The sequence below is a fragment of the Asterias rubens genome, chromosome 19 (genome assembly GCF_902459465.1).
Source record: "Asterias rubens chromosome 19, eAstRub1.3, whole genome shotgun sequence".
Taxonomy (NCBI): domain Eukaryota; kingdom Metazoa; phylum Echinodermata; class Asteroidea; order Forcipulatida; family Asteriidae; genus Asterias; species Asterias rubens.
Window position 1 is genome coordinate 3,090,625 of NC_047080.1, and position 55,735 is coordinate 3,146,359.

The 55,735-nt window shown below is 38.7% G+C and overlaps 2 protein-coding genes across 4 annotated transcripts; one reads left to right on the forward strand and one right to left on the reverse strand.

The window, feature by feature from the left end:
* Nucleotides 1-2,901: 2,901 nt before the first annotated feature.
* Nucleotides 2,902-5,572, reverse strand: LOC117303003 (peptidyl-prolyl cis-trans isomerase Pin1-like). Its single transcript, XM_033787029.1, has 3 exons — nucleotides 5,415-5,572; nucleotides 4,050-4,238; nucleotides 2,902-3,303 (listed from the first exon to the last, which is right to left on the reverse strand). Exons 1-3 carry the CDS (start codon nucleotides 5,470-5,472, stop codon nucleotides 3,083-3,085), a joined length of 468 nt encoding a protein of 155 aa, XP_033642920.1. The 5' UTR covers nucleotides 5,473-5,572; the 3' UTR covers nucleotides 2,902-3,082.
* A 250-nt stretch (nucleotides 5,573-5,822) lies between these two features.
* On the forward strand, nucleotides 5,823-52,620 carry LOC117303002 (EVI5-like protein). 3 transcript variants are annotated; one of them, XM_033787026.1, is made up of 19 exons: nucleotides 5,823-5,954; nucleotides 9,618-10,072; nucleotides 10,716-10,971; nucleotides 11,537-11,761; nucleotides 12,531-12,605; nucleotides 13,020-13,145; nucleotides 19,644-19,787; nucleotides 20,228-20,317; nucleotides 24,115-24,212; nucleotides 24,826-24,886; nucleotides 25,490-25,714; nucleotides 38,235-38,288; nucleotides 44,991-45,140; nucleotides 46,326-46,472; nucleotides 47,815-47,973; nucleotides 48,630-48,776; nucleotides 49,317-49,412; nucleotides 50,872-50,967; nucleotides 52,104-52,620. In XM_033787026.1, exons 2-19 carry the CDS (start codon nucleotides 9,654-9,656, stop codon nucleotides 52,338-52,340), a joined length of 2,805 nt encoding a protein of 934 aa, XP_033642917.1. In that variant the 5' UTR covers nucleotides 5,823-5,954; nucleotides 9,618-9,653; the 3' UTR covers nucleotides 52,341-52,620. The 3 variants fall into 3 exon arrangements, with proteins under 3 accessions (XP_033642917.1, XP_033642919.1, XP_033642918.1); XM_033787027.1 differs by lacking the exon at nucleotides 5,823-5,954 and adding an exon at nucleotides 6,001-6,089; XM_033787028.1 differs by lacking the exon at nucleotides 38,235-38,288.
* Nucleotides 52,621-55,735: the final 3,115 nt, after the last annotated feature.

Below are 55,735 nucleotides of genomic sequence, written 5' to 3' on the forward strand. Positions count from 1 at the left end.
TTTTAGCCGGAAACAAGTTAAGATTATGAGTACATGTTCATATCAGGGCCCAATTTCATGGCTCTGCTTACCGCAAGCACAGAATCGGCGCTTACAGAAACTCTGTGTATACGCCAAGCGTATTTCACAGGTTAGCGGAGAATTTTGGCTTATGCGCGTGCGTACTCGATGTTAATCGGCATTCTACACTTACAAGGCTAGCGCAAAAAGTCAGCGCTTGCACGTAGGCGGGGAAACATGACCGTAAGCGCAGAATTCTGTGGTAAGCAGAGCCATGAAATTGGGCATGAATTATTTCAACTGTGGCAAGCGAAATAAACAAACATAAATCAGTGGAGTCATCCAATGCTCTTTTCTTTACTTCGACCAGTATCTCATACACAAATATGAATCATACTCGTTCTGGTATGAACTTAAAAATATTTTATAAAATAGAAAGAATTTAGATTAAATCTGGTCTAAACATTGTCGCGTCGCTGACAAACTGCTTTTGCCAGGGTTTCAGAAAGAGCCTCTGTCTTGTAGAATACTTACTGACACCCACGTTCCCACTTTGTTCCTCACAAAGTGGGGGTTAAGAAAGACTTTATATTCACAGAAGGATTAAGGACATCAACTTTAAAGGCAGTGGACACTATTGGTAATTACTCAAGAGCATAAAACCTTACTTGGCAACGAGTAATGGGGAAAGGTTGATGGTATAAAACATTGCAAAAAATAGTTAATGGCCTGACGTTTCGACCCTAGCAGAGTCTTTCTCGAAGGCTAAATGACAACACAACAAACATTAACAGGTAACTAAGTGAAACATAAGCAGTGAAGTGGAAATACATAAATGGGGTTAGAAAGCATACATAAAAAAGCAGGGGGTAAACAATGAATAGGGGGACAAAAAAGGGGGGGGGTGAAGGGAAGGGGCTGGCTTGACCACAAGCAAGAATATGGAAACACATAAAACATTGTGAAAAACGGCTCCCTCTGAAGTGGAGTTGTTTTCGAGAAAGAATTAATTTTCCACAAATTTTATTTCGAGACCTCAAGTTTAGAATTTGAAGTTTAGAATTAAGGTCTCGAAATCAAGCATCTGAATGCACACAACTCCGTGTGACAAGGGTGTTTCTGCTCTCATTATTATCTCGCAACTTCGACGACCAATTGAGCTCAAATTTTCACAGCTTTGTTATTTTATGTATATGTTGAGATACACCAAGTGAGAAGACTGGTCTTTGACAATTACCAATAGTATCCAGTGTCTTTAAACAATTACACTTTTTAAGCACATTTTATTTTTTTAGACCACAAAGAACAGACATTTAGAATCCTACTACACCATGTGAAAATCTCTTTTGAGGAGAGTTGTTTCTGGAAGAAAAAAAAACGCAGTTGACAACTTAAAGTTTCAATCAGTGCGCTCTGATCATCTTCAGGAGCATGCTGGATTTTCACATGGTGTTTCCGTAAACGACACCTAATTATATTTCCACTATGCAAAATTTCAAATCCAACCCTCCTACTGTCAGAACAATCAATGTCATCCACTGTGCTTTTGAATTACTTATAACAAGGCTCTAGTTTTACACTGGACGGCAGGCCCGATGCCCTGTTCCCAATATACAATAGCCAAAACAACTACATAAAGTCAATAATACGAAGGGAGACCTGACTATTTTGCATTCCCAGCCTCGGTTTGGTTACATTGACCTGAAAGGTGGACAATCCAAGATGGCGGACATTGAGAACGGTCCAGTCTGTCTGATAATTTAGATAGCTCCCACCTACTGCCACACAGTGTTTAATCCGCCATCTTAATGGGCAAATCTATCATTTTTTGAATGCACATTGCACATTTATGGGTTTTGCATAAATAACGCATGCAGCACACACAACACACACTTGCGTGATTGGTTGCTGAACCACTTGGATGGATAACAAAACTGAAACACTTGAACCAGCTCAAAGCCGAAAACACAAATTGCCTGTAAAGATGGCGTTTATCAGGAACTATCTATTTCATCTTTTCGACAAATTACAAATATTTTTACAGAATGCTTTTTCAGAGAATTTTGCACAAGAGTACTTGAAGTAAACTGTAGTTTAACAACCATTAGACAAAATCAAGACAAACATTTGTTGTTTGTATAAATCTTTCTGTATCATCTCAGCAAGTCAGCTCTGAATTAACCCTCCTAGTCTTGCTAACATTTTACAGCAAGCTGACCAATCCTTTGAAACTTTTTAACTTTAAGTCATAGGACACTTTCGGTACAGAATATGTTGTTAAAGTTCACAGATTTACAAATAACTTACAGGGTTTACAGAAGGTAATGGTGAAAGACTTCTCTTGAAATATTATTCCATGAAATGCTTTAATTTTTGAGAAAACATTAAAACAATATCAATTCTCGATATCGAGAATTACAGATTTATTTTAAACACATGTCATGACACGGCGAAACGTGCTGAAACAAGGGTGGGTTTTCCCGTTATTTTCTCCCGACTCTGATGACCGTTTGAGCCTAAATTTTCACAGGTTTGTTATTTTATATAGAAGTTGTGATACACGAAGTGTGGGCCTTGGACATTACTGTTTACCGAAAGTGTCCAATGGCTTAAACAGGTTTTGTAGGCTAGAACTACTTTGTGTGCAGGGGTACTGTGTAGTTAACATTCAAAACAAAACCATACCGCAGGCTGACATAGTGTATCATTCTAATGGAGGATTATTGAAAGGTCAGACAGTAGGAGGGTTGACTGTGTACTGTATAGATGCATTCATCACATGTTATCATATCAATCAAAACCACAGTGGATGGCGTTGAATGGTTAAACAGTAGGAGGGTTGACTGTGTACTGTATAGATGCATTCATCACATGATATCATATCAATCAAAACCACAGTGGATGGCGTTGGATGGTCAAACAGTATGAGGGTTGACTGTGTACTGTGAAGATGCATTCATCACATGATATCATATTGTAATCTGGCATACACTATCAATCAAAACCACAGTGGATGGCGTTGAATGGCCCCAACAGTAGGAGGGTTAACTAACAAGATGACAGAGACAGATTTTGGCCTGCCTTAGGCAGTCCTCATAATAATATGAACTCCAGAATCTGTGTCGACTATACCACTCATCTCCCCAACTTTGAGGCTAAACGATGCATCCTCAAAAGGCTTCTGCATTTGACCGGGTCCGAAGAAGTTGAGATCCCCTCCTTTCTTGGCCGAGCTACAGTCGCTTTCCCTCGAAGCAAGACTAGCAAAGCTGACTTCACCGCTGACGATTTGTTCCCTGAACCCTGGTGGGGGAAGAGAACTCAACGCTGTTAGTTTGCATTTCATCAACAAATTTTTTTAGGCTTACCGACATTAAAGGTCGCCTTTAAGGGGACAGGGCTGTTTAACAAAGGGCACTTCAAGTGAAAGTCTTTAAATCTATGGGAAAATTTTCATGGGGCATCAAGGCCACTGGCAAAAGATTTCAGACCAGGGCCCAAGTTCATGGCTCTGCTTATCGGAAGCAGGCAATTCTGCACTAACTGACTAATGGTCATGCGTAATTCATGGGCGACTCCAAGTTATTAGGCATTCGTCGCTTACACAGCTAGCACAAAAACTTGACACTTGCACAGTTAGCAGAGTATGGTGATCGTAGATACATAATTTCAACGGCAATCAGGGTCATGAAATGGGAGCCAAGCTTTTTTTGCCAATCAAACGTTTCCAAAAACCAAAGGTATCCTTCCTTTTAACGAAGTGGCCCAGGGGTGGATTTCACAAAGGTAGTCCTAACTTACATGTAGGACTAGTCCTAGGCAATGCTAAGAGATAGGACCAGTCCTAAGTTAGGATGGGTTACTGGTCCTAACTTAGAACCAGTCCTATCTTTAAGCATTGCCTAGGACCAGTCCTAAGTTAGGACTACCTTTGTGAAATCCACCCCTGGGCCCTGTAATAAAGTTGTTTGTAGCTACGATAATCATAGCTCTTGGTCACAAGTACGGGGACCGAGGGTTATGATTATCTCAACTAGTCGCTCCCTAACCTTTGAGCAGTTCAATGGCTTCCTCCTTTGTGCGTGTGATGTTCTCCTGCTTCCATGATGATGGGCGTCTCGAACCCTCATGTTTCACAAGGAGATGTGAGCACTGAACAACCTTTGTTGACCCGTCATTCATGTCTGGTTTCTCCCACTGGCTTTTCTTGGTGAAGGTGTTGAGGTAGTATTTGCGACCTGTCGAGAGAATCAAAACAAAATCCCAGAAGTGTGTCAAGAAAAGGCACTTTGTTTTGTTTGTGTCAGGAGGATGGAGGGTTACGATTCGCGACCGTTAGGGATGGAACTCTGGAGGGTTATGATTATCACATCTAAGATATGCATACATACATTCTCTGTCAACCCTTTGCTGGTTACAGGATATGTTATTTTAGCCCTGCGGTGCAAGAGTGAAGACATTTTGTTCGGATCTCTTTCCTTATCACGCCACCACCTTGCACTCATTTTTATATAAGATTAATCATATCAAATGAAAAAGTGGTGGCTTTTTCTTTTGTTCTCTAACTTCTTCAAGTCAAATTCAAACTGCGGCTAGGAATCCTACAAGGAGAAAAAAGTCAGGCCCCAGGCATTGTCAAGGAAAATGCCTAGCTACAATGTAGGCCATATTAGAGCAAGGATCATTATTATAATGACAATATGATCATCGATCAACGATCATGACAACATTGACAACCATTGACAACAACCATAATATATAAAGCCTATAAAAATATAGACAAAACAAAATTGCTCAGCAAATAAGTATAATGCCTATTCAGAATTGCAGCTGCGCATGTCTGTTGTTATTATTGGTGACAACACAATTTGTATATCTCCCATGACCTTTTTTGACAATACCAAACCAACGGGTATTGTCAAAAGGTCACGGGAGAGAAACACCAAATTGCGTTGACAGCACTGCAGTAACGAGACATGCGCAGCTGCAATTCCGAATAGGCTTAATTGCCTATAAAAGTTAACGGAAACAGGTTACCAGCCAAAATTAGATAAGTTTTTATCATGACTGCCTGGTCAGCTGGTGCCCCACTCAATTTTGCCTTATTTATTTAGAAAAGAAATTTGGCCCAGAACCCCAGGCAGCCAGGTCACATTTCATGATTTACAAGTATGAAATATAATGAAGTACACATTATCATGACATAACCTAAACTAGCCTACAACTACTAGGTACTAGTAGCTAGTAGTACTACCTAGTACTAGTACGTAGTAGGACTAGTACTAGCATGGAGGAAATGTATTCCTCCATGGTACCTAGTAAGTCGGATAACATTAACAATAAAGCATTGGCCATTGCAAAATCAACAAATACAATACAAAGGTAAAATTTATAATAATTTCTGAAGTTCCTACCCCCTTGACTCTTGCTGTTGTGTACCTCCCATCCCTCGGGTAAATCGTGATCAGCCATTTTTTACAAACAACTTTTTTATTTTTTCACAGCAACAACACAGTCAAGTCCACCAATACAATACAAATCGTGCACCGGTTGGTTTTGTACATGTGTGTGCGAATAGCGCGCCAACATACAGCCCAATTTCGCGGCGTTTACTGTGCATACTGTTACAGTTTGGGCTACACCGATGGTCGTTTCAAAGCGCACACTTAGGCTATAAGTAGCACTTCCGTATTAACCTCTTCATCGGAGTCTAAAATGCTATTGTGTGTGTGTATATGAGAAATCGAATGGTGACGAGGTTGGAATTCGCATATGGGAAGGTCAACTTGAGGTCAAGTTTAGTAAGTGATCCTCCCATCAAAACTGCACTCACGAGTCTACATGTAGTTAAATTTGATTCAATAAATTGATAGTGGTGCGTCGTAAATTGGTGACATTTACAGCAAAAGTTCAACCTTGGCAATGACTACCAAGTGGCTGTGTACTTGTTGATGGTAAGTGTTCTGAGATCAAGATATTATTAACCGTAATCTACTGAACTGAACTCTGAAGTTTTTAATCGTGACATCATCACACGAAAACACAGTACCACTCAGCGCAGCAGACACTGGACACCCATCCCAATTCATGTATGTAATATTTGGATTTCATTTAAAAATTTTTGAAATTTTCGTTGTGCAATGTTGTTGTGTGTGCCATGAGTCCATGACTAATTCGTTCAGTTTGTCACAGTATGTAGCCAGCCACCAACCATTAACAAACACTTGATTCGTATTAACTCGACAGTCAGTCAGTACAGTCAGTACCATGACCTGATGACAATCTCATGCATTGCAAAACAAAATGGCTCATTGAGTGACTGTACTTTCAATTGTCATTTTTCAACATTACAATCCAATCTTTGTGCCCCAGGCAGCTTTCTATTTATTTATTAAATGTTTATTAACTTATTATTATTAATGTTATATATGGCGCTATCGGTCAATGCTATTGGCCGATCGCCCTGCGCTATTGAAATATCTATTGGTCGCGCAGCAATCAGTCGATCGCGCAACAATCGGTCGATCGCGCAACATTCGGCAACGAACATGCGCGATCAACCGATCTTGCGGGAATGGCTCGGTGCGATTGGCCGATTGTGCAGGAAAGGTTTTGCGCGATCGGCCAATTGTGCAGGAATGGTTTGGCGCGATCGACCGATTGCGCAAAGATGTTGAATTGATTGTAACTGCAAATCAATAGTTGCTATCTAAAGTGTGACATCACAATATAAATCACTATGGTGATACTGAAAAATTGTCTTCAATGAATTTTATTGCTTTGAGAAATCGCCCCGCGGAATGGTTTACCTGCACGATCGGTCCATGGCGCAAACCCATTCCTGCACGCTCGGTAGATCGCGCAAACACATTCCTGCCAATCGGTAGATCGCGCAATACTTTTCCTGCACTAACTATCGGTCGATCGCTCAAACCCATTCCTGTACGATTGGTAGATAGCGTAAAGCCTTTCCTGCGCGATCGGCTGATCACAGGAAAAAATACTCGTAGCTTGATCGGTCAATTGTCGCGCGATCGACCGATTGTTGGGCGATCGACCGATTGCTGTGCGGCCAATTGATCTTTCAATAGCGCAGCGCAATCAGCGTTAAAACTGTATTACTTCAAAGTTCAAAATGGAGGTTGTGTCTAACAATGTTTTGTATTATAACACCCCTTGCAAGTATTCTGCCTGCTCATTGGTTTAGAGCGCGTCACATGACATGTCTTAGTTTTGCTAGACGACGGCCGTGTGATAGTGCGTCGGTTTGCCATGCACTAGTCCGAAGACTAGCACACGGCGTGCAGTACCCAGACGTCCGTTGCGTGTACGAGGATGATAAATTTATAGTCTGTAACCATTTCGGATTGCACGACACTACATGCAGCACATTAAAAGTGTTTGCAATCTGTATTCGCGTCGTCCGTGGATTGTAGCATTCAGGTCTGTAACTTAATAATAATAGTACAGTATTTAGAAATGTTTGGGGTGTTATAAAACAAATATTGACTGCTTTTACTCGTGCAATGGTTAAAAACTATGACTCCCTCGGTGATCCCCGTAGCGTTCTATTTTCCCTCGGCTTCGCCTCGGGAAAATAGAAAGCTCCCGGGGATCACCTCGGGAGTCATAGTTTTAACCATAGCACTCGAAGCAGTCAATATTTGTATAATATCGACAGCTCTCCAGTGCTCTTTACCAAATAATTTGTACGGTCATTCAATTTTTTAAATGAGTAATTACCAATGAAACATGTGTAGTACCTTTACATGCCTGAAGTGAAGGCTTTATACACCTACAGAAAAACCGTTGTGTGGTACACCGTATTTTCGGTAAGCCTTCACTTAAGCCTTACAACTGGCACCGCTACTTGTACAATGTAGTTAAAGCGCTGTGATCAAGTTTTGTAATGAGCACTATTTGCTTTTTTTATCACTTTCTACAAAGTCAGGAAACATGGAAGAAATTAACCAATCTGAATATGTATTGTTTTAAAGGCAGTGGACACTATTTGATTTCGAGACCTCAGAATTAGATTCTGAGGTCCCGAAATCAAGCATCTGAAAGCACACAACTTTGTGTGACAAGGGTGTTTTTTCTTCCATTATTATCTCGCAATTTCAACGACCAATTGAGACCAAATTTTCACAGGTCTGTTATTTTATGGAAATGTTGAGATACACCAGGGGAGTAAACTGGTCTTTGAAAATTACTAATAGTGTCCAGTTTCTTCAAAGTATTGCATTTAAAAATGATTCATTTGAGTATTCTAGTTGTGTCTTTGTATTTCCCATTTTTAACATGTGATGGATATATTTTTTCCTAAATCTGGTGAATACTTTGCTTACAAGGTCAGTAGTGTCATCCAAAATTAGCTCGTAATTTCCTTCATGATGACTAGTTAAAGGCAGTGGACACTATTGGTAATTGTCAAAGACTAGCCTTCACAGTTGGTGTATCTCAATATATGAATAAAATAACAAACCTGTGAAAATTTGAGCTCAATTAGTCGTCGGAATTGCGAGATAACTATGAAAGAAAAAAACACCCTTGTCACACAAAGTTGTGTGCTTTCAGATGCTTGATTTCGAGACCTCAAATTCTAAACTTGAGGTTTTGAAATCAAATTCGTGGAAAATTACTTCTTTCTCGAAAACTACGCCACTTCAGAGGGAGCCGTTTCCCACATTGTTTTATACTATCAACCTCTCCCCATTACTCGTTACCAAGTGAGGTTTTATGCTGATAATTATTTTGAGTAATTACCAATAGTGTCCACTGCCTTTAAAGGTAAACCCTCGATGACAAAATGTTTTTACAATGTATATCCTGTCGGGAAGTCAATGTGTCATACACACTACCACACCTCTTCCTCAGTTACATGTATTACAGAACATGCTCCTGTGGATCAGGGCCCAGTTTCGCGGCTCTGCTTACCGCTCTGCTTACCGCTCTGCTTATCACCATTTTTCTGTTTTCAAGCGTCAAATTTCAGTGTTGGCGAAAAATGCCTAGTATGTACAATGTATGTGGAGTATGCACACAAAAATTACCTGCTAATACATCGTGAAATACACTTGACGTAAATGCGAAATTCCCTAGTTCTGTAAGCGCCGTGTCTTTGCTTACTGTAAGCAGTAGAAATTCATTTCCCTGCATTCTACCTCTAGTTTGAAGCCGAGTTTGAAGCCCTCCTCAGACCGGAGGCATTGCATGTGGATTGGATTGTTTAACCCCAACCTAATTTTGTTGGTTTTCTTTAATTTTGGATTAGACCTCTTCTTGTTTTCCTTTTTTGCTGTCATGGTTATCTTGGCACTCATGCTTTCGGATGTGGAATAGATGTTACTTTTGTATCGAGATAAAGATATTTTTTGCACAAAACTAGGACAAAGTTCTGAGTATACATTGCTTCACATAGGTGTACGTGTGTAATGGTAAAATCAAATTATATGGGTGTGTATTGAAATAGTCCGAGGAAGTAATGTCCGTAATTCAAAAATCTCTGCTGTGTGTGACACAATTCATGTTCACAGGATATTTTTATCCTGGGTAGGGAAAAACTCAAATAATTTCAGATGTAAAATAAATGTTTTTTGTTTGTTTTTTTCAATCAGCTGAGTATGCAAGTCATCGAGGCCCCTTAGGAAACCATGGCAACGGCATCTGAAGTCAAGCCCCCACCAGAGTTGAAAGTGAAATTCCAGGATGTTACGGAAGATGAGAGTATAGTCGATACAGTGGCTGCAGAAACTGAAGAACCAATTGAATTGCATGTAAGCGAAGAAGAAGAGGTTTCACCACTGGTAAAACCTTCGACGCCGGTAGACAGCACCGCCAGTACTTCTAGTGAGCATCATCATACAGCAGTATCAGAGGAGAGTCCCAGACCGGAGATACACATAGAAGGGACCGGGGAGCTGACAGCGGGGACCAGTGAGACAGCGGGGACCAGTGACGAGGAGAAAGACGGCAAGATCAAGACGAGCGAGACCACCACTCTCCCATCGATCAACTCCATCACGGGGGAGTCAGAGGCTGAGCTCCTGGCCAAGCTAGAGCAGGCAAACAAGTAAGTACTATAGAAGACCACTTCACTAGGGACCAAATCATTGATCTATTTATACCTAGCCAGAAAAGAATGCCCACTAAATGGATCTGCTTCAGTATGTCGGAGAGAAAAATTACCCTACATTTACGTGTGGTCCAAAATGTACATGTTTTGTGTATGTTACAGAGTTCAGTTTAAAAACAATAACAACTTCAAAATACACAAAAACATGTATACGAATTAGACATTTTTGTATACTTGGTTATTTGCTGAAAACAGAGGCATAATATTCTTCCTACTTTTTTAGTATAATTCTCAAATTTTGTACATTTTTTTTTTTTTTAATAAAGCCTGAAAGTTTATTATGTGAAAGCCTACGCCATCATGTAGGACCTACTCGTTGCAATGTTCCTACTTTTTCTCTACAAGGAACAAAAAACCTCCGTTAATCGTGCATGGATTGTTTGAAATTACAGTGACAGTCTTGTGCTGTTGTATTGTCAGCAAAAAGACAATGTGTTCAGCTGAAACTTTTATTGTTCTTTCTCTATAATTTGTGCGTAAAAATATGCACTGAAAAAAAAAAATCTGTGACCCTACCTTAAAAACTAATACCATGATAATCCTTAAAACATAACAATTTCTCATGATTTCCAAATCCCAGACTTCTCGAGGCTGACGCCAAGTCCCTCAAGTGCATCACAGATTCCACCAAGTCCTCCAGACGGGGTTCTAACGCGAGCCTCCGCTCAACCGGCTCAACCCTGAGCAACATGAGTAATGTACAGGTCTCATGCTCCGCTATTAACTCAAGTAACGACACGTTGGACGATCTCGGGATGCAGGACAAGTGGCTGATCTGGGGGAAGATTGTCAACGACTGGGAGGAGTATTCCAAGAAGAAGTCGAAACAACTTAAGGTAGAATTGCTTTATTATTTGGGGGAAAGGAATAATTTTTGTCTACAGTGTGAACCCCAGGCCTGGGCCTAATCTCATAGAGCTGTGTTTAAGCAGGCATTATTGCTTAGCAGAAATAAGCAGGATGCCTGTCTGAGTGAACATGGTAGTTTGGCTGCTTACCTTATTCTAGGAATATTTACTCCAAGAGGAAGGCTAAGCAACTTTAATGTAGAATTGCTTTATTATTGCAAGCATGATATTCTTCTTTCTTTAGTCTGTTTTCTGATTTTTTTTTTGCCGTTGGTAACAATCAGAAAACTGTTATTAATGTGGCCTGAAAAGTCTTTTCTTACAGCCATGTGGAAGTGTAGTTTGACCCTCGTATGGGTTTATATGGTTTGGGTTTGAATGAGAAAATTGACTTGAGCGGGACTTGAATTACCAACCTCCTTATTAACATAACGGCACTCTACAAACTAAGCTATCCAGCCCTTTGTTTGTGGTTCAAACTAAACTATTTAAAACATACCCAGTCAGTTCCTTGTGGTTTATTAGAATTCATTATTGACATTTTTCTCATCAGGACCTGGTCCGGTTAGGCATTCCCCATCACTTCAGGGGCATAGTGTGGCAGTTGCAGTGCAACGCTTTCCACTCGCCCCTCAAGGACAAATACGCAGAGTATCTCAAGATGACGTCGCCGTGCGAGAAGGTCATCCGAAGGGATATTGCCAGGACGTACCCGGAGCACGACTTCTTCAAGGAGAAAGACGGGCCGGGACAGGAGACACTGTTTAATGTTATGAAGGTTCGTATTCAGAGGGATGAGATCAGTCCTGTTTGCTTTGTGTGTTTTGTAAGAGCAAGGGCACCGAGCCATTTTCTCCTTGGTAAAGGGCACTGTTTTAAAGCCATTGGACACTTTTGGTAAACAGTATTGTCCAAGGCCCACACTTCGTGTATCATAACTTATATATAAAATAACAAACCTGTAAAAAGTTAGGCTCAATCAGTCATCGGAGTTGGGAGAAAATAATGGGAAAACCCACCCTTGTTTCCGCACGTTTCGCCGTGTCATGACATGTGTTTAAAATAAATCCGTAAATCTCGATATCGAGAATTGGTATTGTTTTAATGTTTTCTCAAAAAGCAAAGCATTTCATGGAATAATATTTCAAGAGAAGTCTTTCACCATTACCTTCTGTAAACCCCGTAAGTTATTTGTAAGTCTGTGAACTTTTAATTTTTTTCCTGTTCCAAAAGTGTCCAATGGCTTTTTAAGGAATTTGTCGATTTCTACCGGATCATTTGAAGGGCCTAAAGGAATTGACCAAGGGGCATGGGGGCAGCTGCCTTTGTTGCCTCCGTGAAGTATGGGGCTTGATGTGATTGATAGGGCTTGTTTGTGTTATTTCTGACAAGGGCCGGGCCAAATTTCATTGCTCCGCTTACCACCAAATTATTGTGTTCCCTCTGTTTTCTGTATTGATTTGAAATCTCTCACTTACTCCAGCCCTAGTCTCTAGTCTGATACTAACATGCCTTTTCTGTTATGTGTTTGTTTTCTATTGCTGCAGGCATATTCAATCCATGATCGGGAGGTCGGTTACTGCCAGGGATGTGGATTTATAGTCGGACTTCTACTCATGCAGGTAAAAAATACTCTTCCAATTAAAGTGACACCATTTTCAGGGCTCAAATAAAGAAGGGAGGGGGAAGTCAAATTGTGCCCTTATAAGGGAATGCTGTGCGCGTGGCGCGTATCGCGTGATGTGGCACAACTGTCCTGGCCGTTGCTCTCGACCAATAGGAATGAAGAAACTGTCTTATACATGTATACACAGGTACAAGCTTGCGTGTCACGCCCATGTTTCAACACTTTTTACTGGTCATAAACAAAGGTTTATACACACCCACGTGACGCGCTCTCCACCAATGGGAATAGCAAAACTGTCTGAGGTATTTATGAATGTTGATTAACTTACACGGTTCTTTCAATCGAACCACGTATTTCTTATGTATCTGTTTTTTAGCCTATGAAGGACATTTGGTTTTTGATTTTGTAGATGCCTGAGGAAGAAGCGTTCTGCGTACTCGTTAAATTGATGCAGGATTACAGGTTACGAGAGCTCTTCAAGCCCAGCATGGCTGAACTCGGCTTGTGTATGTTCCAACTAGAGTGCATGTTACAGGTAAGTCTCAGTTATACCTTGACTTATGTTTGATTCGGAGCTCATTTTTATGGCTCTGCTTACTTAAAGCAAATAATCAATGCTTACAGAAGCAGGGAAATCTATGCTTAGGTCAATCGTATCAGGGAATTTCCGCTTGTGCGTGTGTGCAGTCCTCGTAACTAGGCATTCTTCGCTTACACAGCTAGCGCAGGCCAATCCTGGCTCTGCTTACCACAAGCAAAGAATCAGCTCTCATGGAAATAGTGAATTCTGTGCTTTTGTCATGCTTGTATGTGTTCATAGTCCACGTTCTAGGCATTCTTCACTTCGTACACAGCTAGTGCAGATAATTAGCTCTTGCCCTGTAAGCAAAGAATGGTCATCGCAAGCTCAGAATTTGGCGATAAGCTGAGCCATGAAGTTAGGCCCTGCATCCATGGACAGTTCCATTGTTACTCAAGTTTACATCGGCCACAGAAATAAGAAATCTAGTTTCCTAAGTTGAGATTTGTAATTTCATTGTATCAGGTCATTTTAAAAAATGATTTGAAAGAGCTGTAGGATTTTAAATTTAAAATGGTGGGACAAAGGAGTGATACTGTAGATGAACCCATAAGAAACACAGCTTGTAAGCACGAGTCCTAAAGGAAGCGTGACCTTTGACCTATAAACGTGATTAGGGAGCATTCTAAGGCCCAACCCAACAGTGCTTGCCCCAAGCACAACAAGTTACCTTCCTCTAAACTATTTCGATAACCAGCAAATGATACCAGCTTAATACCATTTGACATGTGACCGGAATCCTGCTAAGCAGATTTAAGAACATTCCTGTGCCATACCTCACCAGGTTACTGAACAAATAAGTTTTATCTTTTTATCTTGACATACAAACTAAGTGTTTTATAATTGATTGCTCATGCTGTTGCCTCTGTTTTACTGTAATTTTTGTTAACTCTGTAATTGTTATATTTGAATGTTTTTTAATGTTCATGTACAAACACTGCATGCAATTTAGCTTGTGGGCTGCAAGTGTTTTATTAGGAACCAAAGAAAAGCAATAAAGACAACAGGCAGACAGGGAGCATAAAGGAAATTGCTAAACAGTAACCAGCAGGGCCCATTTTCATGTCTCTGCTTACCGCCGAATTCTGCGCTTACGATCACAATTCCCTGCTTACGTGCAAGCGTCGAGTTTCTGCGCTAACCTTGTAAGCGTAGAATGCCTAATAACACGGAGTACGCACGTGCAGAAGTCAAAATTCACCGCTAACCAGTCAAACACGCTTGCCGTCAGCACAAAGTTCCCTGCTACCGTAAGGGCCGATTCTGTGCTTACGGTAAGCAGAGTCATGAAATTGGGCCCAGATTGGCTCAATCATGTTATCCTGAATACCTGGCTTGACATGAACTCTACTAGAGGTTATCTCAACCTCTTGGGAACCACTCTGCATTTTTCTGATTAAACCCAGTAATGTCCTCATCATTAGAGTGCGATGTAAACCACGCCCAGATAACACTAACTGACTCCACTGATTGCCAGAGAAGCTTGTGGGAATTCCTTTAAAGGCATGGACACCTTTGGTAATTGTCAAAGACCAGTCTTCTCATTTGGTGTATCCCAACGATGCATTTAAGACACTGGACACTATTGGTAATTGTCAAAGACCAGTCTTCTCACTTGGTCAATTGGTCGTCGAAGTTGCGAGATAGTAATGAAAGAAAAAACACCCTTGTCACCAAAGTTGTGTGCTTTTAGATGGTTGATTTTGAGACCTCAAATTCTAAATCTGAGGTCTCAAAGTCAAATTCGTGGAAAATTACTTCTTTCTCGAAAACTATGTCACTTCTCTGGGAGCCATTTCTTACAGTGTTTAATACTATCAACCTCTCCCCATTACTTGTTACCAAGTAAGGTTTTATGCTAATAATTATTTTTTAGTAATTACCAATAGTGTCCACTGCCTTTAAATAACAAATCTGTGGAAATTTGAGCTCAATTGGTCTTTGAAGTTGCAAGAGAATGATTAAAGAAACAACACACTTGTCGCACAAATTTTTGTGCTTTCAGATAAAAGGCTTCAGGCCTGAAAGCTTTTCATATTTGAGTGAGAAATTACCTCTTTCTCAAAAACTACCTTTTCTTCATTTAGAGGGAGTCGTTTCTCACAATGTTGTAATCTATCAATAGCTCTCCATTGCTCATTACCAAGTAATTTGTTTTGAATGATAAAATGGGTGATTTGGGGGTAAAATTGCACACAGATTTAAAGGCACTGCCGTCGATTTCACAAAGAGTTAGGACTCGTCTTATCTCGAGTTTGGACGAGTAACTCGTCCTAACTTAGGATTAATCTTAAGGTCTGCATGCTACAGTGCAGGGTTGGGACTCATCCTAAGATTAATCTTGGTAACGAGCATTGGAGAGCTGTTGATAGTAATTATAAGACAATGTGAGAAACGGCTCCCTCTGAAGTAAAATAGTTTTTGAGAAAGAAGTAATTTTCCACTTAAATATTTGAATTTGATTTTGAGACCTCAGAATTAGATTTTGAGGTCTCGAAAGCAGCACATCTTGTGATCTTTTTCTTTCTTTTTTCTACTATTATCTCGCACATTCGACGACCATTGAGTTCAAATTTTCACAGGTTTGTTATTTTGTGCATATAAATATGTTGAGATACAACAAGTGAGAAGACTGGTTTATAAAAAAGGTGTCCAGTGTCTTTAAAGCCATTATACACTTTCGGAACAGAAAAAAGTTCACAGATGTACAAATAACTTACAGGGTTTACAGAAGGTAATGGTGAAAGACTTCTCTTGAAATATTATTCCATGAAACGCAAAAGTAGAATAAGCTGTTGTATGGTAAACTACTTACTACAACCAAACCCAAAAAACAAGTTAATGGCCTGACGTTTCGACCCTTGCAGAGGCTTTCTCTAGTTGAAATATCAGGCCATAATCTATTTTTAGACTAAACAGTTTCTGATGCTAGTGTACGGCCTATTGAATGACTACGTATATAATTCTGTGTCTTATGTGTGTGGCGCTGGACAGAGTATGAAGCAAGTGGCATACGTGATACACAAGTGGGTGCCGTAGAGATAGTTGCTATGGTAATCAGGGGCCAATTTCATAGAGCTGCTTAACGAGCGATTTTGTGCTTACTGTCGAGTTTCCATTTCATAGCGCAGCTAATTGTAAGCACAAGAAAAGGTATGCCAACCTTCAATTCTTACTGTAATATGAAAAGGAATGCCATCCAAAAACCACAGGTATACTTTAAAGGTTCATGTATTATGCAGGATGGGTTAGGATAAAACCTCACTTTGTAGTATAGTTTAGTTTCAAACAAGTTATTCATACAATTTTTAACAGTGCTAATATTTCCCTCCAAAATTAAGTCATATTAGAGAAAAACATATATTTAATATCTGATAAAAAATTCAGTTGATTTTGCATCGCTGCAACCAGAATTAAGGACAATGTAATTTACATGCTGAAAAATGTGCATTGTTTTTCAAAAATGTGCATTGTGCATTGTCTCCTTTTGGATAAAGCCCATTTTTTTGTTCTTCTTTTTTCGCAGGTCTTTATATTTCATTTAATACTAGTTGATGACAAAAAAAAACATGAACACTGCAACTATTTTGTCAGCTCTGTCCAACCTGTGCAATACCTTTAACGGGTGGGCAATTTGAATAAATAATGCAGCAAGATCAAATACTTAATCCATCCGGTCACTGCAATAACAATTGTTCAAAATCAAGAGAGTTTTATTCATTCTTGGATTAGTTCGTCATTTATATTCTGCTGATTGGATACAGTTTTGTAATCATGTACTATGTAGGTCTACATGTGTACCTTAAATGTCATTTCTGACAATATCCATCATCTTTTTTTGTGGTTCGCAAGTGTTTTTAACAAGAGAGTTTGAATCGTTCATGGATTACAATGTAGTTACTTATTCAAATTCTACTGATGTGAACTTGGAAATGTTTTAGATGTTACAAATGTTTGCACACAATTTGTAAATCTGTGAACTTTTATTATTTTTTCTGTTCCGAAAGTGTCCAATGGCTTTAAGAGAGCATTAAGCGAGTAATAGGCCTATTCCAGAGAGAGCTAGAGAAGCAGAATCTCGTTATTTCAACACAAGTTGATAAGCCTAACCCCTTACAGACTACACACCATTCAAAGCCATTGTACTGCACATCTCACATTCGACAACAACAGCTCCAGGTTATTTATGCAGGTCATTGCCCTTGACAACACCCCCCCCCCCCCTCCCTCAGAATTCCCTGAAAATACATCCTAAATCCAACAGAATCCCACCCTCTAACAACATGCCCATTAACCTCTCGGTTTTGACAGATGGTGTGAAATATTCACCAAGGATTACCCTCCACATAGAACAAAAGAAAGAGAAAAACATTGAGTGGTCGTCAGAGCATAGAGCAAGAGTGTTTAAAACGCATGCATGTGTCGCTTACCCTCTTGTAGAGCTGTCTAGTCACTGTCCGTTGTCTGACTCCAGTTGTGCACTTGTCAGTCTGGTCTACGGCAAGCCCCACAAGAAATTTTGCGAAGAGAAGGATAAACACTGAATGACACTCAAGATCTCTGTATCAGTACCATGGGAAGCAAGCAGACTGGCTGTCTTATGCAGCGCTTCTTAAGGATACACATAAACCAAGACTGAGCTTAACACACAGATAAGAGATAATTTTCAACTGGGATTGCGGGGCGAGACGCTTGAAATGTTTCTCTCGAAGATAACGAAGTCAGTATTCATGAAGACTTAGATGAGGCCTTCGACTCCCCACATGGAAGTCCCAGATGGCTTAATGCCCTCAAAAATACATGCGGGATACTGTATCAATCAAAGCGCAGAAATTGCATTTTGCCCTTCTTATTTTTTTTCTTTTCTTATTTTTTTCTTTTTGGCCAGAGGGAAATATTCCTTTGTTTGCGTGTTTGTGTTAGGGTCGGTAATTTGCTGTTATACTTAAATAAAGTGTTTTTGATTTCTTAAGTGCATTACGGCTTAATGATGTATGAATTCTTGAGTGACCTTTTCTATGTTATGGTCTTTATGGCTCTTTGGCGATCGCTAAGATTTGTTTATTCACCAGACTAGTATTTGTGGTTAATACTAGGGTTACTACAGATATTATCATTAGAACAGAGGCATCCTTGCTTCTCCCCCCCCCCTTCCCCATCACTAAGAAGACAAAGTACCAATTTCATAGAGCTGCTAAGCACAAAAATTTGCTTAGCGTGAAATTTTTGCTTTGATATAAACAGGATTACAAACCAAATTTCCACGTGATTTTCAGGATAAGCAAACAGCAGTTGAATACATGTACCAGTAACAAGCAATATGCAACAAATACCAAATTGGTTGGTAATCCTGTATTAACCAAGTAAGAAATTTCGTGGTAAGCAAATATTTGTGCTTAGCAGCTCTATGAAATTTGGCATAGGTATGAAGTATTGGATGATTGGTTCAATTACATTTTGTAGCATGTGACACACTAAAATCAGTCTTCATGTACATTTTTTAGTATGCAATCATCTCAATTCTCATTGTAAATGGATTCACTGAAATTATAATATTTTTTTTTAAATAAATTTGATGAACATTATGAAAACAATATGGACTCCTGTGCACTTTACATGTTATTTTCAGACAAAATACATACCAAAACACTGTTATATATAACATTTCAATAACCATTCCACAATAACACACCATTCCAGCAATATTGCTAATTTTAAGAAGATGCTTTTAGTTTCCCTTCTAATTTAATTTAGCAGAAATTATTTGCTGATATGTTCATCTTGGCCCCATTTTATAGAGCTGCTTAGCACAAACAGATTTACTTACCCAGAATATGCTTACCAGGCAAAATCACCATATCACAGGTCGCACCATTTGTAGACTGGTATCTTGCTTCCTTTTGCTCCGCAGAAAATCTTTAAGCATTATTGTAATTGTGCGCTGCTTGTGACCTTCAGATCGTTAACGTCTAGAAAAAAAACATACAAAAGGCACATGTATTGATTGTACGAGCTCAGGATCATCCTGGAAGCTTTGTTATATTTAATGAAAGACCTCGTTTGTTCAGTCCCAATTAGGCATGAAATTCTGCCGAGTTTTAAATCTGGTTTTTTTTTTTTTTTTTTTTTTTTTTTGAAAATGCTAGTTCATGGCCTTTAATTGTATCTTGTTTAAAAAACATTTAGGTACATGTATATATTCCAGTGTATATTCAGTTTACTGTAAAGCTGCGTGTATTTAATATATAAATTTTGCTGTGTAAATTTCTTTTTCTGAGAACTTGTTTTGCTATAAACTAATTCTACTGACATGGAGTAGATTTCTGAAATTGGGATATGGTGACCTCTCCTAAAAAAATTATGTAAAATATTTGTATAAAAAGGAATTAATAATTGACTAATAATTGCATACTTATTTTGTTGTTATTTTGATTTCACTTTGTTATCTTGCAGGATCTACTACCCGAGCTGTACAGGCATTTTACATCTCAGGGCTTCCATACCTCCATCTTTGCGTCGCCGTGGTTCCTTACCTTGTTTGCAGTTGCTCTTCCGATATCTCTTGCCAGAAGGATCATGGATGTCTTCATATCAGAGGTGAAAATAAAGATCATAATATCTCCTATACAACTACCTAAAATCACTATATAAATCAGAAAAAAAGAAGACTTAAATTTGCTGGACAAGGCAAGAGAAGTGTAAGGCAAGACTCTGTACAATGTACAAACCAAGTGGTTTCAGATTTATTGCTGTGGAAACCAACACATCAAATGAGGAGCAGAAAATTTGCTGCAAGAGAAGTACAGACCAGAGGTCTGAATTCCACTCTTTCTCGAAACCTATGTTACTTCAGAGGGAGCCATTTCTCAAAATGTTTTATACTATCAACAGCTCTCCATTGCATGTTACCAAGTAAGTATTTATGTTAAACAATTATTTTGAGTATTTCCCAATAGTGTCCAGTGTCTTTAGTTCTGTCCGAGTAAAGTGTTCATTGATGTACATTTACTCTCATTTATCTTGTTTTTGTTTTTCAGGGGATGGAGATCATTTTCAGGGTTGGCATTGCCATTTTGCAACTCAACTACGACGATCTGTTGAGACTGGACATGGAAGAAATGCTAAGGGTAAGTTACATTTAAGCATTACGTTCATAGGAAGTGTGGACCTTAGAACAAAAGAGGCCCTGAAACAAATGGTCCTATTTGCCGAGAGGTGTAGACTCATTTTTCAAGCTTGATGCTTGGACGTTCGGAAAATTACAGTGGTGCAGGGGTGTTTTTATTTTTGAAGGAGAATAACTCAAGGGCCTAAATGAGCAGAGGATGAAAGTTTAGGAGTAAATCGAAAATTTCCCTTTTTGAAACTGGAAAAAAAGCTGAGAGACTTCTAAGTATTTTTCGTGTATTTTTGAATATTTAGCATTTTGCACTGTATGCTATGGGAGTTTGTTAAGTGGTATTCCCTCACGCAGAACTAGCACTGTCCAGGAAATAGACTGGCACCTGTATTGATTGTCAGTGGTAAATCATGCAAGAACCATGCAGGGAGTCCAACGCAAACAATTTCTATGGAAAAACAGATCCCCACTCTTGGCCTTCTTGTATTGTTGATCTCAATCCTGATAATAATAATAATAAACTACAGCATTTATAAGGCGCACTTTACTGAAAAAGAGAAACATTCAAAGGCGCCAATCAAGTTTTGTTTTAAAGATGTTGGAAAGCAAGCAAGAACAAGTGTGTTTTGAGTTTGTGCTGGAAGAGAGTGATGTTGTGGATTAGTCTGAGGTATTCCGGAAGTGAGTTCCATAGTCTTGGTGCTATGTCGGAGTAAGCCCTGTCCCCGTAACTGGCCAGGCGAGTTCGGGGAACATGGAGTGTCTTGCTGATAGATCTTAGACCTGGTCTAGTTGTACGGGGTGTCAAGATAATCGTTCATATCAAAGTTGTTGTTGTTTTTATGCCTTGTGGTGACTTTTGTTAGTGGTCTTCTCCAGGGTCCGTGGTGAGAAAAATATAAAGGGTTCATGGTGACTCATTTGTGTAGTGTGAATCTAATTTATCCAGGGACCACTGCTGGAAAGGCCAGTACTACAGCCACTGATGTGGCAGCAGTGGATTTGCTTTTAGCAGCGAAAAAGTTGTCTTGTTTTTGTAACATTTCCTTGATTTCTATATTTCATATTTTCTTATTGTTTTAGCCCAAGGTTTAGCTGTAAAAATTATATCCCCCCAGAAATTACAAAGAAACTGAAAGGAATGTAACACAAAGATTTAATTATGGTCAGAGTTCAGTTCACCCTATCAGAAGTCAGCCTGACTCTCCAACCAAATTAGATCACTGTGACTTCCTGAACGACCCTGTCGGACTGCCCTCGCTTGTCGGATTTAACTCTTGCCAACTTCCTTTATAAGCCTCTGTGTTGACACTTGTTGGCAAACTCCATGTTCTACATGTACTCTGCCTTTCTGCCATGATTTTGGAACGCTCACTGTGTTTCATATTGTCCTTACTGCATGTACATTAAAGTGTGTTATCGTTTACTTGTACCTGTCTCAACTCGGGGATAAATCTTGTTAACCACACCATAGTAAGTCAAGTCATGTTTATTTTATCTTCTTCAAATTAAGTTTTTGTCTTTTTTAAACCCAAGATTATTTATAATTCATGCAGTCAGTTTCCCTTGTGGTTTATGACTTGGTATTTTGAAGTAAGACCAGAATTGAAACGAGAATAAAAAATTCCTACACAGTTAAACAATTGAACTGTTTGATCGTGAAAAAGCTAATCATGAGAAGATTTATATCATTTGTATTATGGGTATAGTGTTCTTCAATAATCCACATTATCTTCAAGTACACGCTAATCCTCCAATCAGATTCGCAGAATGGTGTGGTGATAAAAACCTATATTGCACGGCTAATATCACTACCTGAGTCTTGTGTGTTCTATGGTCATGCGCCAAGTTTGCTTGAAGATAAATACGTTCTCACACGCGCGCTCGTGGAAATACGGAAAATATAGCGCAATCGGCCTCATTGGAAATGGGACGCAGAATTGCTATATTTTTCCGTATTCCACTCGTGCTTGTGTGATAACTTATTTAATTATATTATCAGACTTAAAGTCAACATTCTAACACAAATACATGACCGCCAGACCATGGAGGTAGAAATGTCCAGTTTTCCAGTTATGAGTTAATTGGCCCAATGCTAAAATCACGTGCCCCGGGCATGCAGTCCAGTATAACACATTCAAGCCTATTTATTTTTGTAATAGCCTTCAGTACTTCTTTCTGTATCAAATAAATTTTGCTTTTGTACTTACTTCACATCTCTATTAACTTTTACTTTCTTTTTTGTTTTCATCTCCAAGCGCATAGAGACTTCTCTGTTATTGTGATATGCGCTCTACAAAAATGGTTCATTATTATTATTATTATTATTATTATTATTATTATTATTATTATTATTATTATTATTATTATTATTATTATTATTATTATTATTATTATTATTATTAACTACAGTGTATAACAAAAGTGTACAGTAGGAACACCGCCAATATAGGGCTAGATAGCTGAGTTGGTAGAGCGCCGGCACGTTAATCCGGAGGTCGTTGGTTCGAATCCCACTCAATTCTTTGTTCAACCCCAAAAATCATTTCAAAATTTACCCAGTCCGTTTCCCTTGTGGTTTATATTGATAAAAGTGTACAGCAGCTCCAATCTGAGGCTAATGTAGAAATATGTACGTTAATACAAATGGCGGGTAGTTCTAATTAAAGTGCATGACTGCCATTATGCTCTTGTAAGTTATGCACGCACACAGCACCGTCGTCATTGTGCTCTTCCGCTCTTTTCGTTTCATTAACAACTATCAAGGTTTCAATGGTTCAGTACATATTTTGACTGGAGTGGTTATTTATTGAACAAACACGAGGCACACTGTTCTTGGAGTGAAATGTCAACGAAGCAAAACCACTGTGTTATTTCTACCTGGATTAACTTGAATACTGAAAGAGAAAGAAAACATTTTTTTTTTTTTTTTTTTTTTTTTCCTCTCTCTCATTATATAAAGAAAACAGGCTTTCAATTCTGTTTAAGATCAACATTCAGAAGTTGTTGTTGCTTTTTGGTTGAATTTACATGACTGATGAATGTTTTTCTCATGGGACTGCCGTTTCTGATAAACTAATTGGGATATTGACGACTTATGGTTGATTCGAGTTGAATAAGTGAAAGTTCGTTCAGCATGAGGTTTGTGTATTCAGTATAATCACGTTGCAGTATTTCCTGATCGATTCAGGAAAATGTAGAATCATTCGGTCGTGTTTTTTTTTTTTTTTGCTATTTCTGCCTCCATGGTAAAGGTAAGGTCATAGATTGTGTGCCATTAATTTCAGTTTCTTTGTGATTTTTGGAGGAGGGACTTCGTTTGAAATGGATAGTATTCCTTTTCTAAAACAACTTGTTCATTCCAGTTTTATTTTCTATCGTTGGCCACCCACAAGAAGTATCAATGATTTGTTAACCTATTGCTCAAATATTAAGCAAACAAGAGACTCCTGACACCAAGGAAATGTTATTAAAAACAAGACAACTTTCAGACTGCCTTTAAGCAAAGTCATTGCTGCCAAATCGACAGCTGTATGCAGGTGGAGCTATTTTTGGTTGGCACGACCACCAAAAGGTAGAACCTTTAACATTAACAACGCAATTTATTCTCACAAGCAAGCAGCCAGGCGGCATAAATGCCTATCATAGTTTGTTACACAGCACATAGACTGTAGCAGACACAGACAGATTGCATTATACGAAACAATTAAATTTCCACTTCCTTAATGTCAGCATTATCCATAGCCTTGATGGTTCTATTCGCTTATAATCAAAGCCACTTTGTTTGTTTTGCAATCTGCTCAGTTATTACAGAAAATTGCGCCCAAACTCCATGAAGCAGAGCCCGAGGTGCTTATGATGACAGCCTATCAAGTTAAGTACAACACCAAGAAAATGAAAAAGTGAGTGGAAATTTTCCCTGATAATATTTGGAGTGCAATAGGCCTACATGTACTTGTATAATATACTAAGTGGGGTGTTGTGGGTTGGATGGATTTGGCCTTTTGACTCAAGTTATGTTGTTTATCAGTTTATAGAAATAGCTTCAAATCCTGGCCTGGGCCATATTTCATAGACCTGCTAAGCACAAAAAATTTGCTTAGCATGAAATTTCTTCCTTGATAAAAACAGGATTACTAACCATATTGCTTGTTACTGGTATTCAGCTGTTGTTTGCTTATCCTGAAAATCAAGTGGAAATTTGGTTGATCCTGTTTTTATCAAGGAAAAAATGTCATGCTAAGCAAATTTTTGTGCTTAGCAGCTCTATGAAATCGGGCCATGGTCAGTCGCGACACTTGCGTCGTTAAGCAGGGCACTTAATCATAATTGTTCTCTCCACGCAGGAGTAGAGACAGGCAGTTACATGTATCTTTGGTGGACTGGCATCCCGGTTTGGGGCGGAGTAGAAATATTCTCAGTTTTTTAATGCCAGTAAAACTGGATTTAAACATCAGGTTTTGGTGTTTGAAAGCTTTAATGATTAATTAATGGCTTTGTTTTTTCCCCCCGCAGATTAGAGAAAGATTATCTTGCCTTCAAGACAAAAGAGAATGAAGATCAAATTGAAATGCGGGTAAGAATAAAAACATTGTTGTCGGTTTAATTTTGCTTTGTGGTGAAAATTGTGCACAATGGGGCCCAAGGTCAGAAATCTGTTGAGCAGAAAATGTATTTACTAAGTAACAATTAGTAAGGATCACATGGTCTTTTAGCTGGTAGTACATTTTTGCTAAGCAAGATTTTACTGGGCTAGAAATTTTATGTGATGCTTGATGAAGTTGGGCCCAGATCAGACTTGCATAGTCCTTTGGCTGTCTCCTGTGAATAATACAGATGGCAAATATTCATCAACTGAGGGCGCTGTTTATACTTGTGCCATCCAGACCTCTATCTTCAGTATGAGCTTTTTCCAAAATTGGGTGTAGGCTCTTGCTCCAACTCTGGTTCCAAGCTTCATTTAGTGTAAATGTTTCTCCAACATTAAAAGCCGAGCCTAGGTTTAATCCACACAAAATTCTTTATATAGAAAAAACTAACAGTAAAAAAAAATATAGTAACGACTGGAAACTGACTACTCCGGGGAAACCCAAGTGTAAAAAAGCCCCTTAATATTTTCTCTTCTTTTTGTTAATACAAGAAACTATAAGTCAAGCCAAATTTTGTTTCACTCTTTCAGAGGTTGCGAACGGAAAACCGACTCCTCCTGCGGAGAATCCAAGTCCTTGAGGAGGAGAACGAAGTTCTAGCAGACAGACTGATCCAGGGTCAGCTCCAACGAGCCCAGGAGGCTGAGGACAGCTACATGATTAAGAAGGAGTTAGAGTCTATCAAATACCACAATAAGGAGACCGCTAAGCAGCTAGAGGGCGCTCAGACGGTCATCAGCGATCTACGAGATAAGGTCAGTATTGGTCTTACTTACTTTTACATGTCATGTGGGTGGCACGGTTGGCGTGTGCGTAAAGCGCTCGCCTCTCACCAACGTGACCCCGGTTCGATTCCTGGCCGGGGCCATATGTGAGTTGAGTTGTGCGTTGGTTCTCTGCTGTGCCACGAGGGTTTTCCAGAACATCCGGTTTTCCTCCCTTGGGGGAAAAATAAAACACTTTCGATCTTGGCTGTGCTCTGTGGTCGTAATGGGGTGATGTGGCTGGCAGCCAAAGGCGCCCTTGCATGCCTGCTTCTGGAACACGTTGTAGCCGCGTCTTTCGCAATTCAGCTCTTGATCTACTTCTCTAGCCCTGATGATATTCTCCCAGAAGCTCCTTGGAATCTATAGACCTTTGTCTTGCTGTCTCCATGTTGGTCTTGTTCCTCGTATCGAATAACAAGAATAAATGCTTATGATCATTTTGCAATTAGGAACCAGACTAAATTGGTCTCCCAACCTTTGGTAATATTGATATCAATGGGAGAAATTCAAGATGGCTGGATCGTGATCCAGGGGGTTGAATCGTAAGGTGGAAATGTTGTCATTATTTCAACATACCTTCTATATATACATGTACCACTTAAAGCCATTGGACACTTTCTGAACAGAACAAAAATTAAAAGTTCACAGATTTACAAATAACTTGCAGGATTTACAGAAGGTAATGATGAAAGACTTCCCGTAAAACATATTTCCATACAATGCTTTACTTTTTGAGAAAACATTAAATCAATTATAAATTCTCAAATTCGAGAATAACGGATTTATTTTAAACACATGACATGACATGGCGAAAGGAAACAAGGGTGGGTTTTCCCGTTATTTTCTCCCGACTCTGATGACCAATTGACCCTAAATTTTCATATATAAGTTGTGGTACACAAAGTGTGGGCATTTGGACAATACTGTTGTTGTACCAATGTTCTGAGATTGCTTTAAAAGTTAGGGGATTGGCAATACATAGACAATTCATTTGTAGCATCTACATTATAATCAATTTGCATTCAGTGTGGTTCACTTTGATTTGAACACAAGAGGGCGCTATACTTGTACATCATTGGCAAGTGGAGACTGGTTTAACATTGTTATCACTGTATTCACAAGTTCATCAAAATATTTACTACATCTTTGGTAGTGGATTTTAGGGTTTGTTGCATTTCAATCCCATTATGATATTTATGTTACCAGTTTTTATGCGGCAGTCACGCTCCATTTTAAGTAAAGACTTGCTAGCGACTGCGTTTCAAATGTATGTGGTCTTGATTTGTCTTCTGTTTTTTCAACAGGTTTTGTTTCTTGTTCAAGTTCTTTAAAGTTTGTTTTATTGTTTGATAATCAATGACAATAAATCGCCAATTACATGTATCACAAAAATATTTTTAAACATCAAATGTAGTTTTCTTTAAAAAACAGAATAATAATATCAAAATCCTACTCTTAACACTGCATTCAATAACACAAGCAAGACCCAAGCATAGTTTTCACGGACAATTGCATCATTGATTCCATCCATCATTTAAGTTTCTTAAGCACCAACACTAGACAGCCTGACTAGTATCTGAAATCTTCTCATCCACAAGAGAGGAGAGTAAAACCTGATGTCAATCCCATCCCTGCCCGGTAAAATCAATTAGCGGCAAAATCCTTGGGACTGCTTCTCCGCAAACGTCCAGAGGTCAACATCGCTTTTAATATGTAACATCATCGGAGTTGTTATGAGCGTAATTCAATATCCATATTTAATGCCTCAGTATGCAAATAGTTAGGACTCTTGGGACGATGTTCAAGTGAATTGTAATTTTTACGGACGGCACCAGTCAGTTTGTATTTTGTATAAACGGTGACGTAACGCACTCACGGTGTTGGCAGAGTGTTAGTGTTTACTTGCCGGTGCTCTACCAACTGAGCTGTTTAGCCCTAATGTTGGCATTGTCTCTACTTTTCTTTGTTCAACCCCAAAGTAACTCAAGCAGAAAGTGAACCTGTGACCTCACCAAGTATTTTTTTTTATAGTCATTTATTTTTGAAGCAGTTAAAGGCAGTGGACACTATTGGTAATTACTCAAAATAACTATTAGAATAAAACCTTACTTGGTAACGAGTAATGTGGAGAGGTTGATGGTATAAAACATTGTGAGAATCGGCTCCCTCTGAAGTGCCATAGTTTGCGAAAAAGAAGCAATTTTCCACGAATTTGTTTTTGAGACCTCAGATTTAGAATTTGCGGTCTCGAAATCAACCATCTAAACGCACACAACTTCCTGTGACAGGGGTGTTTTTTTCTTTCATTATTATCTCGCAACTTCGATGACCGATTGAGCTCAAATTTTCACAGGTTTGTTATTTTATGCATATGTTGAGATGCACCAACTGTGAAGGCTAGTCTTTGACAATTACCAATAGTGTCCACTGCCTTTAAGGCAATTTGTAGTTGTTCAATAAAAGCAAAGAGTAAACATGACTAATGGTAATGACACTGAAACAAATTAGCAATATGAAGTGAGTAACAGTACAATGACTAAACCTTGAGCCACTTTGGGTCGATATTCTGAAGAAAAAAATTCCGTTCCCATCCGCAGAATTGTTTTTTCAGAATTTTTTAGAGCTCCTTGATCTCATGGACACATAGGAGTGTTTACGCATTTTTATAGCCGTAGACTTTTTCAAACCTCTCTACTATTGTCTTGTGTTTCCCGAGAACTGCTCACACTGCTTCAAGTGTTTTTCTTCTTCTTCGACCTACATGGAGAAATTGGAAAATGTCTTGGAGTTCGTAGCCCCTGGAGGCGAAAGCAGAGAGTCTCAGTGTGAGGGAACACTAAGTGGTTACTCGTTACCGTCGGGCCATGTAGGAATTCATCTCGTTTCCTCCTTAGAGAACCCGGTTGTTGACAAGAAACTGAAGTGTTGATACAGTTCTGGAATCCATGCGCATATTATGTGCGAGATGGTTTGAAATAAACATCTTATTGTGAAAAAATCTGCCTTTCGGTGAAGGCCTTTGGACCTCAAGGGGGCTGTAGAGTCTTAAGGGGGCGTCTTTTCTTTGAGGAATATAAAAAAGAAACAAGAATAGTCTTCATTTTTGTACTGTGTCTTAAATGGCGACCACACACCCACATAGTACACACATTTGTAGGCACACATTCTCAGAATTGTAATATGATCAGATTGTGTATACCTATTAAGGATTATTCTTCCTGCGTGGACATATTTACTCCGGATTTTTTTGAGATGAAGTTTTTACATGCTAGTTTTATAGCCTACATTCTGCATAAATAATTCTCAGATTGTGCATTCCAATCACGGATTATTTTCTAGCGCGAACAAAATCACTCCAGATTTGTGATATATTTTTAATTCAAAATTAATAGCACCTTTTTGAAATGAAATTTATAAAAGCTAGTTTCTTTGTATATATCTACAAATATAAAGGATTATACCAATTTAAATTCAATTTTATTCAATTGTTTATTGTCACACATATAAATACATATACATTTGTACAGTGAAATTCACTTTGGCTTGCGAGTCTAAAAATATAAAAAATTACAAAAATTACAAAAAATACAGAAAACCCTTAAACCACATAGGCATACAATAACGAACAAATAAACAGTAAGCGCACATTATGCAGAGAGAAAATAACAGTTACAAAGTTGCAAACCCCCCCAAAACATTTCCAAAAACCAAAGGCATACTATGCTTCAAATAGTGCCGGACGTTTGGCTACAGAAGTTGCTTTCAACATTTTTGCTTCAACCATCCCCTTTAGTAACCATGTTTCATGCTCCATCAATGCAGCCCCTTATCCTAAAAGACCTCATCACCTGTTTCAAGTTTATTATTCCACACCGATCATGTCCCAGCTGTAATGCCCTGAAATTAATGAAAATGTGACAGAAATCCTCCGGCTTAGAACCGCTCGTTCGTGTCAAATTAAGCACTGTCTGTAGCCCCGAGATCGCATGTTGCAATCAGGGACGATCTCGGCGTAAAAGTGTTCAGTAATCTGATCGGTACATTTTCAGGAATGATGGGAAACTTTTCCCCTGGTTAAGGGAATTCTTATCATGGAACTCGTTTTGTCGTCAGATTTTTTTTATCAAGAGTGGTTTAGACCACTGGATTGGAGCACTGTTGTTTTCTGCTCAGAAGAGTGTGTTTTCGATTCCCAGTTGTGGCACTTGTATCCTTGAGCAAGATGCTATACCATAACTGCTTTGCCCTTCTGAAGGGAATTTTAGTAGTAAGTTCCGCGCATTTTTAGTTGTTTACAGAATTCTTGGTTTCATTTACCAAAAATATATCAATCAGCGAGGGACTGAAAACCAAATCCAAAATCCAAAGAGGGCAACCAGCAGGAAGAGAAACCACTGAGCCAACCGCATCCCAAAACCCGTGCAAATTAAAAGAAATTTCTGTAAACAAAAAACAGAAATATTTCTTTAATAGAAGAGTCTAGCCAGATTCTAAACTCTGTATAAGATCAATCAGCTCCTAGGTCCAGGGCCCAATTTCATAAAGCCTGTAAGCACAAAAATTTGCTTAGCATGAAATTTCTTTCTTAATAAAAACATGATTACTAACCAAATTTCCACGTAATTTTCAGGATAAACGAATAACAGCTGAATACCAGTAACAAGCAATATGTAACAAATTTAAATTCAGTTGGTAATTTTGTTTTTATCAAGGAGAACATTGCATGCTAAGCAAATTTATGAAATTGGGCCCTGATACTTTGTGTTCTCTCCCCCTCCAACAAAACATAACAAATAACAATAACAGTCTCAAAACCTGGAGACAACAAAAATTAATTAAGATTTTGATCCGATGAAGTATCCAGTGAATATCCACTGACGCATGATGCCAGACTGTTTAAAAAACAAATTATAAATTAATCCGTCTGACCCGAGAAAGAAAAATGTAAAATAAGAAGCTTCAGGTTTCGCGCTGTCACATTCAATAGACTGGCGCTGCTCATCTTGAAAACTTGATCAAAGCTTTACCACCCAAGATTCGTCCAGAGAAGCTGTTGGTTTTATAATGAAGGTCAGGTCTACCCCCCCCCCTGCAAAATCAATCAGTCTTTAAAAGCAGACCTGTATTCTTCGTTTTAGAAAGGGCAAGGGCCTGGGTAAAGGGCGCCCTATGAGGAAATTGTAAATTCCTACTGGAGCATTTCAAGGGCACCAAGGCAATGACCAAAGGGCATGGAGGCAATCACCTTTGTTGCCTCCGTGGAGTATCATGCCTTGTCAGGTCTATTTCTCCCAAAGTGTCGTGGCCTCCCCCAAAGTATCTTGGCCGAGCGGTTAAGAGCACTGAATTCAAACTCTGGTGTTCTGATCAGCAGCGTGTGGGTTCGAATCCCCAGCCGTGACACTGACTTGTGTCCTTAAGCAAGACACTTAACCATTGCTTCTTCCTCCGGATGGGACGTAAAGTCCTTGGTCCCATGTGTTGTGTAACGCATGTAAAAGAACCCAGTGTATATATCAAAACTAGAAGGGGTACGCCCCGGTGTTCCTGGCTGTGGCTGTGGCTGTATGCGCCGTAGCACCTTGTAAACTCAGAATTGATCACTGCAATAACCTATCTTTCTGAAAGTTTGTATATACTCAGCGCCTTGAGTACCTTGTTTGGTAGATACGTGCGCTATATAAGACTTTGATATTATATTATTATTACCCCTCCCCCCAACCCCTTCCTTGCAAAATCAATTAATGAGAAGCCAACCTGCCCAGCATCTTAGATTGCTTCTGATGAGACGTAAAGCCGTAGGTCCCTTGTGTTGTGTAATGCACTTTGAAGGGTCTGTACCGGTATATGACTCTTATGAAAATTAACGTCAATAAAAACTTGATTGGTAAGAATTACAGAAGCTTACGATAGATAAATTTATGATGATGAAGATGATGATGATGATGATAGTGTAATAATGCAAAGCGTAGAAATGCGGCTGTGGTAAAATATATCATTTTTTATCCCTAAAATTTTGAATACAAGAAGCGTTATCGGTAATGCTTTAAAGATTATTTGTTCCTATTAGGCAATTTTCTTCCGGCGGATTTCACTCTAGATTTTCAATGATATCTCAAAAGCGCGACTATCTTTTCCAAACGAAAATTCAAATGTTCGTCTTATTGTAGGATTGAAACATTCTTAGGGAAGTACATTGTGCTTGTACTTCCCAATAAGGAAGCCATTTTTTGGCATAATGCGAGATGTTGAAATTGAAGAGGAGGCCGTTGAGTTGTGGAAAATTGGCGTGGAGAGATTTTTATTTGTTCCTGTCTTATACATTTGTACATGTCATGAGTTTGTAACCAAATATGTGTCAATCTGTCTATTCCACACACTTAATAAGCCAGAAGATAGGCTCCGACTGTTTTGACCTTTTTCTGGCCGATGATGTCATTGCTTTTGATACAAGTACATGGAAATACAATCTTGTTTATTTGACTCGGACAAAAACCAATCGCTGTGTAATCAACGCTGGCTTTACGGTCTTCTCAGTGGAACTGCCCAGAGCAATGTGACTGTATAAAACAGCCCTACAAATTGGTTGGCAATCCTTGAAACCAACCAGCACTGAAGGTTGACTCGGGTGCAATTTGATAAATTATATCAAAGCTGCTAAGCACTGACAAATCTTGCTTAGCAGAAAACAGGCGACCACCCAGAATGTCACTGAGTTCATGTACTGCACATGGCCTGCATGTGGCTGGTGCCCTGCTTAAATGTGCTAAGCAAGTATTTATGTTTGATGAACTGTTTTAAGATTTATGACTTTGAAATTAAACATGGCCTGCATGTGGCTGGTGCCCTGCTTAAATGTGCTAAGCAAGTATTTATGTTTGATGAACTGCTTTAAGATTTATGACTTTGAAATTAAGCAGGTGTTTTATTAGCAGTGCCTAATTGCATAAGTCTGTTTACAAATAAGTAATTTTGTGTGCTTACTATAAGTAAGCAAAAGTGTATTTTCACAAACTTTCTAGAAGTGCAGGTTCACAATCCAGGTTTTAACGTTTTTGCGCCAGTCACCCGCTTACCAGAATGACCAAGTTAGCAAGTCTGGCTTTGCTTACAGTAAGAAGTCGCTGTTACAAAATTGCAATTCTGCTAATGGGCACTCCTCCGTAAGCATATTATATCTGCTTATGAAATTGGCCTCAAGATGTAACTTTATAGGTCTGCTGCTCATAAGTGGACAAATTGTAGCCACAATGATCGGAAAAACACCTGGCCTCACGCTCAAGCATTTCGCCCCCATCAACTAATCATGCACACTGCAGAGAGAGCAGACTACATTAAAGATGATCAATACTATTTTAAGCCAATGATGTCATTCCTCTCTTCTGTCAAACATTGCATCTGATTGGTTGACTGTGATGTCATCCCCTTCTTGCTGTGTTCTGATTGGTTGACTGTGATGTCATCTCCGTCTTGCCGTGTTTTGATTGGTTGTCGTCAGGGAGAGAGAAGGGATGGCTTTTCACCTTGGCATTTGCGATTGGCTGCACATGGGGAGATTAGCCCACTGTGTTTGCTGATTGAGTACGGATTAATATAGCTCGACTGTCGCTAAGGTCTCTGTAACACTAAAAGGGCTGAAGATGAAAAGAGATGCTGCAGTAAAGAAAAATTGTTTGTGCATTTCCCAAAAATCACAGCAGAGGGTTTGATTTTGATAGCACATTTTTTTACCTTGCATTTTTTTAGCTGATTATTCATCTGTAACATTACTTTAAAGGCCTGCACTCGTTTGGTAATTGTCAAAGACCAGTGTTCTCACTTGTTGTATCCCATAAGCATAAAATAACAAGCATGTGAAACGTTGGGCTCAATTGGTCGTGGAATTATGAAAGAAAAAACACCCTTGATGGACGAATTTGTGTGCTTTCAGATAGGAATAAAAGAGTCTTGCTAGAAGTCTTTTATTATTTTAGTGAGAAATTACCTCTTTCTAAAAAACTACGTTACTTCAGGGGGAGCCGTTTCCCACAATGTTTTATACTATCAACAGCTCTCCAATGCTCGTTACCAAGTTTTTAAGTTAATATTTGTTTTGAGTAATTACCAAGCGTGTACCTTCCCATTAAGTTTAATTACGCAGTACAAGGTCTTTAGGCCTGGAATTTCACCTTTGAGAGGACAAGGCCATTTTTCAAAGGGCACGTCCATTGGAAAAGCTAAGTCAATGGGCAGAAATGAGTTGACTGTTACCCTGCTGCTGTTCGCATAGTAAAACAAAATTGCTCTGCACAATTTTCTCTATCTTAATGGGTCTGTGATTGACCCAATTTCATAGAGCTGCGGTTTCTTAAAGGGCAAGGGCAACAAGGCATTTTCTCCTTGGTAAAAGGACATCCTCTATGAAGAAATTATACATTTTTATTGGAACATTTCAAAGGGCACCAAGGCAATGACCAGGGGGTAACACAGTCAATTGCCTCCATTGCCTCCAAGAAGTATCATTCCCAGGCTAAGCACAACAAAATTATGCTTACTAGCATAAGGCTACCAGCCAAAATACCATGTCACATAATACCGATCTGCGGCTGGCTTCCTGCTCATTTTTTGTTTGCTCAGCAAGAAATTGTAAAATAAACATTCTCTACTTTATCTCAATGAAATGGAGCCTTGGTATGCACTGATGCGTTTAAACACATTGTACATTTAATATGTCCACTGTACCAATTACACCACAAGGTAATTAATATGTAACCAGTTCGTTGAAGTCCCTTGAGCATATGGGGTATATATACCGACAATTCATAATGAATTCTACCACCTGCTGTGTTTATGCATAATGAATCAAGTCAATTAGAGTTAATTGCACACGCATAAGAGCTAAACCAAACATTGATTTTTGTTACGTAACGTTTTATCCCGGCCCCAAGTCAACCTCTTCAGCTAAGGAAAGATTTATTTATTTAATACTGGTTCGATATCTTTCCTGTCCAAAAGCCTCTCAATAACTGACACTCTGAAGCAGATTTTTAAATTTTAGTCTGAAATTAATTATATCAGTGTCTGGACTAAGATATTCTTGACAATAATTTAAGAATATTCTTTGGGTTGTTTTTAAGATGCAGCCAATAATAACATCAATTACCACAAAGAAATTGTTTTTTGCTTCTTCTTCTTTTAAGACAAATTTTCTTGGATTTTCCAGCATGATATTCTCCCAACCTTAAAGGCAGTGGACACTATTGGTAATTACTCAAAATAATTGTTAGCATAAAACCTTTCTTGGTGACGAGTAATGGGGAGAGGTTGATGGTATAAAACACTGTGAGAAACGGCTCCCTCTGAAGTAATGAAGTTTTCGAGAAAGATGTCATTTTCCACAAATTTGATTTCAAGACCTCAGGTTTAGAACTTTAGGTCTCAAAATCAACCATCTAAAAGCACACAACTTCGTGTGACAAGGGTGTTTTTTTTTCTTTCATTATTATCTTGCAAGTTCGATGACAGATTGAGCTCAAATTTTCACAGGTTTGTTATTTTATGCATATATGTTGACATACACCAACTGTGAAGGCTAGTCTTTGACAATAACCAATTGTGTCTATTGCCTTTAATCTGTCTGTTGATTTTTGTTTGCTAATGCAAATTGTGATTTAATAGCCTGAAATATCTCCTTTTTTTAAAGAAAGATTTTTGTTGGATTTTCAGGCACAATATTCTTCCTACTTTGATCTGATTTCCGATTTTCTTTTTCCCTGAAAAATCTGAAATAATTCTATTGATTAGTCTGACAAGTCTACTAGAGCCTACACAATGTGTACACATGTACAGCCCTTAAAAATATTCTCACTTTTTCCCCAAAGAACAAAATATCATAGAAGAAGATTTCAGAACTTTTAGCAGAAACAGACTATAATGCAATTATTATTCTATCCAAAAATGAAAATCCATAATATTATTTAAAGATGAGAAAGTAGTCCAGTCTCATCATCACAACCTTATTATTGACCTGTTGTCAACGGTAATCAAATTCAGCGTCTGTCTGTCTGGGCTCAAACCCCTCAAAGACTTCATCTTAAAAGCACGGTGACCAGTTTCATGCATTCGCTCGTCATGCCTTGCCTCGCAGCAGTTTGCATTGGCCATCAGGAAAAATGTTTGTGTTTATACTGAGAGGCATCCAGCATTTTTTTTTTTTTTTTTCATCATTTTTTTAATGAATTTTTTCCCTATTTTTGCTTTTAAGGCAAGTAAATCTTTAGTTTTTTTAAACCATTTGTTTGTTATCATATGTTTTTTGTAGTTATTTATATAAAAAAATACAATTGAAATAAGCTGTGAAAATTGCATTTCAAAAAGTGGATGGTTTTGAGATATCAGCGCAAAACCATTACAACAGAAATTATTGTGCACCTCGACCTCCCGATTAAAAAGGTTAACCCTGGTTCTTATTTATTTTTTTTAGATTAAAAGCTTGCTCTGTGTTAATACATCAGCCAGCCTGAGAAACTGTTCACAAATGTTGAGTTTGAATCAAGTCTGACAATTCTTCTAAGCTAATTTCTTAAGCACTCCAGAAAGTAAGACTTTTACTAGTCCTCCCTTTCCTACAATTAAATAAACGCAACAAAGAAGGTAGTACCCCTTTTATTACCCCAGCCGTAAGCCCCCTGGAAAACACGCTCCAGAGGTTTTAATCAAACATTTCCACAACAGATGGTACATATGTTTGTAATAACACTAAACATGCCGAAGCCTTGAATCTCTTGAACTTCACAGGAGGGACTTTTAACAGTTGCAATTTCATCAGTCAATGTTCAACATGATTCAAAGGGCGTGCACAATATTTATTTTTATTGGTAAACATTTCAAGATTCACACATAACTTACATGATATAAAGATGGTCTTAGTGGAAAACTTCTGTTTACATTTTTGTTGTTGTTCACTTAAGTTGTTATTTTTGTTAAATTGTTTATGTTTAAAAAATTTGTTAGCCTAATGGTTGTCCTGCATTTGAGTTAACTGAAGTAGAAGATGAATTCTTTGGAAACTGGCAAAGTAACATGACTTTGACACTTGAGGGTCAAACTTTAGTATTTGAGTATTTAATGTGTGTATTCGGGAGTATTAAAAATAACGATAAGAAAACCGTTATGCACAGTAAACAAAGGAGCAATACTGGATAACATGTGGACAAAGTAAAACAAATATTAAAATCGCACACAGTATCGCACATTTTATACGGCCGACCAAGCCAAACAGACAAGAAACAATTTTTTTTCTTGGCATGAGATCTGGAACACACTCTCTCCAGTGCCAGACAACCCCTCTCACAATGTACCCGGCCAGGTATATCACCGGCCACAGCATACATATGCATGAATCGTGTGACACTCTCTCACTACAGCGCTGTATACCCCTGTGGTGTATAATGTCATTACAGCATTGGGGACCAGTCGTTCCAAACCTGAATGGTTTAGTGATCGCAGTGGCATGTGCTAATCCTTTAAAACCTCACCACTCGGGTTCCCTCAAAAATAGATTTTGAAGAAGGTGTTGTCCATGAGCTGTGTAGGGAGAGTGGGGCTGGTGAAAGTCTTTTGAATTCCGGGGCCCATTTTTGTGTTGAGACTTGAGAACCTGGTGGGGTGCAGTTTGTGAACACTTTAGGCAGACTGGAAGCCAACCTTGACGGTGGGGGTGTTGTGTCTCCATGTGGAATGTGACGGTTCGGCATAAAAGCCTGCTACTTTGACTGGAGTTTGATTTTGCAGGAATTTATTCACAGCGATATTTGGACTGTAATGCTTGTACATGTACCAGTTTCATCATTGTACATGCACTTGAACTAAAGATCTACATGAGTGTATTTACCCTGTCTGGGATTATTTCTGCATGTGGAACTCAGCATAATTCAGCGTAATTAGTTGTGTTTATAGAAGCTTCTGTGGAATGGCGTGATAGTCGTCTTCTTCCCTCAAGTACTTCCGAGAAATCATCTTTCACTTCTGGATTTTCTCTCAAAGAATCACAGGGATATTTTAAATGACTGATCTTACAAATCATACGGAAACTTTGTTTTGAAATCTTCATGATATCGGAGTAACTGTATGTTCTAAAAAAAATTAAATAAAATGTTTCACCGGATCTTTAGCCAATAGGGCAGCAGCGTGTTTTTCTTCATTCTTCGCAAGGCCGATCTGACTTTTGTGCCATATTACACAGCTTGGTTCCACACTGTCAGTTATAGTACATCACTCAAACGCCTGAACGGATTCACAGTGTAAAAGATCAAGGCCAATAACCTTCTGTCACCAAAACTCCCTAATAAATACCACACACTGTTTAGTACCACCTCTGGCAGGACTTTGTGTTTCTGATTCCTGCAATCGCTGAAAGGATTGGGAGTTCCTGATTTGTGCAAATCGCCGACTTTGTCCAATACTAACTTGTGACATTTGATTTGCTACTTTATTTTTTATAAATAATGTTTGTATTCCTGATGAACAGACGATGGATAAAATTCAACGGGCTCAGGCGATAGTGAAGGAGTTTATGCGAAAGGTAATTCACGCTGTGTGGTGTGTACACCTTCATCATGGTTGTGGTGTGTTCTAACAACAAGTAGTCACTGTGAATTTGTAGTTTCATTTTTTGGTTAACATGTTTGTAACTGCACTGTGTTTTGTCAGTGAAGAAGTTTGGTGTTAAATTACTGCTTGAAACTGTATGAGGTTTGTTCAGCTACATTGTATGCTTGTGTACTGTACCTCATGGTTTTTGGTGTGTTTACTTTATTAACAATAACAACAAATAATCACTGTTAATATTGTGGTACTGAGTGTTAACAGTCATTTGTAGCTGCACTTTGTAAGTGTTGGATTACTCCCATACCTATGAGGTTTGTTGGGCTATCGTCTCACATGAACCTCATATGTAGTTCTTAGAGAATTGTGTGAAATAACCAGTTTGTGTTGTATGGTTCAGTCCAAAATTTGGTGTGTAAAATTTCACAAATGCAAATATATGTTTTGGGGTATTTGTATACAAATAAAAGGCTGTGTTTTCCTGTGATTTCAAAGAAGCGGATTAAAATTATGTGAGCATTTCAGGTCCCTGTTCATTGATTCTTCAAACGAAGAAAGCTGCGGCAAAATTGACGTCACAGCTTCTCATCAAATTATTTAACTCCAACTTTTGTGAATGCTAGAAGATTAATTTTCATTTTAATAGTACGGCTTTGATATTGATATTATTTTAAGAATGTCCCTGCATTGAGATGACCTGATCTTGCTGTACACATTTTGTCGAGATCATTAGTTTTGAAGTATCTTCCTTGAAGATGTTCCGGGAACAAAATCTAAATCTATTTAGTTTTGATGAAACTTTCACCTGAATGAGTGAACCATGCCATACACGTACTTACATGAATGTCAGTGTGAGCACATATAGCTATCAACCCATTCCAATGGTTTCTACCTATTCATTGTTGAATAACATTTTCACCTCATCCATCCCTAACACCCTTTTTGTAACCAGTCAGCACTTTCCAAGGTCCTTTGTGTATTGTAAAGAGATAAATGTTCTGTTAAAGGCAGTCGACACTATTGGTAATTACTCAAAATAATTATTAGCATAAAACCTTTCTTGGTGACAAGCAATGGGGAGAGGTTGATGGTATAAAACAATGTGAGAAACAGCTCCCTCTGAAGTGGCATAGTTTTTGAGAAAGAAGTAATTTTCCACGAATTTGATTTCGAGACCTCTGATTTAGAACTTGAGGTCTTGAAGTCAACCATCTAAACACACACAACTTCGTGACAAGGGTGTTTTTTCTTTCATTATTATCTCGCAACTTTGATGACCGATTGAGCTCAAATTTTCACAGGATAGTTATTTTATGCATATGTTGAGATACACCAGTTATGAAGGCTAGTCTTTGACAATTACCAATAGTGTCCACTGCCTTTAACTTCATGTAGAGTTAGTTTTGTACTTAGTGTCAAGGGTCTTGTGTGTGTGCACCAAAAGTGAAACCAAAACACTAGTTTGAGTCTTGTTATGAGTCTATCATGTCCTTTCTCTATGATCATACCATACTGACCCAACTTGACCCCCTTGCACTGTAAGCGTTTAGTATAGCACCTGATTTATCACACATCAATTTAACCCCACAGAGAGCTTGCTAGTCTTGACCCAAGACGTCAGTGATCGATAGTGGGTAGTGTACTGCTCAGATACTGCGCTGGTTATAACTCGTTATAGCGCACCCTCTTAACCAACTTGACTGGACAGTGAGAGACAGTCAAGCCATAAGAGGGCGCACTGTATAATTGTTTACAACGAGCGCAGTACACTATCCACTATTGATCACTAAAGTCTTGGGCCAAGACTAAGAGCAAGCAGGCTTACAGAACACTACTTAGAAATGTCCCACATGTGTTTCACAGTTAGCTCATCTTAAGAAAGGATCTCTGTAAGGTATGAAAAGCCCCATAGGTTTGTCAAGTCTTGGGGAGAACACTGCTACTAAATCCTGTATACTTTTAATAAAATTTGACCACAAAGATTTCATCTAACACGGCGGACATCTCATCCAGAATCAAACCTCATCGTTTTAATTATTTTCCTTTGAAGCGCCGAAGCTTAATCTAAAAGGATTTGGGTTACAATGGTCGGGAATCAACACAAAGAATCTTCCCTTAATCAGAGTTAATTCAATCGTCTAATTAGATTTCAATCTTGATTATTTAAGAGCTGACGTTAATTCTTTAAATTGTCACATCATGTTTAATCAAGTTACACTTAGTGTTAACCAGTCTAAAATCGAACCCTAAAACCTAATTGCATTCAAATTCCCTGTGCAGGATTCAGAAGATGGTTGCCTTGTGCACTTTTGCTCTCCCACATTATCACTGGGTTTGGGTCTTCTGCCCAAATGCCAGTTAAAGGCAGTGGACACTATTGGTAACTACTCAAAATACTTATTAGCATAAAACCTTACTTGGTAATGAGTAATGGTGAGAGGTTGATAGTATAAAACATTTTGAGAAACGGCTCCCTCTGAAGTAACTTAGTTTTTGAGAAAGAAGTAATTTTCCATGAATTTGATTTTGAGACCTCAGATTTAGAATTTGAGGTCTCAAAATCAAGCATCTAAATGTACACAGCTTACTTGTCCTGCTGGCCAGTCACTTGAACAGTTAGAGGGCAAACCCTGTAAGGTAATCATTAGCAGTTAAGTAAACACTACAGGAAATTACTAATAATTGCGCCGTTTTGCACAACCGTTTAAAGTACATTGTACTTTTGATTCTTTCTGTTTGATTTGGTACATTGGTGCAAAGTTCGGGGCCCAATTTCATAGAGCTGCTTAGCACAAAAATTTGCTTAGCACAAAGTTTCTTCCTTGATAAAAACAGGATTACCAATCAAATTGCCATTTGTTGCATATTGCTTGTTACAGGTATTCAGCTGTTGTTTGCTTATCCTGAAAATCACGTGGAAGTTTGGTTGGTAATCCTGTTTTTATCAAGGCAAACAATTTCATGCTCAGCAAATTTTTGTGCTTAGCAGCTCTATGACATTGGGCCCTGGTCAAAATGTCTCAATCCAGTTGTTGGGAATCTGTATAGTGTTATGCAAATATATTGTTAACGAAGCATGTTCACTCAATTTAGCTCTACAGATGAGCTGCAAGTAGAAAATGCATCCAGCAAGTTTATCATTTAAGTTGTCCCTCAAAAGAGATCGTCACATGGTGCTACCCACAAACCTCACCTAATAAAAGTGCAAGTGGAAATGTAATGCTTGAATGAGAAGTAGCCTTGGTACTAGATTAAGCTCCATGCCAGTGCCATTATCATACTGCTGGTCATAATAATCATAGAGTGTTAATAAACAACATGTATCCACTAATTGTATTGAACAGGTTTGATACGTGCCTCCATCGTCTTCGTGGTGGCTTCCACAGCAGTGCAGACAACCCGTGCAGACATCCCCCCCCGCTGAATGCATAATAATAAACCCGTATCCATAGTAACCGGTGTTCATTGTTCATCATCGTCTTACTCATCCTGTTTGCTATTCATTTCTTGTCACATGTTGCTTTTTTTTTTTAACCGGGCAGTTTTCACGGTGCGTTGATTCTCCACCCATACATGTGTTATCAAGTCGTCTTCATTATCGTAGTCTTCTTCATCTTGGCTTTTTTTGTGTGACTAACACGCATTCAGCATAATTTATATGGATGTTGTTTAACCTATTTTCACATTGTTATCAATTTTATTTAGATTAACTTACTATGTGGCGTTCAGTGCTAATACCAGGCACTTCCTGGCAAACTCAAAACGGGTTTTCTTTGCTCGTCAACAAGCGTGTTGTTCTTCCTTCATTAATCTGATTATCAATTTGATTTTACCCTGGGAAGATTCAGGAAAATTCAAGGTTATGAATATCTTAATTAAATTTTTATTACATTTTGATGTATTTTAAAGCGGGAGAGCCAATGCAATTTATCTTGTAAAGGCCTACTTGTATATAAGTAGCAGTAAACCAAATTAAATATTATCTGGTCTAATCTAATTAAAAAGTCCCAAAATCCTTTCTTAACCTATGAATAACAACTTAAGACAAATGAGTAGTGCTTGTTTAAAATGTTTAAACTGTGTGGAGAGTCCGTTCTTATTTCAATTCTTGGTCCAGTTTCATAGAACTGCTTAAACAGAAAATATGGCTTAACAACTTTCTGCTTAGCAGTTTTCTGCTTAGCAGAAATGAGCAGGACACAAGTCACAAATGGTACACTATGACATGGTGGTTTGGCTGAAAGCCTTATTCTGGTAAGCATAGTATGGTTGTGCTTAGCTTAGCTTCTTGGGCTTAAGCAGCTCTATAAAATTGAGCCCTGCTCCTTGAAAAAAAGTCTGGTCAAGTAAAAGATAATTGAGAAACAAGTCCTGTGGTCTTGTGGAATTTCCAAGAAAAATATTTAAACCCAAACCCTGATGTACTATGCGTATCTATTTTATTTACGGGATGTACTTCTTCCACTAATTATTCCACAGTGTGAATTTCAGACTGCACTCCTTAGCTATCATATGATGTTATTCAATTCCAACCTATAAATGTTACAATTCCCTTTACACTTCAGTCTGCAACACATCCACTTAAAAATAGACATCCGGGGTAGAATAAACAGCCAAGTCTTTGTAGAAAATGAAAAAAAAAACAGGACTGCCAAAGAGAAAAAACCTTTTGAGGATTTTCTTTGCTCACTAGGGGGATCATGGCTGAGTGCAGCAGCTGGATTCATTTAACCTTGAGACGTGTGGAGTTTTTTTCTCCTTTTTTCTTGCCTCTTTTAGTTTGTCAGATTCTGTTCTAAGAAGGCGTAAAGCCATTACTGATTTGGTTATCCTGTACATGTAAAACTCACTTATTGTTGCACTGTTTGGAGGGAATTTTTGGTTTGTTGAAACCGGGTTTTAGGGGGGAATTCATAGTTTAAAGAGAGAACTTCGCTGTTTTGGTTTAATATTTTTATTTTAATCATTTATTTAATGTTACTTTTTGTTACGTATTTTTTCTTTATTCAGGGCCTATGTCCTATATATTTTTATTTTATTTTATTTAACATTTAGATATTTATTTTATTTATTTATTTATTTTACTTATTTATTTATTTCATTTTTATTTATTTATTTATTTATTAATCGTTTAACTTTTTTTTAATTTATACCAGAACCAAATCACTTCAAAGGGAATCCATACTCGACTACTCATACTATCAACAGCTGCAGTGACTCCCACAAATTTAGTTCCATCCACATTAATGTTTAACGTATTAACGAATCAATGACCCTACCTTTATGTATCCGACCCCCATGGTTGCCAAGGAAATTACCTCTATCTTACTTGCTATCACGTCTTGAAGAAAGGAGACACAACAGATGATAAGAAATCTAGCGCAGACCAATGTAACCCAGTACAGACGCAGGGCTGGAATGTGCAATCAAAGCTATAGGAATGCATGCCATTCATTCAAGATAGTCTATGACCTTACAAACATTTACCAAAGGCAACATGTGTTTCGTCTTTCAGTGATGTGATTTCTCCCATACTTAATTGGGAAATCTAGGTTTTTTATAAACACCCCCCCCCCCCAAAAAAAAAAAAAAAAAACATTATTAAAAATAAAATAAAAAATAAGTAAATATTTTTTTATTTGTCTTTTTAATTGCGATCAAATTCATAAAAAACATGAGGATAAAATCTTTTGGAACACCCTAGATTGCAGAGTAGGTCTTAAAACCAAAAAGAATGTATGTGAGCAGGCTTCAAACTCTCAAGATTCACGCTTTGCGCTCAAAGTTCCGGGTTTCTTTCAACAGCTTATCACACCCATGTCTTTGCTATTGCCCTGGGTTTTTTTTTTTGGGGGGGGGGGGGGTTTGCCAGCTGTATTCTGTAAGCTGCTTTCCCTAAAGAATATCCAGTTTCAAACAAACAATTTATACAACTCTAGACATTGAAATATATTCTTGAAATACCTTCCTCTTCAATGTGACCTGCCGACCAATAAAAAGAAATATCTGAAATTTGATCAGCTGCGTCTGGGAGCCTGTCATGCAGGTACTCTATATTGATTCAGAGGTTTTGAAAGGGGTTATGGTGACAGTTGGATCCTGTACCGCAAGCTTGAGTGTAAAAATAAAAACAGGTTTGTGCCTGCAGCGTATATAGATATCTAGTGTACTTCTTCAAAGGTAGATTTTGTTTTGAGGTCATTGTGGGGTCAGGATTTTAGTTCGCTGTCTTATTTTATGTTCAGTTATAGAGGCTTTACATAGTGGGAACAAATACATGTAGGCCTACTGTTATCATTTTATTTTTGAACGCCACCATATTGTTTATCTTGTTTAGGCAGAATTTTCAGAGTGAAGAGCAATTGGGTTTATTTCAGCTTTTTGACTAGTGTGCTGTTGTCGTTGTCATGGGTTTGCCTCTACAGGTGCACAGAGACTTTCTAATAGCAACACATAAGTTCTAGTTTTAATTTTGTTTTTCTTACACTTCTTACTTTAATTCCTCTTTAATGTAACTATAACTTTATAGGTAAGGAACTGAATCGATAGACCCAGAATCAGCTGGTATCATCATGGGTTTTGCCTCAACAAGTGAATAGCGACTTTTGAACCAGAGTTCTAGTTTTATATTTGTTTTTCTAACACTTCTTACTTCTTCCTCTTTAATGTAACTTTACAGGTAAGGAACGATACAACTGAACCGATAGACCCAGAATCAGCTGGTATCATCATGGCATTACAAGAAGAACTCATTGCTGTCCGGCTACGAGAGGCAGAGTCCTCAGAAACTCTCAAAGATCTCCAAGATGATATCAAGTCTCTAGAAAAGGTAAAGCTCTTTTCCGCAAGGAAATAAAAATAACTTATAGTCTCTCTAGTTGCTATAAACATTATGTTAAAATATAAAAGTTTCTTTTCAGTTACTTTCTTTGCAGCTTTCTCCAGAAGACAATCAGAGCATACTGATTGAAACATAACGTTGAGACCAATAGTTCTTTCAGAACCACCCCAACTTATTTAAAGCAACTCCATTGGCTTCCAGTTGAGCAAAGGATAGTCTTCAAACTCGGTCTCCTGGCCTTCAAATCATCGCACAACATGGCGCCATCCTACATCTCAGATCTCATCACTCAGTATGCACCTTTCCGCAGTAGCCTAAGATCAGCCGATCAACGTCTCCTCGTAGAACATATGGCAAAGAACACATGGGGAGCACGTGCTTTCTTGGTTACTGCGGGGAAGGTGTGGAATAGTCTTCCCTACCACATCAGGACTGCAACTACAACATCTTCTTTCAAAACTGTCCTCAAAACCCACCTCTTTGCAGTTAAACAATGACCTCATCTCTCTACAAACTTTTTCTGTTCCTTTCTTTTGAACTGTTTATTTTGTATCTTGAGCGAGCGCCATGAGCGCCTTTTGTGGCGGATACCGGCGCTATATAAGACTCCATTATTATTATTATTATTATTATTATTATTATTATTATTATTATTATTATTATTTAGAGATAGTAACTACAATTGACATGGTGTTACCGCAAACCTTTCCATATTTTATTTCCATCATGCAAAGTATCAAATCCTACTTTTCAGTCTGCATCACCTTCCAATCAAATAAAAAAAAGCTTCTGCAAGGTTTATTTCTTTTCCTCTGATTCAGATTTGACAAACATTGCTGGGTGAAATGTAGAACAAAGAGCCATTCAAGCGGCTTTATTCCACAGACTGCATCTCTTTAAAACTCTTTGCCTGGTGCACCCTTCCCTCCATCCTACAATCTAGACTGTTTTAAGAGGAATATCAATTCCTACCTTCAGCTCCCCTGAGTTAATTTCATCTTTAAAATCGTTCTTCATGTAGCCCTTACCAAGAGTGACTTTCAGCCTAGTTTGGGGTTAACTTTGTAACGACTCACAGGCATCTACTATTTTTGTGTAAAGTCAATGCAAATCCTTGATACGAAACAGCTCCTCTCATGTGCCTTATTTTTGTCTCCTTGTCTCTACCACCAGGCCAATAAGAAACTCCAAGAGGAACCCGGCCACTCCGTAGAAGCTCTACAAGACGAGCTCATCGCCGTCAAACTACGAGAAGCTGAAGCCAATCTATCCCTCAAGGAGCTTAGGCATACAGTGAATGAACTGGAGGATCATTGGCAGGTAAGAGAACCTCCTCAGTTTCAGATTGGTGCTTTCATAATTCCAACAGCTTCCACTGGACATTTGTTCCTGTCCAGCAGGCAATAGACCATTATCACGGCGTGGCCATGTTGAAATACTCCATTCCAACTCGATGTACTCCAACTGAGGCTGGACCAGAAAATTGTCTGGTGCCGTGCGCAATGAATATTAGCATTCATTACTGTTGATTGGAAACCGGGAACATGACCAAGATGGTGACAGCGTGGTAAAGGTCTTTTGCCTATGTTTTCATTGTATCGATTTCACAAAGTACCAAGATGCGTCTTAAAATGTTGTTAGTATCACCATAGTGATATGTATTGTAACATCACATTTTACGAATTTAAGATTGATGAACAATTCAGGTGTAATAATAATAATATTAATAATAATATCGAAGTCTTATATAGCGCACGTATCTACCAAACAAGGTACTCAAGGCGCTGAGTATACACAAACTTTCAGGAAGATAGGTTATTGCAGTGATGGATTCTGAGACCCAATTATGTAGCACTTAAAAGGGTTTAAAAGGTGCAACGGCGCATTAAGCAGCCACAACCAGGAACACCGGGGCAAACCTCTTTTCGATAAGTGCACTGGGTTCTTTTACATGCGTTACACAACACATGGGACCAACGGCTTTACGTCCCATCCGCAGGACGAAATTTGTCTTAGCTCTTTGTGAAATCGGCCTCTGGGTGGAGTCTTCACATAGTTGGTTGATGTATGTCTTGACAGTCATTCCTCTCCTCCTCTTTCTGTGTGTTGATTGCCTCAGCACCAATCACACTGGTTCATGAAATGGTGAGGCTCAAACTTGGGTAGAAAATGCACACGACCTCACCTTGATCCAGTGGTTGGACTGCAGGACGTGCAATCACAAAGTTGTGGGTTTGAACCCTGCCAACCTAATTGCTGTTTTCACAATGACGAGAATAATGATTGTCATCTAGTTACTGGATCAAAACTTTTTTGTTTGTACAACTCATAATCATAGACGTTAAACCAATGTTTGTATGAGAGAGATTTGCTGTTGCTAGCTTGGTGTTTATATCCCCTTGTGGGAGTTTGCCGAGTTCCCTTGATGGAAACATCATCTAAACAAGCAAATGAACAAACTCATATCCATGGCTCAGTTTCACAGCTAAGTAGAAAATTGTGCAGAACAATTTTCTGCAAAGCAAATCTAAACAGGAGACCAGTCACAGATGGTACATGTAATAACATTGTATTTTGGTTGGTGGCCCTGAAACCTTTCTTAAAGTCGGTCCAAGTTAGTTTCTCACCCTCGCGCTCTCTTCTTATACCATCTCTGCTTCAGAAACATCTTCAGAGGGCATCATCCCGAAGGAAAGAGAGCAACACTAAACAGACTGTCCAGACGCTGACAGAAGAGTTGATGTCTGTCAGATTAAGAGAGGCAGAGACAATGGCTGAACTCAAGGAGGCTAAACAGAGAGTCATGGAGCTTGAGACACAGGTACGTTTGTGAACAACCTCTTTCCCAGTGGTGTACGATCTCGTTGCCTTGTTGCTTCCAAGAATGTACAATGACATCATCATTTTATCTCCAAGAATGTGGCCGGATGATGTCATTTTGATAGGGCCTTTGTGAAATAGCACTTCCATTCAAACGCTTATAGTCTGTAAAACTTGTTGAGGGGCACCAAGGACAAGACGAGCAAACAGAGGCCTTGGCGTTGGTCTTGGCCTTGGTGGCCCTTCATTACTTTCCCACAGACCTAAAGATTTTCCAAAGGGCGTGCCCTTTGCAAAGTGTAAATGACCTCGTTCTCATCAAAGATGAAATTCAAATGATAGATTGATAGATAGTTTGTCTTTTTTTACATTCGTGGCCATTGGCCAAATTTTTTTACATTCTTTTTTTACATTCGTGGCCATTGGCCAAATTACAGTCAAAATTACAATACATACAAAAAATAGTCAAAATGACGTCATTGTTAGTTTATACCTGCCATGCCAGTATTGGATCCTCAATTTGAGATCATTTGTACAGTACAACACTTGCCCATTACCCAAAGCAGTAGCTTATTGTCTTCGTACTGTGGGCTACCTAATTTGTACAACCATGTATTTTTGATCCAATTTTCTTTTCCCCATCATTGTCTCTTGTAGAATCAATGCACAAGTAATCAATTCCGTCGCAGCGAGGAGGAACGATTAGAAATGAAGGCGGAGCTGGATAAGGTCATGAGACACGAAAAGGAGTTACAGAGCTCCCTCAATGTCACCACTAAGGATCTCTGTAAACTACAAGCCAAGGTGAATACACTGTACAGCGGCCAATGTGTGCGTGCGTGCAAATTATAACTTGAGGAGGACTCAAATGTCAACTCAAAACTTGGTTTGTGGATGGCTTATGGGATCCCCCAGAAGCCTGTTGTTGTTGATGGACCCCTTTGGTCAAATGTCAGGGTCAATATGACTAAGGAAAAAACAAATTTGATGGAGCAATAACTTGATGTGGACTCTGCTTATTAACTGCAAATTTGGTTTGTGGATTTGTTTTGGGGTCCATTGAAGGTCTCCTGTCCCCTCCTCACCACACTACCCCTCTGCCTTCCCTCATCCCTCCTATTCGTTAGACCGCTAAGGTCAAATGTCAAGTAACTGATTGGCTTACACGGCATTTGTGTTTACAACTTTTAAAGGATTTGCCTTATCTGGAGACAAATGAAATGTTCCCCGATTAAAAATTGAAATGACTGTGATGTACTCCTTGATATTCATCGTACGACTAACCGAACGAGTCAAGACTTTGTATAATATTTTATAAGAATACCTTTTTGTTTTCATATTTAGAGTCAAGAAGAGTTGTATAATATAAGAATACGTGAGACCGAGGCCAACGCCTGCCTAGCTGAGCTGGCTCAAAAAATGGCAGAGCTGGAGATACAGGTACGATTGACCAATAGGGTTCAGGCTAGTGACAATATTGACCAATAGGAGACTGTTATTATTAATGATAAACCAATCAAATTGAAGAATTGCAGAGTTGGAGATACAGGTACGATTGACCAATAGGGTTCAGAATAGTCAACAAAACTGACAAATAGGAGCCTGTTATGATTATTGATTTAATGAAATTGAAAAATGTGTATTCTGATCAATGTAGTACAACCCAATTGCAAGCAAAGTAAAACAATTAAACTGTCATGCATTTTTAAGTGTGTTTTGTTACAGTTTTCTTTTCTTTATTCAAGGAGGACATGACAAAAACTTTGCAGGAAATGTTGTTTTTGTCTGCCACTTTGTCAATCAAGTAACATATTTTGTGACTTTACAGTTCACTCAGGTTCTTCAAAGTTCCAGTAAGAACTATTTTAAGTAAGCTCTTGTTTTTCTCAGATTTCATGCACCCTGCTTGAAAATAAATCTAGAAGTCAGGGAAATTGACGTGGGACTTGAAAAAGGATAGCTTAACCCAGGACGGACTTTTTAATAGAACGATTCTTTACAACATAAGGGGTCATTAAATATCTTGGATCCACTCCACTGGCATCATCTGTGTGAAAGTGCTTCAGTACAAGATCATGTTTGGTGAGAGCGAGCACTTTGGAAATATCCACAAAGGTTATTTTTGATGATGCCAGGGGCCTTTCTCAAACCTCGGCTTGCAGGTACACGCAGCAATACGCGCTAAAAATGCAGGTTAAAGGACGGGATGCGTACACAGCGCGCGGAGCCTAAGCCTGAACCGGAGCCCAAGCCGTGGTTTGAGAAAGGCCCCAGAGAGGTACAAGAATGTAGTGACCCCTTAGCTTGTCAAAGAAAAGTCACACATTTAAATATTGGTTAACTAACTGCATTGTTGATTGTTCATTGTAGCTCTGTTTTGTAGATGTCCAAAAAGTTGGTTTGTTACATGTTCTTTTCTCTACCAACAGAGGGCGCCAGAGTGTGTTACACAGAATAGTCCTGTTTCTTGCATGGGATGGTTGGGTTTTTTTACTTCTCCAAATTAGCTCTGCTATGTTTTCTATGACAAAAGTTTGACATTTTAGCGAAATATTTTGTCATGTTTGGTATTATTTTCATACATTTCAGTTACATTCTATCCCTTTATAATTATCATTTCATAGAGTTAATTTTTGTTGGAATGAATACTACCCAAACATATATGTAAATGATAATGCTAAGTACATGTAGAGGCGACCGCCCACCAGAGCATGTTGTCGGTAAGAGCACCCTCTAGGGGCCAGTAAGAGCACCCTCTAGGGGCCAAAGTCATAACAAAAACTGGAGAAAAAAATAGTACAAAATTCACAGGGTTTTTGTAGCAGCTTTCCTTTTTAGAAGCACCCTTCTCTCTTAAAGAATGCCCTTCAACTAGCATTGCTCTGTTCTTGTCGTCTAGAACCAAGAGCTGTTGACCAAACGAACCTTGAGTGAGTCGGAGACGGAGACTACCCTGCAGGAACTACGCAACAGAATATCAGAGTTGAACACAGAGGTAAAAGTTCAAACTGTCTCGGTCGTCACTCCAGCGAACCGAACTTCCCCCCGTCTTCCCTTCCCTCACCCAACTATCAACCATTATTTCCCTTTTAGAAGCTAAAGTAAAAGTCTATCAAGATTGCCAAAATTTGGCAATTTCGTTAAAACGAGGTTGGGGAGGTAGTGCTTTCTGCTTTCGTGATTTTGGTGGTTGACTGGCTGACAAACAGTACTCTAATGAGGGGTAATTTAACACAGATTTATAAGAAAATTTGTTGCAAAGCCGGAAATGGTGTGGTAAATGGTGCTTTAACAATGATTAACCAAGTGGATACAACTGGACAACTAATTACATTTTAATTTAGATTACTTTCATTTGATACTTTGACATTTTGCCTGAAGATCAATAATCATAAAATATATTAAAGCCATTGGACACTTTCGGTAAACAGTATTGTCCAAAGGACCACACTTCGTGTATCACAACTTATATATAAAATAACAAACCTGTGAAAATTTAGGCTCAATCGGTCATCGGAGTCAGGAGAAAATAACGGGAAAACCCACCCTTGTTTCCGCACATTTCGCCGTGTCATGACATGTGTTTACTATAAATCCGTAATTCTCGTTGTCAAGAATTGATAATTGTTTCAACGTTTTCTCAAAAAGTAAAGCATTTCATGGAATAATATTTCAAGAGAAGTCTTTTACCTTTACCTTCTGTAAACCCTGTAAGTTTGTTTTTTTTCCTGTTCCGAAAGTGTATAATGGCTTTAAGGTGAGTTTTGTGGTAGCACCGTGTGTACATCTCTTTTGAGTAGTGTCAGTTCTGAAAAAAAGTTGGTGTTGACAGCTCAACACTTCCATCAATATGCCTCGGATCATCTTCAGGAGAATGCCTTCTCCTTCAGCATTCATTTGTGGATGATGAGAGCATACTGATGGAAGCGTTGAGTTGTCCAACCATTGGATCTTCTCAAAACAACTCAAAGAGATTTACACATGGTGCTACCATAACCCTCACCTCATTATACTCGCATCATTGAAAGTTCAAATCCCACAAAATGCTGCAAATAAGTATTTTGAAAGATTCTGACACCACGTCTGTCTTAAACCATCGCCTCAACCATTTGCTTGATTTTGTCACTCTAGGTAAAGCAGCTTCGTCTTAAGCTACACTCCAAACCCGGTGACCAAATGTCCTACAGCGATTACGATGACAACCAGTACCCTGTCAGTGTCATCACCAACCCTGCAGCGGCCCTCGATGACGAGGACTTTGATGACAATGACAGTAATCAAGGGGAGATGAGAGGTATCGATATGTCAGTCATTGAATCGGACGATGAAGTCCTAGAAAGACGAACATGTAAACACACTGAAGTCTGAGGCCGTGCCGGTAAGGAGATTTCGTATTGGGAACACTAGATGGCAGCAGACTTCTCCAAAGCGTGCACATGCTCAAAACTAAGTTAACAATGGACAATTTATCTAATAAGGGAGTGTAGAAAGATGAACCTGTAAATTACTGAAGTCTGCGGACGATCTGGTCTAGAGATTTTTGTTCTTTTGTCCTGTAACTAGTTGGGTACCTGAGAATTTGAAACTTTTGGGGACACTAGGTGGCAGCAGACGTACAAGGAAAACCCATAGACGCTGTCACCATCTTGGTCATGTTCCTGTTTTCCAATAACAGTGATGAATGCTAACATTCATTGCGCAAACATAAGTTGGAATGGTGTAAAATCAAGATGGCCACACTGTGATAAAGGTCTATTGTTTTGGACAATGGGTGCATGCTGGGTACTAGGTAACATGGAAAATACCAACATAGTACTAGTTCGCTCTGTTGGTTGAGCACTGGCTCAATTATTCGGAGGTTGCAGTTTCAAATCGTGCTCTAGTCCATTTTCCTTGTTCAACCCAAAACTAAAATAGTAAACAACAAGGTTGGGGGGGGTATTGTATTGATGACCCCATGTAGGTTTGTCTAGACCAAACTTTTTATCAGAAAGATAAAACCAAAAACTCCCTTTTGGGGAGTCATCACTATTTTGGGTAAACAGCAAATGTAAACGACGTATTTTGTTTGATCTAGATGAGTTGACATTTGTTTTGATTCCCCGAGAGATCCTATTCCAAGATAAAGATCAAGGATTATGGTAGGATTTGATTAATCTGTCTGGCCTAGCAAGGACATCTTCAAATAACCTATATTAATTGGTACACAATAGTGGTGTGATACATTTTTTGTATTATTTGTTTTTTGGGGTCATCATTTGTGAAGCTTCATTACTGGCTCTCACTTTGTAAAGCTGCTATGCAGACAATTCTGCTGAGCAAATTTCTTTGCTTAGCAACAAATGAGTGGGTACCAGTCATAGCAATGGTGTATTCTGGATGGCAACCTATATGTTGCTAAGCAATATTTGGTTGTGCTTAGCAGTTTGTTGTGCTTATGGGCTTTGGGCCCTGGAGAAAAAGAAGAACAGTTTTCAGAATATTTTCCTGGGGCTGGAAGTTGGGGCTTGAAATGAGAAGATACTCAAGTCGATACATTGGGACAATTGGACAGAAAACATTGTAAAGTGAATCAGGTTTAACCACATTTGATGGAGTTGAAGGAAAAGTCTTGAGTTGTTAAGAAATTGTCACAAGAAGTTTGTCACAGATTGAGGACAATATACTCCTTCCTAAAGCTAAGGTGGAATTCACAAATAGTTAAGACTAGTCATATCTCGAGTTAGGACGAGTTACTCGTCCTAACTTAGGACTAGCCATACGTTGTTCATATCTCCTAGGACTAGTCCTAAGTTAGCACTGGTCCTGAATCTTTGTGAAATCATCCCCAGGTAGAGTTCATCTCCATATTTGTATACAGAGTAATGAAGTATTGCATTCTGTGTTGAAGTTTCCACATCCATTGCAGAGATTCTGAAAGCTTTCTCCAAAACGCACAAAATATTCTCCAAGTTGAGATCCTTTCACTGTAAAATATAAAGTGGCCCTGTAAACCTGTATATAAAAAGAAAAACCATGTTACAACGGCCAATTGAAGTACATGCACCAACCAGTACGGATGGCCCCCCGAACATGGATAAATGTATATTATGTAGAATAACATGCTTCCTTTGACTGAGGTTTCAATGTATCCAGTATTATTTAATTAATTAGTTAATTAATTAATTAATTAATTGATCTTCCCCTGGTTGTAAATTAGGGGCTTGTTTAAAGTGTACAGAACGCATGTAATGAGAACACAAATAGATATTTTTGCACACCGAAATATGTAGGATATTTTATTTCTTGATATATTATTACTATGCGTTTATATTCAGTATTTATGATGTTATTACCGTGGAGTTTTTATGTTGGGCTGTAATGTCTGTACGCAAGTTTTGTAACTGTTGTTGATATTTTATTTATTTTATTTTATTTTTTAATTATTCACTAGGGGTCGATTTCTCAAAGAGTTTGGACGAGTTACTCATCCTAACTTAGGACTAATCTTAAGGTCTGCATGCTACAGTGCAGGGTTGGGACTCGTCCTAAATCCTAAGATTAGTCTTAAGTTAGGACGAGTTTTGTGAAATCGACGGCAGGCCCCTGAAAAAAAAAGGAGTTACTATTCATTTGATTTTTGTTTTCTTCTGCTAGTGCAGGATTCGTTGTTAAAACTTGACTTTGTAGTGCCCAACATGAGTAACTGTCCCAACTATAGTTGGTCTGTCCCCACTTGAGTACACTCACATCATAGATAGATCCAGGTGTGACCCAACCAGATTTGGGATGCCCATTTACAGTTGGGACAATTATTTTGTTTGCGTCTACCATTTCTACTTGTATACTTAATCTAATAGTCCAAACTATAGTTGGTCTGTCCCAATAGACCCTTCCCATGAAATATGTAAATTGCACAAAGCGCGTGCGCACTAATGTTTTGGTTGGCAAAATGAGGGAACATCGCGCTGTTTTGTACACGCCTAATGGCTGCGTGGCGCAGCCGCGATTGCGCATCTGCTTAGTGCAGAACTCTATGGCGTTTGCCAACCAACAGGGTCTGTACGCATGCGTGAATGTGATTAGCATATTTCATGGGAAGGGTCCATTGCAGTGCACTCACATTAGGCCTGACTTGTAAAGCTTTTGGTGTCCCCCAACCATAGTTGGGTATCCATTTACAGTTGGGACAACCAACAGCTTGTTTTGTCCAAACTGTAGTTGTTCTCTTCCAGTTTCAGTACACTCTTATTAGGCTTATTCTTAAAGACAGTGGACACTATTGGTAATTGTCAAAGACCGGATTTCTCACTTGGTGTATCTCAACGTATGCATAAAATAACAAACCGTCGAAGTTGTGAGAAAATAAGGAAAGAAACAACACCCTGGTCACATGAAGTTGTGTGCTTTCAGATGCTTGATTTCGAGACCTCAAATTCTAAATCTGAGGTCTCGAAATCAAATTCGTGGAAAATTACTTCTTTATCGAAAACCACTCCACTTCAGAGGGAGCCGTTTCTCACAATGTTTTATACTATCACCCTCTCCCCTTTACTCATTACCAAGTAAGATTTTATGATAATAATTATTTTGAGTAATTACCAATAGTGTCCACTGCCTTTAATATAGCTCTTGGTGTGTCCCAACCATAGTTGGGATGTCCATTTACAGTTGGGACAACCAGCATTATGTATAACCTCTACCTGTATACCAGACTAAAAATCTCACACATTCCTTAGGTATTGAAAGTGATGGTTAAGTTTTCACCCTTCACTGCACATGGT

What these genes read in the sequence shown, in the direction of transcription:
- LOC117303003 (XM_033787029.1), bottom strand. Translation starts at nt 5,472, where the DNA reads ATGGCTGATCACGATTTACCCGAGGGATGGGAGGTACACAACAGCAAG. An exon ending in CAACAGCAAGAGTCAAGGGG is followed by an intron (nt 4,239 to 5,414) that starts GTAGGAACTTCA and finishes TTCTCTCGACAG; the next exon opens with GTCGCAAATACTACCTCAAC. An exon ending in AGCCATTGAACTGCTCAAAG is followed by an intron (nt 3,304 to 4,049) that starts GTTAGGGAGCGA and finishes TTCCCCCACCAG; the next exon opens with GGTTCAGGGAACAAATCGTC.
- LOC117303002 (XM_033787026.1), top strand. Translation starts at nt 9,654, where the DNA reads ATGGCAACGGCATCTGAAGTCAAGCCCCCACCAGAGTTGAAAGTGAAA. An exon ending in AGAAGTCGAAACAACTTAAG is followed by an intron (nt 10,972 to 11,536) that starts GTAGAATTGCTT and finishes TTTTCTCATCAG; the next exon opens with GACCTGGTCCGGTTAGGCAT. An exon ending in TCAGCGATCTACGAGATAAG is followed by an intron (nt 25,715 to 38,234) that starts GTCAGTATTGGT and finishes CCTGATGAACAG; the next exon opens with ACGATGGATAAAATTCAACG.